Below are 72,089 nucleotides of genomic sequence, written 5' to 3'. Positions count from 1 at the left end.
TAGTCAATCAACTCAAAGAGCATAACATGACATGAGGAGCAGCCATCTGTGACAATGCCCTAGAGGCTAATTAATTAAACTTCAGTTTGCCAAAATTAGCTTTCTGGGAGTTCTTAACAGTAAGCATTTTCTCTGACTCTTATCTCTCCAAAATTGCTGTTTCACTTCTTATTTATCTTGAGATACTGCTATATATGTATGTTCATATTTTTATTTTATTTTAATTTTTTTTCAGAATCGCAGTTTTTGCAGAATTAGAATAATTAGTTAGGAGATATAGGTCCTGTGTGTCTCATATGGATTTTGCTCAGCTAGCTGTTACTTTATTTAATTTTCTTTTAGGGAATACCCTTTTGTTAATTGGGTTCACTGAGTCATTCTTTAGTGCTTTGGCTTTCAGTGACTCATATGAAATGCTAATCTGAACATTAACAGATCTGCTGGGAGCATCACATTGTTGTCCTTTTTAAGATTTTAATTTTTAATATAGTTTTCTAGTGACATGCTGTTCTTTATTTATTTACTATTAACCTGAGATACAGTAACTAAAGGTTTGTGCAACAAGCATTTTGGCAAGAATTGTACGTGGATAAGTCTTTACATTTTAGGTTTTAGTTCTAAAAATTGCCATCAATTTTCTGACAGCTTGCAGTTCAGCATTGTCAAAATAATCATCTCTACTGCGTCAGTTAAATGCTAGTTTACTAGCAATAATTTTATTCTCAGATGAATACTAATACAAAATCAGGAGACTCCTTTGCAGGTGTGCTTGTTTCAAATTCAGACAGAAATTTGGAGCAGTTTATACACAGCTGTAGACAAACTGAAAATGTTTCCTACATTGTAATTAAGATTTTATTTAAATCAGTACTGTCATCAGGCTGTAGAAAAATGTTAATAAATATACATGTATGCTGTAGTCGGAATGCTGGCATACAGTAAAACAGCTGCATTTAGTGTTTATTTTTGTGTGTAGCAATGTGCCGCATATAGACACATCATATATATATATATATATATATATATATATATATTTGCATGCATATGTACAGTCATACATACATACATGAAAGATGAAGGTGGGGGGAGAGAGAAGGGAAAAGTATGTTTGTATCATGTGGACATTTTAACATCAGAATTTGGTTAATCCATGTGGTTCAACAAGGCCTATAAGGTGCACGTGACTATGAGATCACCCCAGCAGCATACTTGCCATTTAGGTCAATGTTAGGTGCTGAAAAGTAATTATATTTGATTTCAGCAGTATGCTCATTAACAGTTTGTTTAATTGGCAGTTAGCATAGAGGACTTAAGTTCTGCCTTGTAATGGGCTGCTTCCTGTACCTGAACAGGGTTTGAATCCTTACACCTTTATTTACCTGCTGTGTTGCCTTCAGCAAGTCCCTTAACCAGGCAGTGCTGTGGGGCAGTTTGGACTTTGGGCTAGGTTAATTAATAGTCTCCTGGACTGTAGGCCTAGTAAATATCTATGAACTTATCAAATGAAAATAAAACAGTAATATATTCAGAACTTCAAGCCTTATGCAGCAAACTTCCCTACCTTATTTTCTATAAGGATAGAGTCTCACTGAGAACTAATTCTTCCTTTTTACTGAAAGTGGTGTCAGAGCAGTGTATCAACCAGTCTATTGACCTCCCAGTATTTTTTTCCTAATCATTCTAACAAGGGAGAGTATTGCCTACTTTCACAGGCAAATCCATTTTTATTTGGACAGAACAAAATCTAACCATAAATCAGACCAGTTATTTCTGGCTTTTTCTGGACCAAGACTAGGTCGTCCTGTTTCTAAAGTTACATTAGCGTCATGATTGAGAAAATTGCATTACCTTCATCTACAACAAGAACAACATCACCTTGCCACACAAAGTGAAAGCCCATTCTAGAAGGTCAATGGCAACTTCAGCAGCTTACCATGCTAGGGCTTCCCTCAATGACATTTGCTCAGCTGCGACTTTGGCCAACCCCCATACCTTTATTCTGCATTACAAATTGGATTTGGCCTCTAGAGGAAAAGCTTCTTTTGGTTCCATTGTGCTCAGGAATATCCTTTCATGAGGGATGCTCAGGGATACAGGTAGCTGGGGACTCTGTCCCATCAGTAAAGAATGAACAATGATTAACAACATCAGATAAAGAAGTTATGTCTTACCATAATGTTCCATCTGTGTTGTTGATCTTTGTTCATTCATTACTCCCCACCCTCCGTCCCCATCTGGAGGTACCTGATGGATTTCATATGGTCCTTCTTCCATTCTTGTATGTCTGTTATGATCAGATGTAGCCTCTACTTTTGTCTATCAACCTGCAAACTCGATCTGAGGTAGCAGGGAGCAGAGCATTGTGCGTAGGATCTTGGCTCGAGAGTTTTTGGCTGACGCGAGCTTGATATAAGGCTGGCTCGGTTCCGAGGATGGAACTGATAACCCATCAGTAATGAATGAACGAAGATCAACAACACAGATGGAACATTATGGTAAGACATAACTTCTTTTTTTTTGCCTGTAATAGAAATTGTAAGACTTGTTCCAATGTGATATCAAGAGAAAACTAAATTTTCAAGAATGGTGGTAGCAGCAATATGGTACCTAGGGTAAAGTTAACACCAAATTTATGGCCAATATATTGACAATATGCTTAGGATCTGAATCTGTGACATTTCCAAAGATGTGCTCAAGTCTATTGTTGGACATTATTTTTTAATTTCTTGACACAAAAGAAGAAAGATTTCTAATTTCCTTTGGTACCTATAGTGACCTTAAGCTCAATCTCAACTTTAAGTTTTCTAATAGTGCTCTTTAAGTTCCTTGCTGGCATGTTTAACTGTGGGGGATGTGGATTTCTTACAGATTTTCATTATTTTGCTTCGTTATACAGTTGATTAATAAGGGAGTGCTATCTGAGAGGTTTATTCATGAATTTATCATAATATTTAGGGATACTGGACAACAACTTTTCTATGCAGCTGTTTAGATGCTGGTAAAAGTCAGAGGTGAATGCAGCAGCCATGTCACCTGGGCCATTTGTAGGGCATTTCTTTGAACTTTGTGTAGGTCTTCTACAAGATGAAGTAGGTTTGTCATGGAGAAGGCCCTAAAAATGGTTTAATTTGGTGGTGGGGTGATACCACTAGGCCTTAAAGAAAATGGCTGATTTTTGTAGTTACATTTAACCAGGGATACAGTCAGGAGTTATGCTGTTAAGGACCAAATCGAGGATTCCAGATCCTCAATGGGTTGTATTTTTCAATTTGTTCCAGCACATTGTTATTAACTGAGTACAGCAAACACTAATCATATCCATTTTTAGACATGTAAACATGCCAATTAATGCTTGAGTAATTGAAGTTCCCTAGCAAGAGGATGTTTGGTTTGATATTTAACCTCTGAACGGTGTTACGGTAATTTCAATAATCTTTATGGGACATTGATGGGGATCTGTAGCTAGCAGTGAAGTGAAGTGATAATTAGATTTATTAAGGTTGATTTGGATAGCCGCAGTGTTACAGCGGTAGCGTTGTTGCCTCACAGCAAGAGGTTCTCCTGTCAATTCACGGCTGAAGTGCCTTCTGTGTGGAGTCCGCATGTCCTCAACGCAGTTGAGTGGCCTCCGAAAGACATGCATGAATGGGCGTGCCTTCTCTGAAGGTTGGGCATCGGGTTGGCAACTAGGCACCATAAAAAAAATCTACTGCCAATCATTAGCAGACCGGAATTCCGCTGTGGCGACCCCTAACCGGGAAAAGCCGAAAAGACAAACAACAACATTAAGGATGATTTGGATATCTATTTCCACATTAGTGTCATGGATAATTTGATGCAAGTTGATGGCATTTTTGACAAATACTCCACCTTCGTTACCCTAGGACCTGATGGCATGATAAGTGGTAAAGCCTGTTATAGAGGGAGTTGTGTCACCACATTGGAAACCTGTTAGTTGGACTGTGGTAAGGTATCTTACAGACATTTAATTGTGCCTCCACACTACACTGAGTAATCTAAGAAATGGGTGCTATTGAGGATCTCGTAAGCAGTTGCATCCAAGCCATCTGTTGTTCATTCTCACAGTGACATAAGCTACAATTATAACATCAGATCTAGAATGCCAATTATGTTTGAAAGCATATACTTTTGAGGAGGGAGCTACCAACTCAAGAAGGTAGTGGAAAACTAAAGATCTTTAGCAAGCATACCTCTGACTTGGAAAGCTTAATAGGATCATAGGTTTGTAGGTGTTTACTAGGCTAATGACCAGAAGGGGCTTGTTAAGCCTAGTCATGCATCCCAAATCTCTGACAAGTTCTGGTACCCATGATAAGTGTAAGCAGGGACCTGGGATCTGAACCATTTACAGGCTGCCTGCATCCATGAGAAATGCAGATGCCAAACTAGGGATGAATTTCCTGTTCCCCATCCAGTTGTTCAAGTTACACTTGAATTGTGTTAGGGAGGAACTCTACTTCACATGGATGGGGACCTTGTTCCAGAGAATGAGTAGTCTCTGGGATACACATATGTCTCTTCGGCAGGTCCTATTTATATCGCAGACAAGGTTTACGTCTTTAGAATGGGTAATTCTGGTGCTGTTTGTTTTGTGGATATGCAGGATGTCCATCAGGGTGGGGTCTAAAATTGCCTTGTATGCCAGGCATAGATCTCCCCTCAACAGCATGTAGGAGACAGAATACATGGTTAGGGCCTTGAAGTGGTCTGCATAGTACATGTTACTTACACCCGGTATTCTTTTAGTGAGGAGCCTATGTGGACATTCCAATTGTTGGATATGCCTAGTTAGGTACATACCAAAGGGGGTAGTATACTCAATTATAGGTCTAATGAATGCCAAATAGAGTGAACTAATTGCTTCCTTGGACCTATACCTTCATTTATAAGTTGCATAACATAAAATGATTTCCTGACTACTGTAGACACATGATAGTCAAAGGTTAGAGTACTGTCTATGCAAGCCCCTTGACATCTCTTAGGTGTGTATTGTCAATATGATAGTTACCTTGGGTGAATGACTTCCAGAAGGATACTATTATGCATTTCTTGGCATTTAGTTTTAAAGTATGACTCAGACACCATTTGTTTGTCTGTGTCAGCCCTTCCTGGAGAGCATTTGTGTCAGTGGGGGATTCAATGACAGCTCCTAATTTGCAATCATCTGCAAATTTAGTCAGCCAGAAGGCATTGCCATTGGCATTGACTTCAGAAAAGTAAATGCTAAAAAGGAGCAGTCCCAGGACCGATCCCTGAGGGAATCTGCTTGTGACTGGCCTGTTTGTAGATGTAGACTCCCCAGTTCTAACTTCCTGGGTCCTGCCTATGAGCCAGCTAGCTATCCACCAGGTGACATAAGAGTTTGTACCTAATTTCATGATTTTGTTAACAATGCTCAGGTGGGATATTGTGTCACATGCCTTGACCAGGCCAAGATAGGCAGTGTGAACCATTATGTCCTCACCCATTGCTTTTGTGACCTTCTCAAAAAAGTCCACCAGGTTAAGCAGGCATAACCTGCCCTTGACAAAACCAAATTGAGTTAGGTCCAGTGTCTGGAGTTTTCCTATGTAATTATTGATCATTTTCATGTTAGTTATTTCCGTAGCTTTGCATATAAGACTAGTGAGACTTATGGGTCTGTAGATGGGCCCACCTTTGTGCAGAAGGCTGACTGTTGCTGTTCACCATTCCTGAGGCACAAAGCGTGTTTGGAGGCTACAGTTAAATAGTAGTTCCAGAGGGTTTGATAGGTCATACTTCATGCTATTTAGAAGGCATCCTGGGATATTGTGTGTGCCCATTGATGCAGTGTTCGTGGCTTTAGAGATATCATTAAGGACCTGTATTTCCTGAAGGAAGGTTGATGGGGAGGGAGGGGTAAAATTGGAGCTGCATTTGTTGGCCAGTAGGTTTGGTATATCCTCTGGCTCAATATAGTTGGCTTCATTAACAACGAGCTCTGCACACAATTGTGTATTGCCTTTGAGGTTGTGGACATATCTAAAGAATGTCTTGTGGTTGTCCTTGGCCTGGGAGGCCATATTTACCTCAAATTTGGCTTTGGTAGACTTTATTTGTCCTCTGAGTTGTTTGTTTAGTTTGATGAGATTGCTTTTATCCTGTTGGGTGCTGCACCTCCTAATTTTTGTCATGATTTTCTTCCTTCTGCTATACCATCTATTGATGTTGTGATTCCACCAGGGAGGCTTGTTTTTGAGTTAGTTCTGTACTTCTTCCTGGTGGGTACAGCTGCTTCTATGGAACTATTAACATGTTTGTAGAGGGTTTCTGTGAACAGTTCTGTTTAGGCTGCAGTGTTCCCATGGTTTATGGGGGATTGAAATTTTGCCAGGTTATCACTTAATAGTAGGAAGTAAGCGTTACAGTAGTTCCTGAATATGCCAGGGTTAGCTGGGGTTCCAGGTTTTATTTTTACTTCAAAGGAGACTATTTTGTGGGCTGACATTACCAGAAAAGACATTACACTATGGGATGTACAGCACTCTCCCATATTAGTAAGGACTAGATCCAGAATGGTTGCACCCATGTTTGGTGTATTGACTATCTGGTCTAGGGAATTTGTGTTTTCAAAATCCAAGAATAACTTTGCCTGTACATTTGGTTTTGTATATGATTCCCAATTAATAGTGGGGTAATTAAAGTTACCCATGAATATGGTATTGGGTTGGATAATAAGTGTTTTCAGTAAGTTTAAATACATGGTATGGGTTTCCTGGCTCATAGAGGGGGACCTATAGCTTGCAAAAAAATGGTATTCAATTTTGCCTATGGAAATTTGAACATGGAGAAGCTCAAGTGCATTGTCCTGTGTAATCAGACTTAAGGTATATTTATTTTTGATGTAAATCAAGACACCTCCACCTTTAGTTTCTGTCTGTGTAGTAGCTGGTCAAAATGTGTGGAAGGCATTATAACCTTGCACAATCAGTGTGCTATCCATGGCTTTAAACCATGTCTCAGTGACCGCACAGACATCAACATTCTCTAGGGTGAAAAAGCACTTCTAGGGGTGGAGTTTTTTTTTTTGTTTGTTTATTCTGCAATGATTGAGCATCAACACCTTTAGATTGTGTTGGTTTTGATTTGCTATGTTGGAGGTACTTTCCGTTTGGCATTGCTTAAAAACGGCACTATGGGGGATGACAATATTTTAGCTAATACTGAAAGCCTAGACGGGAGAGGTGCTGACCATCCCTGGCAAAGCAGCATGGTCTGTTGACCATCTCTTTCCATGCTGACAAATATTGCACCCCATTAGAATGATACCAGAAATTAAGCCAATTATTGAAGTCAGTCATCTTTTGTTCATACTATGGCGTATGACATCATCCTAGAAAAAGGTAAAATGTTTCACAATGCTGGGCTCATATGAACCTGGGACACATATTCTGAGAGCTCCATGATATCTCTCTTCATATAATGTAGAGAGGTATGTCTCAGGTCATTTATGCCCACATGAACTATGCCTGAGTAATACTGGTACTTGTGGTCCAATGACCAGAGTGCATCTGTAATGTGGCGGATCTTGACCCCTAACAAGCAACTGACTGTGACTTTCTCCTTACTCAGCCTGGTGAGAGGAACATCAGTGTGTCTCACAATGGTGTCTCCAATGACCAGAATGTTGGATTGTGTGGTGGCTTGCCTCATGGGCTTAGAAGTTGAGGCTCCATGAGATGTGGCTGCATGTGTTAATGTTGGTGTTGTTTTGAAAGAGTGCATTTGGGACTGCTGAGGGTGTTTGTTATATGTACTTCCTCTAGGAGGTCTTTGGAGTTTAGGAAGGTTACATTTAAGTGCCTTACCATATGTGGGTATATGTGTCTGCTTTGAATTGTATGTGATGGGTGCAGTTTGTGTACTACTGACAACCTTATTGACATTAGGAGTGCTTTTATGTGAAAGCTTCACCTCCATTGACATTGTATAACTACTTCTCTCAGATACCATATTAGTTTGTTTGAGAATTAACTGGTTGTTAGTAAATATAAGGCAATTAGGGCGGCCACGGTGGTGCAGCAGTTAGCATTGCCACCTCACAGCAAGAGGTTTTCCGGTTCGATCCTCAGCTGGGGTGCCTTCTGTGTGGAGTCTGCATGTCCTCCCTGTAGTCATGTGGGTTTCCTCCGGTTGCTCCGGTTTCCTCCCAAAGACATGCTGTAGGTGGAATGGACTCTCTAAATTGGCCCTATGCATGAGTGCATGCATGCGTGTGCCTTCTGTGGAAGGTTGGGCGCCGGGCTGGCAACTTGACACCGTAAAACTCCACTGCCAATCATGACCGGACAGGTGATCCACTGTGGTGACTCCTAACTGGGAAAAGCCGAAGGAAGAAGAAGAAATAAATATGAGGCAATTCTGTATTGTCTCAGGATGCTCATATCCACCAAGATGATAATGGAGATAGTGAGAAATTCATATCCATGGCAACAGACCCTTTTTTATTGATTAGACACTTGGAATGAGAATATTAAATATTGTCAGGAGTATCTGGTTTGCAGCTTGGGGGCAGTGCAAACTAGTTGTCCTGACTGCAACTAGGTATTGGTAAAATTTTAATGGTCCTTTTACAAGAAAAATGTCAACTCATTGTGTCTTCATCTATATAAGGCAGTGCCATTGAGGGAAACTAATATATAAATCCTGATGATTTATGAATGGAGTATTTAGGCTGGTATATAAACAACTGGGTCTACTTTGACTCACCGAAATTACATTTCAGTGAATACAAGTTGGCTGACTCCTCTTCTCTGAAACGCTGTTAAATCGAAAGCACGGACTGCCGAAATCTTTTTCCTCTGAAAGGAACCACTTGGTCACCATGGTGAACTTTGCCCTTTCTTCAGTGGAGTGCGATCTTGGAGTTGGTATATTTAAGTAGGGGGAGTGGGAGACAAAGTCCCCCACTTGGGTTTAGTTTTGGTCCATTCAGGTTTTTTTCATGGTGGCCAAGTGGCTCCTTTCACAGGGAAAGGATTTCGGCAGTCCATGCTTTCGAATTAATGGGGTTTCGGAGAAGTGGAGTCGGCTAACTTGGATTAATTGAAATGTTATTTCAGTAAGTCAAAGTAGACCCAAAGAGCTGTGCCAGGATGCATAAAAGTCACTGGACGGCAATGACATCTGCTGATGTGGACACCTACACACGGGAACACAAAATTTTAAAAATGGCAAAAAGTTAACAGAAGGCATGTCTTTTTGCATCAGAGGCTTAACATTGTGACTGTGAGTTCTTGAAGAATAATTAGCATTGCTGTGTATGTTAGTGTTGTATTAGAGCTGCACCCAGACCTGCATATCAAGTCATCACTGTGATAGTCATAAGGCAGCAAAGTTTTTGGAATCTATGTACAGAATTGACAATTACATGCCAGAAAAGAGTTTAGTATTTTCCTTGGCTTCCTTACATTGGTTTATAGTGGCATAAATATATTATAGCAAATCATATGCATCTAATAAAGTTGCAAAGCAGCAATACTTTTGGAATCTACCTACCTACCTACCATAGCGGTAATTACATATCAGAAAAATAGATTTATATTTTTTAGGCTTTCTTGTATGGTTTGGGATATATACTGTATCATTTGGTAGACAACACATTTCATGTACTAGCTTTATTTTTCTTTTTTGTATTGGACAAAGGCCCCCTTAACCTCCATTTGGGCATCTTTACCCCTATCTCCTTATTGTTGCACTAACTTAAAGAAATGGGGAAAACCCCTGTAAATGAAAACTCAACCCAATGTGTTATCTTCAAAATGCATAGGTCTCATTTAGATCATCCTGTAGGCATCTCCCATATCAGTACTTTTTTCCTTCCTTGTATCACATGGTGCTGTTTTCTTAATCATCAATTTTGAATTGTTAGAAAACGAAAAAGGTTCCCATGTTCATGCATGCCAACAGAGTCCACTATTGACATGTATAAATTTGCAGGCACGTAGTTGTAGTGTCAGCCATATTTGGTATGTATACATATGTATTTGTCAGAAACATTTAACAGGAGTACCAAGCATGTATTTACTTAAGTTCATTAGTTAGACACAACCATTCCTGTATTCATCAGCATTTATTGTAATCTCTCAACAATTTTGGAACCCACCAATATCAGCAGACCTGAATACCTTGAAAAAGCAGAACAGTTGCATTGACCCACCTAACATCAGTGAGGTATCCATTAAGGTAAACTTCCCCCATGACATCCACAGCTGAAGTATACCCTCCCCAGATTAATGTTGCAGCAATACAGGTAGAATGCTGCCTCAGCTGTTAAGCTGAATAACTTGTTATGAATGCCAGTTTATGAAGGACCCCACTGTAATTTACTGATTTAAGACCAGAAAATACAGGAAAGAAAATGGCAACCCCATCTACATTGCCATGTATGCCTTGCTGCTGCTGTCTTGCTGGAACTAATTCAGCCCTAATGTATTCCTTTGCTTGCTTTTCTGCTACTCACATTTATTTAATTTTGTAAAGGTTGCATTTCTGTGATTTCTGCCAGTAAGCTGCTTTAAGAAACCAATTTCCTTTTAGTGAAGAATGCTATTACTTTTTCTTTTGTGAAACCATCCATAACATCAAGCAGATTAAAATGACTCCTTTTCAATAAGTAACTATTATATGAAAGAAAATGGCAGGAAAGAATGCCAAACTAAGTTATAATGCTATGACATTATCATACTTTAAGAATTATTTAGCTTGTAATCAAGATGCACTAGTTGCTAGAGTAAGTGAATCACTGAATGACTAACTGATTTGTTTACTGAATGATGTCAGTGCACACATTCAAGTGCCTCTTTTCCAGACGAAACTGGTACAAAGCAACATCACTTGCACGCATTATAACAGTACATACAATAGTATGCACCATCTAAAATTTACAAACTGTACCATATCAGAAAATAGTATATCAGAATATGAATAATTAGGAAATCAGACACATCTTCTCAAAGTAATCTGCACCATAGTAATGATCTGCTATCTAGTCTATTTTGAAAGCACTAACCGTTTATTAAGCAAAGCATTTACAACTCCAGATAACCTGCCATTGAAATGTAATAGTATTATGTGGACATTATTAAGGAACAGGAGAATTCGCAGTGGTGTGATAATGCCTAACACATTAGATAGAAGGTTTCACGGCCACTGGAGCATCCAGTATTCCCCCAATACTGACCTTTCTGGGGGGGGGGGTCTTACTGTACTCAGAAAATGAGAGCATAATCTGATTTTGAATTACTATGTCTAATTCTCACAGTTTTTGTATTACCTTGTTCTGCTAGATGATTAGTAGTGACAGTATTGACCCAGGCATGTGTGCATGTTGTCATCCTGAGAGGGTACTAATTTCAGTTTTGTAAAGACCAGTGTATCAATTAGCCTATGCACTGCACTACACACAAATTGAGTACATATGCATGTGTGCAAATACACAAAGTACCATTCAGTAACACCACACCCAGTCATACACTCAATCTCAACAGTTTGACTTTGTCAAGGAGAGGTCATGTCTGTTAAATCTGGTCGACTTCTTTAACACAGTCACCAAAGCCATGGACGAGGGGATGACAGCGCACACCACCTACTTTGACCTGGCTAAAGCCTTCAACACTATTCCCCACTAGGGCATAATAGACAAACCCTCTCAACTAGGTATCAATTCATATGTTATCAGATGGGTAACAAACTGGGTCACTGATAGATGCCACCTCAACCAGTAGACCCATAACAAGCAGCGTGCCCCAGGGATCAGTCTTGGGGTCTCTGTTATTTGGGATATACTTCTATACTTCTCTGAGGTGCAGGCCAAAACCACTGAGCTATGGCTGACCAAGTTTGCACATGACTGCAAGCTGAGCATGGTCATCAATTCCCCAACTGATGTGGATGTCCTCCAGGAGAGTCTCACCCAAACAAATGACTGGTACCAGAAACATGGCCTCAAGTTGGATGCCAGAAAATGCATCATCATCCCCTTTGGTGAGAGTGATGTCCCCACATATTATCACATTAATAACAACATCCTAAGCACGCAATCAGTCGTGAGGGATTTGGACACCCAGGTTGATAGCAACCTGACTTTTGACCACAATGTTGCTTCCATTATATGGAAAGCTTTCTATGTGACCCACCTCAGACGTAAGGGTAGGTATCTCATCCAGGGACAAGGAAGTCATAACATCCCTGTATTCTTCCCTTATAAGGCCAATTATTGAGTACAACACCCCCTTCAGCATGTACCTCGCAAAGCACATGCAGAGGCTGGAGAGACCATAGAGGTTCCTCACCAGAAGAATCCAGGGCCTCAAACATCAACTCTACACAGATAGGCTAAAAGCCCTGTCCCTCTACTCAGTTTCATACAGACTCCTCAGAGGTGACCTCTGTCTGGCATACAAAGTAATCTCAGACCCCGCCTTGATGGGATTGCTGTATATCCCCAAGTCAAGCTCCACTCGAGTAACCCACACGCATGACCTCAACCTGGTCTGTGACATCAATAGGACTTGTTGGTGGGACAGATTTGTGTCCCAGAGACTTCCCCACCTGTAGAATAGACTCCCTCTTCACGTCAAGCAGAGTACCTCATTATCCCTTTTCAAGCGCAACCTGGATAACTGGATGGGGAACAGAAAATGCATCCCTGGGATTCCACCAGTGTCCCTGCTGGACAGGGGCTTTGGGTGCTGACTTGTCTAGATTTAAATTGTTTCTCAAGTTCCTACACCACAGGAGATGGAAAAAGGATTCTGAGGAAAGTTTTTATTTAGATTCCCCTCCTAACAAGTTATCTTTTTTCTGATGTTATAACTAGAATGAAGAAGTTGGTTCAGTGAGAGTAAAAACAAATATCAGAATCTAAGCAAATATATGACTTATTAGGTGATTTTCCTCAGCTTCCAGTGGTTCCTCCTGTCTTACCAAAATTAGAGGATATTTTCAGTAAGTTAGCCTTCTGCCATTAAAAAGTCTGATAAATAATATAGTTCCTCAGACCCACATATTTCTCTTTTCAAATCGTAGCTCCTTTGCTCTCAGACATCCTGAATTTCCCTGTTAATACCCTTTGTAAGCTTAAATAAGCTTTAATCCCTGATTGCCCGATTTGGGTAATTGTGCACGTGAGATCTGTGATAAAGTGACCTCTGTTCTGTCTGTATATGTCTCAGCCAGTCTGAGAGTTGCTTTACTGCATCTAATTTCTAAGCAGCATCAGCCAGATTCTTACTTCCATTATATTTTGTTTACTGCTTAATATGCGGCAGTGAGCTTTAGATGTGTTTTGTTTTCAATTAGGTCCACTAGTCCATAAATTAAGCATTGCAGAAGTTGCTTGATTGTAATTGATCATCTCTAGAAGGAAAAGGACTGTATTCATTGACAGAATCAACGAAGACTACATATAGCTTTAATACCCAGTATGCCCAGCAAAAAAAAAAAAACAGTAACCGCACCTCATACCTGAAAGACATATTTGCAATCATCATTAAACTCGACACAAGTACATTGTTACCACAATATCAGTTTGTTTGATGTAGTTGAATAACTTGGCATGCTCCCGGTCTTTCTTTTGTAACAACTGCAAACACTGAAAAGCACACAATAAGATTAACTACTTATGCAACGTTTTAGTTACAAATCAGGGAATGTACATGTTTTAAGAATTTTAAATATTTGTCTTAAGAATATACTAGATCAGTAAAGTTGGTAATTTTTACATGCAGTGTCAGAAAGATCACCACTCCCCTTTTTGTTTGTGCAGGTGTGCCTTAACAAATCCTTATAGGAGCTACAGAAATGCTGTTGTATGGCTGACTATGAAGCCACTGCCGTCAGTTTGGTATTTTTTGCATATTTTGTTTTGAAAGTACTATCATTCATTATCTCTACCCATTTTGTCTAATTCTGGACCTAATTCTGACTGGTAATCTGCATAAAATGAGTGCCTGATGGGTGGTGTGCTAGGTGAAATGCAAGCGGGTACAACCCAGAATGAGCTGGGTGTAGCAGAGAAGGAGGAAGGAATGCCAGCTAACACTAACACAAAATAATTGTATTCCTACTGGTCAGAAGTAAACACAGCAACAGTCATAAGGTAAGAACCAGTTATGGACCTGATGGTAGGCCATGCAGGGCACATACTACCCCCACACACACACACACACACACACACACACACACACAAACACACACACACACACACACATATCAAAAATTAACATTTTAATCGATGTCTAGTACACTTACCTGCAGGTTGTCGGAATGTAGGAGGAAATCAAAACCTGGAGACTGTGGCAAAACTCATGTGGACACATGGAGAACTTGCAAATTCTTGAGAAAAAGCACCCTGGTTACAAACCAAACTGAAGAACCAAATGATATGAGGCAACAAATACTTAGCTGCTGTACCACTCTAAATATGTTCAATAAAATACCTGCATTGTACTGTCTTAAAAGTTATTTACCAAATGCTTTCTTCTTTCAAGAGACTAGTTATTCTTCTGCAGGAAGAATTAATTTAACCCTAATATTAAAGCTAGGGTTACCCTTTTTAGATATGTATACTAAGACATATCTTCTTTTTGTATGAAAACAAAACACAGTCAACCAATGTAAAGTATTTTTTACAGTTTATTTAAAAAACCCTCATGTTTGAAGAGTTTTATATAAACTTTGCCATTTAGTGCTGTGAAAGTACTGGCCATCTGTATACATTGTGACTGCATATAATCACAACGTTCAAATAATAAAATATACATTAAGAATATAGAGGAATTCCTCATTTTCTTTCTCAAACTGTTCTGCAATGATGCCCTGTCTCTGTGTAATTGAACTTGCGTGGGCATGTCCATTAATGTGGTTATTTAAATATGCATATATTATGTTAATTCATTGTCCCTGACTTTAAGGTCCTTTGTCCCTGACTCTCATCTGGAGGTTGAGAGGTATACCTAGCTCAGATGCTGCAGTGACTTAACTGTCAAAACCATTTTCTGAAAAATGTGTTTTGGCAGCTAATCATATTCCTTCTGAGAAAGATGAGAACGAATTTGGGAAGAAAGTTTATACTTCTTCCCCTTTAGCCTTCAGTATAGAGAATAATGAGGCTCACATGTCCAATTTTCTGCTGACTTTCTTAATGCTATTAGAAGGTTAGTTGCTGACCTTCCTTCTTCAGATAATGACATTTCTAAATTCTTTATGATCATCTGTCCCTCGGGTAACCAAACACTCTGGTGCTGTATTCAGAGTAGCTGCTATTACATTAGTGATGAGAATATTTGCCTGGGCTAAGTTCCCCAAATTTACCAGAAAATGTCAAAACTGAGGTCCTTAATGCCCCCCCCCCCCCCGATAAAGAGGTATTATTTGGTCCTTCTTCTACTTAGACACGTAAGAGAAGCAATAAAAGTGGAAAGTTAATTCAGGGAATTGCACAGATTTTTCATACCACCATATCAAAATACAGTTGACACTTTCCTTCCAGTTCAGGATCCATTTATAGGAAACAAAATAAATAATCTCAGCAAGGCACAGGTAAGCAAAATTTCAGAAAGACGGATCAGGGAAGTTGAAAAAAAATAGGAGGATCCCCCCAGAACCAAAAACAGTTAAAAAAAAGCAAACTCGATCATATGCCCCTTTGTGTGTTTTTCCCTCCCCACCCTGGTATTCCAGTGACTCTTTCCTAAACTCAAGGTCTTTGCTCCTGTGTGGCAACAGATAACATCAGATGGTTGATTTGTAGAATCATTCAGAAAAGTTACAACTGGCATTGGTACTCCCTTCCTCATTTTCAAGGGATTCTTCTCCATCTCTCCAATCAAACTTCTCCGCTTTATGAGGGAATTATAAAGCCTGCTACCCCAGTTCAAATAGGAAAAAGGTCTATTCAAGAATCATTCTGGTAGCAATGAAAGAAGAACTTGGAAACCTGCTCTAGACCTTTCTTTTCTAAACCTTCTCTTGAAAATCTCAAAATTCAAAATGCTTTCTTTACAGTCTTTATGGCCTTTCATTCCACTTCTCAGATTTGTTTTTACATGTTTCAGTGTCCACTTCACATTTTCAATTTTCTGGTTATCTACAGCTCCAAGGGTGTATAAAAAAATGTGTGGCTCCTGTAATATCCTGTTACAGGCTGCAAGCCATTTATATTTTTCCATATTCAGATGATTGCCTTATTTTTGTAAATTCTTTTACAAGATATCAAGAATTTCTGGATTGGGTACAAAACCTTTTTTCTCAATCTGGAATTTCAAATGAACATAGAAGAAAATTTCTCTCATTGTTTTCTCACAGAATAGTGTTTCTGTGATGTTTCCTGACTGCATCCCTCATGATGGCTTTTTTGTCCTCAGGACAAAGTAGAGTTTTACAAGAAACAATTTGTGATACTCTCCAGAATTTCTGCCAGGAAAGTCCTCAGGATATTGGTTTCATGATCTGTATGGTTTTTCATGATTCCATTGGCCAGACTTCATATAAGGAAAATTTAGTGGTTCCTTCAATCACTTTTAACCCAACACCAGCAACTCCTGTCATTTCAGATTCCAGTAATGGGATTTGTAATAAGGTAGCTGTTTTGCTGGGTAGAGCAGCTATCTCTCAGCCCACATCTGCTCTTTTCCCTTCCAGCTCCTACTTAATTAAGAACAACAAATGGAACAAGCTCAACAGACTGAAGCACATAAATGTCAAAGAAATTATGGGTGTAATAAATGCTGTCAAACTCTAAATCATCTTTGGATTCCAGGCCCTCTTCTAGTAATCAAGGAAAACACAGCAGAGATATGTTACAAAAAACAGAGGAGGGGTACTAGATCCTACCTTTTTGCAGACTTGCTCTGGTAGCCAGGAATTGGCAACTGAGCACAAATGATCCCTACAGGATATCTGTAGTCTGACAGTGCAGAATATTGTTACAGATGAGTTCAACAGGACCAGGGCAAACCCTCACAAATGGAAGTTGAACCCAGGGATCTTCCAGGAAATGATTCATCTGTGGATAGCTCCTCAAATAGATCTGCTTGCCTCCAGTCATAACAGACAAAGAAATTCTGCTACAGAACTCCTTGCACAAAGTCCATAAAGACAGATCCCTTTTCATTCCCATAAGCAGGAATGTTTGTGTGTGTCTTTTCACCCTTTCCTCTGGTAACCAGGGGTGTTCATCATTTGATCACTTCTGCAGTAGCCTAAGCTACATAGGTTATACCATGCAGAGGATATGACAGCAGGCCAGCTTCCAATCTTAAGGACACTACCCACATATCCAGACCATTGACAACTGTCTATTACTGGCCAGATAAATTGCCTTCAGTGGGGGGTTATTTTACTTAGAAAATTGTGTTTTTTTTTTCAGTAACTTTTAAATGTGAAGTGCTGCTTTTACTTTAATTTTGATTTTCAGGCAAAAACATTAGATCCAAAAGTTTAGATCCAATGTTAAGTATTTTTGTCTATTTGAAACATATGGGTTGTTAGATCTGACCTTGGCACCCAAGTCTGAAGCTTCTTCAGATTCAGAGCTCTGACTTCTCCGCTACCCATAATTATGAAAAATAAAACTGAAAACACCAAATGTAATGGAAAACACCAGGGCTTTATTATACATGTGAATGCTTAAACACTAAGCGTTTTCGTCTATGGATTAGACTTCATCAGCGTACAAAGCAAGACTCATTGACATATTTAAATACTTAATAGACTAACAAAATCAATTATTAAAAACCAATCAACGTACTTGGTAAAACATGCCCCTTTATGCTTAAAGGTACAAATAACTAAAATCATTCCCTATAACATCACTGCAGTGTTTTTAAAAAGAGCTACAAAATATAAACCTAAAGCATAATAAATATATACTAAATCCTTATTAAATAAATAAATAACATTTTGTATGTATCAAAAATAATGATAAAAATCTAAAAATTATTCAAACCATTTTCTAAACTCATAAAAAAGATATAATCAATTTAATAAAGCTGCTCTCTTCCTACGAATGCTTGACATAGCTATTGAATCATTAAGTCCAGGAAAATGTAAGGCATTTAGCCTCAATTGCCAACAAAGTTCTTTTAAATATAAATTATTCTCTATATTCACACATAATGGTGTCAACAATATTCTATCCATGGCAAAAAATACAAATCTTTTAAAATCTGAACATCAGGCAGAATGGCGAAATGACACATTAGTCATTTCTTTCTTTTTGAAATCATAAACATGTTCACTTATTCTATCTCTTAGTCTCCTTTCAGTCTTGTCCACATAAACGGCACAACATGAGGAATGCAAGGGCAAGTAAACCAAGTTTCTAGTATTGCAATTGACTTTTTTCTGGAGATGGGATGGTCTTTTATAATTATTAATGACTGCATATGGACCTTTGTGTATATATTTACACATTCTACAACAGCCACATTTATTCATGGAACTATGACTCCAGACCATTTTATTAGCCCCAGCCTCTAGTATGGCCTTAATGTTTTTACCATGAAACTAAGTAATTGCTGGACTAGTACTCAACAGTTTTTTTTTTAATTCTATGTCAAATATAATGTTCTACATTATTTTCACAGTGTTAACATACGAGTGTGTGGTATTGCTGAATGGAACAACAAAAGAGAACATTTTGTCTTTAATTTCAACACCACTCCCAGTAAAATTAACAGGAGTGTCTACATTACCCCTCAGAATAGGTGCAAATCTCCCTGACCTATGTGTAATTACTTCCTTTTTGATATTATTAAGAAAGTCAATAGAATACCTTCTATCCAGAAACAACCTAGTTAAATGATGTATTTCTGCATAAAATAAGTTGACATCTGATATAAGGTGGGACAAACACACCATTTGGCCTTTAACAACAGATTTCTTTTGAAAACAGGGGTGACAGCTTTCAAAATGTAAATATGTATTGACAAATGTCGCTTTTCTAAAAATAGAAGTATAACAACCTTTTATGGAGTCTTTCCCAGGGGTCAGATATAAACAGTTAATTTTATTTTCACCAATTATGTATGTAAACTTCAAAAATTTTGTGAAATTCTGCCATAAAGAATAGAAATGCAGCCATTGTTCACTATCACCCTTCTATAAAATCAATACATCATCTCATACTCAAGCTCTCCTTGTGTAACCATATCTGACAACAGAAAATCAAGTCTAGCATACGCTTTGTTGATTTCATTAAGTAGCAGTCTTTGGTAGGTGTTTTCACATGCTAGAAGCTGAAAAATGTTTGGTGAATATTCAGTACTGTCCATTGTACTGCGGTGGTGGTGCTGCGGTAGCGTTGTCACCTCATAGCAAGACATTGCCCCGTTCGATTCTCAGCTAGAGCGTCTTGTGTGTGGAGGCATACGTGAATGGGGCGTGCCTTCCTTGAAGGTTGTGCATCAGGGCTGGTAACCCGGTATGTAAAAATCCACTACCAATCATTAGCGGACCGAAGTTCCGCTGTGGCGACCCCTAACCGGGAAAAGCCGAAAGACACAAACAAACAAATTCAGTACTGTCCATTATTACAACCCCACCTCCCTTATCTGGCTTCATTATATGGATGGTCCTGTCCTTAGCTAAATCAAAAATGAGCTTCTGTTCCTGGCATGTCAGATTATCATAACTGAGCCTTCTGTTTTTTGGAATATATATATATATATATATATATATATATATCTAAATTGATGTTCATAAACTTTTTCAAAAACAGTAATCATATGGTTGGGGGAAGACAAAACATACATTTCCTGTGTTACCTGGAACATTCATTTCTGACAGAAGAAATCTTACCATCAAAAAATAACTTGAGATTACAATCACTACAAAACAATTTGAGCTGGATAATTACATACACTCTATTCAAATTATAAGTAGGAATAAATTAAAAATGTGAAGAGTTCACTGTGCTATTGTTCACAACCATTTTACAGCAACATTTACCCAAAGTTAATGTCTATATCTGCTTCAACCCCTGCCCCTGGTTCTGTGATTAATGTCATAATTCCTCTGTTGGGGTTTCGGACCGGGTCTTGAGCCTTGATTGTATATTTGCAGTGGAATGGCAATCCTCTCAGATTGTCTGCTATCGACAGAATATTGTTGAAACCATTATGTGGGGATATAGAGAATAATTTATATTTAAAAGAACTTTGATGGCAATTGAGGCTAAATGCCTTACATTTTCCTGGCCTTAATGATTCAATATACATTGCAAGTATTCTTAAGAAGAGAACAGGTTTATTAAATTGATATCTTTTTTTATGAATTTGGAAATAGTTTGAATAATTTCTAGATTTTTATCATTATGTTTTATACATACAAAAGTTATTTATTTAGTTATTAAGGATTTATTATATATTTATTATGCTTTAGAGTTATATTTTGTAAGTCTTTTTAAAGACACTGCAGTGATGTTATAGGGGAGGTTTTAGTATTTTGTATGTTTGCCAAGTACATTGATTGGTTTTTAGTACTGATTCTGTTTGTCTATTAAGTATTTAAATACATCAATGAGTTGTGTTTTTTTACTCTGATGAAGTCTAATCCATAGACGGAAGCTCTTAGTGTTCAAGTGTTCACATATATAATAAAGCCGTGGTGTTTTCTGTTATGGTCAGTGTTTTCAATTTTATTTTTATTTTTATGTTTTTGGTGGTTTGCAGTTTTTTTGGTTACTAGTTGTCTTGTAAACACCCTACCCACCTTAGCAGCTCAGATCTCGTTTGCCACCTGAAGTTATCAGATATGTGAAAGAGCTCTCCTCAGCCTAATTGTATCCTTTTTGGATTATCAGCTGACTTCCTCCTCCTACTGAGAGAGTTTTTTTTTCTCTTTCATTATAGTATTAATGTTTAGCTGTGTTGTAGTTCTAGTGACTTTCCAGTTAGGATTTTTGGGTAGTTTCTGTAACCGTTCTTCTAGCTTGGTACTCTCTTCTGTTTAAAAAATACCAACAACGAGAACACAGAGACCGGAAGATCGACAACTGAGATGACCAACAGTTTAAAAAGCCTGACGCTGAGAACACCTACATGTTAAGGTAAGTGTGCGATAGTGACAGACTTTAGGGTTAGGGGCGGGTTAAGTGAGTTAGGGTTAGGGTGCGGGTTAGGTGAGTGTGCGATAGTGACAGACCTTAGGGTTAGAGTTTGGGTTAAGGTTAGTGCATAGATAGTTGTGTATGTAAGATTTAGTGTGCAAGTTTTTTGTTGTGCTTGTGTTGTGTGTGTGTTTCTCAAAAAAAGGTATTTGTTTTGTTTTGTTGTTTGTCGGGATTGTGGTTTGTCGGGCATGTGAAGTTTCGTGCTTTTAAACTGTCAGTCATCTCAGATGTCGATCTTCCGGTCTCGGTGTTCTCGTCATCAGTGTTTTGCATGTCGGTGTTTTAAAGTAGACCTATATATACATATATATATATATATATATATATATATATATATATATATATATATATATATAGTAAGGAGGTATAAGGAATGAAAAGGTACTTGTTCACATTTAGAAATATAGTTTATCCTGGTTTTGAACTAGAATAGAGCCAGATTTTAGTTAGGAAGTCTTTGAGAGTGGTTTTGAAAGATGGGAGGGAGGGTGTAGACCTGATGGATATAGGTAAGGAGTTCCAAGGCTTAGCAACCTTGTATGAGTATAGACAATGCCCTGCAGATTTGCTAGGTTTGTAGACAGACAGAAGTTTTTGTTCGCTGGATCTCAATGACCGTCTGGAAACAGTTTTATAGAATGTTTTTAGTGCTGCCAGGCAGATTGATACAGGATAATTTTATAGGCGGCACGAAGTTCTGTATATGTTAGTTGATGTGTCAGTTTTAACCAATTAAGGCTTTTAAGTGCTATACAGTTGTGGGTTCTGAAAGGGGTATGTGCTGCAAATTTAGCAACTTTGTTATAGCATTGTTCATGTTTTAATTTTTGTGAACCTGAAGGTTAGTAAGGATGGGAGTACCAAAAAGAAGAGTGGGGAGGAGATACGTAGTGGCAAGTGTGGTTTTTGGCTCTGAAAAGCCTCCCTAGTTTTTGTTGAGTTTTTCTTATGCAATTTTTGTATATGCAGTTCGAATGTAAGATATGATCCATTATCACCCATATAGTTTGCTATGAGAAGTGACTTTAATGGCTGTAGTCTCAAGAGAGAGAACTTTAAATTATTTTTTTCATGAGAGAGATTTGGGGAAAAAAGTAATAGTTTGCTCTATTTTCAGTTGAGCATGAGCTGTGAGTTATGAAGCCATATATTAGTGGCTGTTAAAGCATCCTGAGTAATTTCTTGGAGGTATATAAAGTTGTCAGATGTGCAAATGCAAGTGGAATAATTTTATTAAGGTGGCCTATTGTGTGGAAGTATAGAGGGTGCTGGTGAAAATGTTAAAGAGGAGGGGACCAAGGATAGAGCCTTGTAATACACTGGTGGTGACTGGGAGGTAAGGAGAGAGCATGGTGTGCCATTTCATTGAGTGATACCTACTGGACAGATAGCTTTTGAACCGCAGAAGGGTGGGCTGAGAGAGACCTAATTAGGGCATTTGAAGTAGAAGTTTGGTGTGACAAACTGTGTTGAAGGTTTTAGACAAGTTTGCCATTATCTCTAGCTTTATTGTCAGTATCTGTATAACTTAGAAGGACAATGCTAGTGTTATGGGAAGGACGGAAGCCATGTGCTGTAGGGGATAGGAGTTCTTCCTGCTGGGGATAGAATAGCAATTGTTTTGAAAACATTTTTCAAAAATTTTGGTGAGGAGAGATAAGATTGCCATACGCCTAAAGTTATTAATGTCTGTTGAATTTCTTCCTTAGTGCACAGAGATAGCGTAAGACTTTTACCAGAGAGAAAGGGAATGGGGGATTGCCGTATTGACCTATTTATAAGGATCAAGATAGGATAGGCAATGCTATTGGCTGCTAGTTTTAGGTACTTTAGTATAACACAGAACCAGCACACAACAACGTAAAAAACACACCAGAAGATTGCTGGAACACTGAAAACGTATAGGAACAATTCCTATAGTAAAGCAAATGCACGGACTAGAGTTAACTGAAACTTTAATATATGAATCAAAAAACATTCAATGACATCCTTGTTAAGTGCTTTCATCCACAAAAGGTGGACTTCATCAGAACACAATAATATAATACTGCCTGATATTTAAAATCATTTTGGCGCCAAACACAATACTCCATCACTGATTTAAAGTGACAGATGCTATATAGGTAAAATATATTATATTTATGACTTCAACGTTTTTACATAAAAAAATAAAATATAAATAAATTAATTGATGTCATCCATACCATGCACAGTCAAAATTATTTATATAAAATAAATATATATATATATATATATATATATATATATATATATATATATATACTACAAAACTTCATGAACCTATCAATTAGTTAATACATTTAAAAAAGCATTAGGGTTGATGTATGTGTTAGTGCTTGTATATTAAAAAGACCATTTGAATTTATAAATATTTATAACAAAACCAACAGATTTTTGTTTGGTGGGGAGCTGATTGTTGCATAAGAAATTGCTATAAATGCATAAAAAATTGTTACATAACAAATTGTTGTGGGTGCTATTTCCTACCTACCTACCTAAAATATCAAGATAGGATAGGCAATGCTACTGGCTGCTCTTTTTAGGTACTTGTTTGGAAGGTCATCAGCTGAAGAAGAGTAGTTTTGTATAGGATGTGGGCAAAGGTTTGAAGGTGAAAGTGGATGTGGTGATAGGTGGCTGTTGGGCAGGGTTGGGATTAGATTATATAGTGATACTGTTGACACTGATGCCATCAGATCAAGAGGAGACAAAGAGCTAAAGCATCAGCACCTAGTTCTGAAGGTTTGAGTCAACACCAAGGTTCTCAAACCTGCATCTACCTCTCAGAGCTTTGGTCCTAGATAGCTCAGATCTGAGGTCAGCTTCAGGGCCTGGAGATGTCAGTCTCAGTGGATCCTTCATCTTCAAATCAGAGATGATCCTTGGCACCTGTTGTGGCTTCAGCATTCAAGGCCTTCCAAAGGGTCTTGGCAGGTTCCAAGAATAAGGTGTCTCCAGCCAGTTTAGTTCCACCCAAGCCCCAGCAGAATCTGCTTCCTCTCATCATCATCTTGCCAGAAAAAGGCAGTCATTTCCAAAGACTTCTGAAGATGTCTGCTTTGTCAGTTCCCAGTCTGATTCACAGCCTTCTGATATTCCCCCAGAAGGTCCTCACAAGAAACAGACATGCAAACTAAAGCACATATATTATTCTCTGCAATCCTTCACCAAAGACACTGACTTAGAGGAAGGGAAGGTTTCTCCTTGCTCCCTCACTGAAGATGTCACTTTTGGTGATATACTTGAGATGATGAAGCAGAGAGGGACTTGGTCATCCCAAGACCCTTAACTTAATGAGTCCATGTTCTTGGAAGCTTTTTGTTCTGGTCCAGCATCTTCCTGGGTGGTACCACCCATTGATTCCCTTATTAACCTTATGGCTCAACAGGCATGGAAGGACCTTGATGTGGAGGAACCAATTCCCAATAAAGCAGACCACATTTTAGCTCTCCTAAGGACAGGAAACACTGGAGCTACAGTCCCTCATTGGATACTATGGTGGTAGCAGCAGCCACAAGAAAAGAACTACCAGAAGAGAGTTCCTCTGTTATCTTCTTAACAGAGAGTCAAGGGTGATGGGCAGGTTTGGGCCTATGCATCAGTGACTTTCGTTCTTAGATCACTGAATTATTTGGCTCACCTGACCAGATTCTAGAGAAACTTGACTAAAGAGAACACCAAGTCCCTCTTGGGGAATTGCCTGCAGATGTTTAGAAAATGGTGGACTCTCTACTTTCTACCCTACAATCCATACATTTGCTCTCCAATGCAGCTGATGGCATGGCCAGAGCAGCAGGCACTGACATTACCTTGTACTGCCATTCCTGGATGCATCTTTGTGGCTTACCAGAAGGCTTTAAGTCATTTTTTGTGAATGCCCCTTCTCATGATTTAACTTTATTTGGACCTAAGGTTAAAGACACACTTGCACGACTAAAGCAAATCAAACTTTTAAAACAGAAACGGCCAAGCAGATAAAAAGTCTGCAACACCAATAGATCGTAGAACAATGCAAATAAAACTTTAAGTGCTTTTCGTCTGCTCACTGGCAGACTTCTTCAGAAGTTACTAATTACAATCATTTAAACATATAAAAATTGGAAATCTGCAGATGACAAACCAAGAAGAAAGGCACTGGAGCAGTCAAAAGCACGGAAACAACTGACGGTTTCAGAAAGATTTAATAAGTTGAAGCGCTTTTTGTTTGCTTCCTTTAGCAAACTTCTTCAGAACGACAGATTGAAAACTTTAAATCTCTTAGCACATATTTAAATAATCAATATAATTAAAACAATTACAGCAAGACCAATTATCGCTCACATCACATGTACCCTTCTCTAAGATATTCCTCGTAAAGGAATCCTACTAAATAAAATAAAGTTCAAATATATAAATACTAAATACAAAAGTGTAACATATAATGCTGAAAACACTCTTGTTAACTGTTAACTTCATGATTTTGCAGACTGTTAAGACAATACATCAGCAATGTATTATCAAAAATTCACACAATGCTAGAATACTAATACCCTAATGAAAAAACATTATATACGTTATACTATAAAACAACATGTTATATACCTAGACCTTACACTAAAACTCAAGTGGAAGTATTGACACTATACAAAAATTGTCGTTAATAATTGCTGCTTAACAGATTTTTAAGAAATTTTAAGAAATAGTGACTATATAATTCAACCGAATATTTATTCTTATTTTACATTCACCAGTGAGTATTCAAGAACTAAACGTAGGGCATAATAAGCAACCCATCGGCGTCTATGGCTCCTAAGTTTAAGAATACTACTAATGGAGCATGTTTCATTTAATCCAGGGAAATTATAAGCATTTAGTCTGATTTGCCAAAAAAGTTCCAACTCTTCCAGGCGTAGGAGTGCTGGACCACCCCTTACGTCTGGGTTTATCTGGTCTATTACTGCAAATTTAAATTTGTGGTCTGTATAAGACTGAACGTGTTTCGCCAAAGCATTGTCTTGTTTATTCCTGTTAATATCATATTGATGTTCATACATCCTCTCACGGAGCCTACGCTCCGTTTTACCTACATAAAACACACAACAATTTTGGCATAGTGCTATATAGACCACCATTTTTGTATTGCAGTTAAATCTTGATTTCAGTCTAATACAAGTGCCATTCACTGTCACCAAGTGTATATTGTCAACAAATTTGCAATAATTACAATTCTGGCATTTAAACATACCCGTGATTTTTGGCTGGGGCCTTTGTTGTTGCTTTTGGCTTTGGCAAAACATGTTCAGTCTTATACAGATCACAAATTTAAATTTGCAGTAAAAGACCAGATAAACCCAGACATAAGGGGAGGTCCAGCACCCCTACGCCTGGAAGAGTTGGAACTTTTTTGGCAAATCAGACTAAATGCTTATAATTTCCCTGGATTAAATGAAACATGCTCCATTAGTAGTATTCTTAAACTTAGGAGCCTTAGACGCTGATGGGTTGCTTATTATGCCCTACGTTTAGTTCTTGAATACTCACTGGTGAATGTAAAATAAGAACAAATATTCAGTTGGCAAATCATCCTCTCACGGAGTCTACGCTCCGTTTTACCTACATAAAACGCACAACAATTTTGGCATAGTGCTATATAGACCACCATTTTTGTATTGCAGTTAAATTTTGATTTCAGTCTAATTCTGTTATTAGTTCGTCCAGTAACTTTGACAGATACCCCCTATGGAGAAACATGGACCTCAACAATTGACATTCCTCCATAAATTCCTGGTCTATGCTAACTATTCATGCTGCGCTCTCACTAGTTGTCCTTTTACTAGGGAACGCTTCTGGTAGTGAGGGTGACAACTGGAAAAATGTAAGAAAGAGTTGGAGAAAGTACTCTTCCTATAAATGTTAGCAACATAACCTCCTTGTTCTAAATTCTTGGATAACCATATGTCCAAGTATGCTATGACTTCTTTATTAAAGTTGGCCGTGAATTCTAAAAATTGTGTTGATTCATTAAAGGTTTGGACTATAAACCTACTTGTTTCAACATCACATTTAAATAAGATCACTATATCTTCCAAATACCTTGTATAATTGATCAAGTCATTAATCCTTGTCTTATTAAAGACATATTGTGATTCCCAATGTGCCATAATGGAGTTCGCTATACTAGCTCCACAAGGAGAACCCATAGCTACTCCAATTTTTTGGAGGTAGAATTCATCTCCAAACATAAAAAAATTATTATACAATAGGATTTCTAATAATTCTGCAACCAGTGTCACCTCACTAGCAGAAGCAACGTGTTTAGCGAGCAGCAAGTTAAGCCATTCTATGGCTGTATCCTGGGGAATGCATGTGTACATCAACTGTGAGGAAGTTGTAGTCCATGTTAAACTCCAAATTATCCAAACTTTTAAGGAATGACCAAGAATCCTTGCATATTTTCTGTTCTTTACTTAAATATTTTTGTAATATTACATCCACAACTTTAGCACAAGGATACGTAGGTGAGCGTCTACCATCAACTAATGGACGCATAGGTGGGTTCACCATATCCTTGTGGATTTTAGGTATTCCAAAAAGACAAGGATATCTGGGATAAGTGGTAGTCATGTAGTTATAAATATTCTGCTCAATTCTCCCTTCTATAAACAGATCTTCTATACAATTTCTTATAGAATTATATGCTTTATTTATTTCAGATCTAGAACTAATAGCATATGCTGGATTATCTAATAATAAATTCACATAGTCTAATCTGTCAAAGATTACCAAGATGCCGCCTTTGTCTGGCTTACAAATGCAGATGTCTTGAGAATTCAAAAATTCAAGGCATTCTAGCTCAAAAAGGTTGATGCTTTGTTTACTACTGGCCTTGGGTCTCCTATTAAAACTCTGCCTAATATCTAACTCGCAGAGTTGTTCGTATACCAATAGTAAAGAATGTAAGGGAGGGTTGAACGTACTAGGAATATAAAATTCATTCACTATAGGGTCCTTAACTACACAACCCATCATCAAATTAAAATTAAGTTTCCTAGTGAAAACTTTAAGGTCAATGATAGTTTTGACTACATTAGGTTTTTGCTCGGGGACATACGTATAACCCTTAGATAGAAAATCTACAATGTCCAAAGGTATCCCAACAGATGAAAAATTAAAGACTTTAAAATCTCCAGACTGATTGATAATGACCATAGGTTTAGATATCAAACTTTCATTAATGTCATTATGACCAGTGAAAACTATATTGTCTCCTATTAAGTCATTTTCTCCTGTGTCATCTGGTAGTGGTATACCAGGTAATGGTGCAAGACAAGTTGCTCCTGTAAACACACTTAGGTCGACATGGTCTGTTAAGTTTTTCGTTTGTTCTGTTTCCTCTGTGGTTTCTTCCCCTGGAAATTGCTCTGCTGTTTTGGTCTGGCCCCCGTGGAGTTGGTTGACCAAAAATTTGAATACTGATTCTCATGGCCATTGCTGTTCTGATCATGTTTCACTCCTCCTTAGTTCCTGCTGCTCGTTTTGATTACCAAAATTAATTGTACTGGTGACTGTAGATGGTATGTTATCATTCGTACAATGAAATTGATTATTATCTACATTAGTAGTGGCAGGAACATTTTGTGAATTAGAAACTGGATAATTGTGCCAAACTTGGGCCGCTGAAGGGATTGGGTATGCAACCCCCTTTAAATAAGCTTTGCTATCGCGGTCCATCTTCTTAATTTTGTTGTTTTTCAATTTAGTCAAATATTGATCGATGCAAGTAAACAAACGAGTATATTCATATTTGTATCTGTGAAAATCAACATCTAATTTAATATCCTTATCCAGTTCTACTACTCTTTTATTAAGGTCTTCGACCCACAAAGTGTAGTGTTTGATCATGAGTTCTAGCAATTGTAGCCCCTGCCAGTCAAACAACTCTATTAGTTCTTTATGAAATGTAGAATTCGCCACCAGACCTGTGGGGAATTGATAGTGCCTTAAGCCTTTTGGCACTAGTTTACGTATAGGGCATTCACGAAAATATGCTATTTCTAATAGTAGTGTTTTCATTTTAACCAAGTAGCTATCTAAAAGTTTGAGTTTAGCCACTATGTCTGTAAATAAAGTGTTATTACCTTTATCTTGTTGTTGAATGTCCGAGTTCGTATATGTGGCTTTAGAAAAAGAAAAATCACCAGAAAGCCACTTGTTGAGCTCCGGTAACCTGAGTGTAGCAGAGTCACCCACTTATACGAATTAATAGCAGCACCAGATTGTATCGATGGTAAATTGCACCTGGTATTGGTATTACGAGTCTCCGGTATATCAAGTGCAACCATATTGTCCGACAGACAAGAAAAACCCTGAAGACTCTGCTGAAATTGCGGCTGTTGTCCTAGTATAACCGGGGCAATGCTAGTAATGATTGCCAGTTGTTGCCCCTGTTGAACCGAAGCAGGACTACACATTGCTTCCGGCCTCGGAAATGGCAAAGCAGCGAAGGTTTTATGTGAGTTCTCAACCTCCTGAGTGTCAGCAATCCTTACCACTGGAGAAGGTACTGTAAAGGTAGAACGCTGAATAACCGGTAATGCTAGACGCAGCTCATTATGCTGAGTGTCTAACCGGTCTAGGCGATGAAAAATCGACTCCATCTTTAACAATAAGGAATCCAGAATGTTATTTTGACTCTGTGTATCACCGTTATCTGGTGTGCCATTGGGCACACTATCACAGCTCCTTAAAATTGCAGGTATCTCATCAGGTTGGAAACTGCTCTGACTAGCCACCATGCCCAAGAGGAAACAAATAAAAACTGCAAATCTGCAGACGACAAACCAAGAATAAAGGCACTGGAGCAGTCAAAAGCACGGAAACAACTGACGGATTCAAAAAGATTTAATAAGTTGAAGTGCTTTTCGTTTGCTTCCTTTAGCAAACTTCTTCAGAACGACAGTTTGAAAACTTTAAATCTCTTAGCACACATTTAAATAATAAATATAATTAAAACAATTACAGCAAGAACAATCATCGCTCACATCACATGTACCCTTCTCTAAGATATTCCTCTTAAAGGAATCCTACTAAATAAAATAAAGTTCAAATATATAAATACTAAATATAAAAGTGTAACATATAATGCTGAAAACACTCATGTTAACTGTTAACTTCATGATTTTGCAGACTGTTAAGACAATACATCAGCAATGTATTATCAAAAATTCACACAATGCTAGAATACTAATACCCTAATGAAAAAACATTATATACGTTATACTATAAAACAACATGTTATATACCTAGACCTTACACTAAAACTCAAGTGAAGTATTGACACTATACAAAAATTGTCATTAATAATTGCTGCTTAACAGATTTTTAAGAAATTTTAAGAAATAGTGACTATATAATTCAACTGAATATTTGTTCTTATTTTATATTCACCATTGAGTATTCAAGAACTAAACATAGGGCATAATAAGCAATCCATCAGTGTCTAAGGCTCCTAAGTTTAAGAATACTACTAATGGAGCATGTTTCATTTAATCCAGGGAAATTATAAGCACTTAGTCTGATTTGCCAAAACAGTTCCAACTCTCCCAGGCGTAGGGGTGCTGGACCACCCCTTACGTCTGGGTTTATCTGGTCTATTACTGCAAATTTAAATTTGTGGTCTGTATAAGACTGAACGTGTTTTGCCAAAGTATTGTCTTGTTTATTCCTGTTAATAGCACATTGATGTTCATACATCCTCTCACGGAGCCTACGCTCCGTTTTACCTACATAAAACGTACGACAATTTTGGCATAGTGCTATATAGACCACCATTTTTGTATTGCAGTTAAATCTTGATTTCAGTCTAATACAAGTGCCATTCACTGTCACCGAGTGTATATTGTCAACAAATTTGCAATAATTACAATTCTGGCATTTAAACATACCCGTGATTTTTGGCTGGGGCCATCGTTGTTGCTCTTGGCTTTGGCGAAACACATTCAGTCTTATACAGACCACAAATTTAAATAGACCAGATAAACCCAGATGTAAGGGGTGGTCCAGCAACATGCTTCATTCAAACCTGGATAGTTAAATGCATTTAATTTCAACTGCCAAATTAGTTCTAGTTCTTCTAGTTTGAAAGATGCTGGGCCACCCCTGATGTCATTGATAAACTGGTCAATAACCATAAATTTAAAATTATGTTGTGAATTTAAATGGATGTGCTTTGCTAGGGCATTGTCAGTTTTGTTATGACTGATAGCATAAATGTGCTAATAGATTCTCTCATGGAACCTTCGTTCCATTTTACCCACTATAGTTAAAACTGTATATAAAAACTGGGATTTATTTAGAGCTAACCATGCGTTATTTGAAAGCCTTGGCAGTAAACCTTCAATAGTTTTTAAGAGAGGGAATAACTTAAAAACACTCCTAGAAAGGCGTCTTTTGAAGGTGCCTAGAAATACAGGGACGTTCAAGTGCGAAAATTGCAATTATTGCAAGTTTATAGATGTGTCAAACATTTTTGAAATTAATGGACACAAATATAAAGTAAAATCTAAATTTAATTGTAACACTAAACTCATTGTTTACCTAGCAAGATGTGTAGTTTGTTCCATTTTTACGTGGGTAAAACGGAACAAATGTTCCGTGAGAGAATCTATGAGCACATTTATGCTATCAGTCATAACAAAACTGACAATGCCCTAGCAAAGCACGTCCATTTAAATTCACAACATCAATTTAAATTTATGGTTGTTGACCAGTTTATCAATAACATCAGGGGTGGCCCAGCATCTTTCAAACTAGAAGAACTAGAACTAATTTGGCAGTTGAAATTAAATGCATTTAACTATCCAGGTTTGAATGAAGCATGTTCATTTATGAGCATATTAAAGCTTAAAAGCTTACAAAGATAGTTTACCACTTCTCAAACACTTCTTATTGAAATTTACTTTTTAGATGTGTTAATTTTAGACTCATGAATGATATTGTTAGTAAAGTATAATGGTATTTTTTAGGTTTTTTATATATATGTTTTTCACGTAGGAATTTTTATGTATACATTATGTTTTAATAACAAAGATCAGGGTTCAAGTTAAGGTAGTTATATTAATTATTTAATTAGTGTAATTTTCCCACACTTTTTACAGCTTCTACTATTTAAGTATGTTTAATTGATTGTAATTTGCAACTTCTGAAGAAGTCTGCCAGTCAGCAGACGAAAAGCGCTTAAAGTTTTATTTGCATTGTTCTATGATCTATTGGTGAATAAATCTAGTGTTGCAGACTTTTTATCCGCTTGGCCGTTTCTGTTTTAAAAGTTTGATTTGCTTTAGTCGTACTAGTTTGTTATGGCTTCTGACCTTGCGGTTTCACAAAGCCTGCTTACACAAGATGAACTTACAGTAAATTCATTTGTCAAAGTCAACTCTACACCATTGCCAAATCTAGCACAAACGAGAACGCTCTTGAATAATGATGTACTGACAGTGTTATTCGGTAAAATCTAGTCTATCTGTTCCCGTTTAGACCAGCTCAACAGAAACCAACAGCAGCTGAAGCTTCTAATCCCACTGGATAGGGCTGGGATTAGTTTACAAGTGCGGTCAACCAATCAACAACTACCTATTGTACACCATTCAGTAACCCCGGCACTTGCAAGGATATCTGGAGATTTGCTAGGTGAAGTTTCAGAGCCTGATATGAGACAGCAGGGAGCTGTTGCAGACAGAGTTTCTACAAATATTACAATGCCACTGCTTGCTCAAAAACTGGCGGATCTCATAGAGTCGATGAGCAACTTCATAGAAAACCAGCCGTCTAACCAGCTACTGCGCCCACAAGCAAAGACCTGTACAAACACAAACGGAATAGTTTCCGATCAAGGGTCAATACAAAGCTTACCTAATCTTACATCTAATTTAGGTCAAGAAAAGGATGTGGATGTTCGGTCTCTATCAGCATGGTTGGCGGAAAGTTTTACGTTCTTCACCGACCAAGAAGGCACTAATACTGACTATCAGGAAGCAGGTGGCAATTATTTTGAGTCTCCTGACATTGTCTCTAACTTAAAACTTTTAGACAACCATCTTTTAAAGTTAAAGAAAACACAATTAGAAATTTCCTATTTTCAAGAATGCTTGAAGCAAAAGATAGTGCTGAAAGGCTTGCATAAGGCTCAATATCCAACAGGTCTTATAAAAGGTTCTCAGTTCCATGTAGAATTGATTCAGTTATTTGATAAACAGGGTTTTGAACTCATTGAGCTCATGATCAAACATTATTCTTGTTTCGTGGACTCTATTTCTAAAACAATTAGTGAGTTGGACACAAAAGTCCATGAAGATTTAGGATTGTCTAGGTACAAATATGATTATAATATGATTTTGGACAGTATCAACTTGCATATGAATAAACTGAAAAGGAATAAAATTAAGAAATTAGAGCACGACCAGGCATATAGCCAAGGCGTTGCCTATCCATCTCATCACAGGCACAGGCTTGGCGTTCTGGCCAAAAGATTAGTAACCAGTATGGGGTAAACTACCAATATATGAACACTTCGACCGAACAACAGACTGGTCAACTTTTTGAGCATGCACCAGTAAGCAACAACCAAAATGTCAGAAGGATGGATGATTTAGACCATTTTGACACTACATGTTTAAATACCACTAATCAAGATGAAATACGTAGGAGTGAGAGGTTGCAGAATGCCCCACGTGTAAACTACAATTACAACAAAAGACAATTTAACCAAAATGGTCAACAGCAACAGGGTTTTCGGAAGGACAGTGGTCTAGGTGCCAAACCAAAACAACAGAGATTTGGCACAGGGAACAAAGGTATACAGAGCTCCAACAAGGAGCGGAGCTAGCTGTTCAGGAAGATCTCTTAGATGTCAGTTTACAACCTTCTCTAAGAGTTTCTTCCATTTTTATTGATGTCAGTAAAGATGATGCCAATATTGACCAAGTAACTAATCCCAACTCGCTATTTGATAATGCTTTTTGGCATACTGACTTACAACAACCTTCTGATTTACCCAAGATTATTGCTAATAAAGATTACGACTTTAAGGTGTATAATTTCTTGACCAGTGAGATTTCTAGAGATACGGTCGAGTTTTTGGCCAAAGGTCATACATATGTCCCATGACAATGTATAGACATAGCTAAATCTATCCTTGAACTTAAAACCTATACAAGGAAATTGAATTTTCAATTATTGTTTACAAATTCAGTTGATACAACATGTGACATTGTATTTAGAATTGCAAGTATGTTTAACCCCCCTTTGCATCCTCTACTTCAGATATTCAAACAACTATGTGAGTTAGATTTCAGGCAGATAACTAATTATAAGAATAAATCTGGAATCAACGATGACGAATACAGTAGGGAGTTTGAACTTGTGAAATACATACAATAACAGGATATACGAGTCTGTAAACCTGACAAAGGTGGAGGACTTGTTGTATTCGATCAGGTTGATTATATCAACCGTATGCATATTTTGTTAAGTAGTGATACATATCAGGAGAGTTCTAGATCAGAAGCAAATAGGGCTTATAACCTGATTAAATGCTGCCTGAATGATTTGTTTATAGAGGGACGGGTTGATCAAGCGGTCCTGAATTACATGATCACTTTATTCCCTAAATTTCCATCCTTATTTGGAATTCCAAAATTACATAAGGAGTTAAAAAACCCACCTATGAGACCTCTAGTAGACAGTAGAGGTTCTCCTACATATGCATGCTCAAAAGTCATTGACACCATGTTGCAAAAGTTCGTAGTTCTAGAAAAACAAATATGTAAGGATTCTTGGTCCTTTTTGTCTAGTGTAAACAACCTAGAATACAGGAATGATTCAAACTTTTTAACAATTGATGTCAAGGACTTATATACATGCATCCCCCATCAAGTCAGTATAGAGTGGGTTGCAGCAATAACGCGGAAACATGGAGCATCAAACAAAGATATAGCTTTAATAATGGAACTATTGGACCTTACTTTGACAAATAATTACTTTATGTTCGACAATAGATTCTATTTACAGAAAGTAGGACTAGTAATGGGTTCCCCTTGTGGTGCCAGTGTGGCCAATTTGGTCATGGCCCACTGGGAAACAAACTTTGTATTTAACGACCTAAGCACATCTGAGTGTATACTATATTACACTAGATTTTTAGATGATATTTTTGTTTTATTTAATGGTGATGAAGTAAAAGCTATCGAGTTATTAAACAAGTTTACTCTTCAACTGACTTTTTACAATTTACGCATAGTTTCAATTCTGAATCTATTTCTTATTTAGATATTTGGCTAGTAAAAAATAAAGAGTTAAAGAGCTACACAGCCAACATTTTTCATAAAAAAAACTATTCAAATTCTTTTTTTGCATTTTTCAAGTTGCCATCCTTTCCACCAAAAAAGATCTGTAGTCAAAGGTCAGCTTGTGAGAGCCTCACGCATTTCAAGTTTGAATACAGATTTTTTTTTAAGGAATGTTCATTTTTGAAGGAAATGTTCATGCATCGTGACTACCCCAAGGATTTACTTGATTCTTTAATAGAAGAAGTAACTTTCAAAAGAGAAAACTTAATGTTAAAACCAATATTATCAATAAAACTTCCACTTAATACTGGAAGTACCAGTTTAGAAATAGAACCAATAGTTTGTCTACAGAACAGTTAGCTCATAGTGAACAACATTATAATTGTAGTTTTATAACAACTTTTAATATTCAAAGTAATTCTATAGTTAAAACTGTATATAAAAACTGGGATTTATTTAGAGCTAACCATGAGATATTTGAACGCCTTGGCAGTAAACCTTCAATAGTTTTTAAGAGAGGGAGTAACTTAAAAACACTCCTAGAAAGGCGTCTTTTGAAAGTGCCTAGAATTACAGGGACGTTCAAGTGCGAAAATTGCAATTATTGCAAGTTTATAGATGTCAAACATTTTTGAAATTAATGGACACAAATATAAAGTAAAATCTAAATTTAATTGTAACACTAAATTCATTGTATACCTAGTAAGATGTGTAGTTTGTTCCGTTTTTTTACGTGGCTAAAATGGAACGAAGGTTCTGTGAGAGAATCTATGAGCACATTTATGCTGTAAGCCATAACAAAACTGACAATGCCCTAGCAAAGCACGTCCATTTAAATTCACAACATCATTTTAAATTTATGGTTGTTGACCAGTTTATCAATGACATCAGGGGTGGCCCAGCATCTTTCAAACTAGAAGAACTAGAACTAATTTGGCAGTTGAAATTAAATGCATTTAACTATCCAGGTTTGACTGAAGCATGTTCATTTATGAGCATATTAAAGCTTAAAAGCTTACAAAGATAGTTTACCACTTCTCAAACACTTCTTACTGAAATTTACTTTTTAGATGCGTTAATTTTAGAGTCATGAATGATATTGTTAGTAAAGTATAATGGTATTTTTTAGGATATATATATATATATATATATATATATATATATATATATATATATATATATATATATATATATATATATATATATATATATATATATGTGTGTGTGTGTGTGTGTTTTTCACATAGGATTTTTTATGTATACATTATGTGTTTTAATAACAAAGATCAGGGTTCAAGTTAAGGTAGTTATATTAATTATTTAATTAGTGTAATTTTCCCGCACTTTTTACAGCTTCTACTATTTAAGTATGTTTAATTGATTGTAATTTGTAACTTCTGAAGAAGTCTGCCAGTGAACAGACGAAACGCTTAAAGTTTTATTTGCATTGTTCTACGATCTGTTGGTAAATAAATCTAGTGTTGCAGACTTTTTATCCGATTGGCCATTTCTGTTTTAAAGGCACACTCACCAGGTGTCAACAGAATGGTAAGACTCTCTCTGCATTGATGGTCTACTTCTCACCTCCACAGAGATCTTTCCCTAGGAATCAGAGACTGGGGAAGAAGATCTTGTTCCATAAACCACAGCGTTCTTAACACAACTCCCCAGGTGATAAGCCTCTCCATTATGAGGGGGGGCAACTCTAATGGACAACACCCCAGAGGCCAAGGCAGACTGCATAACCAAGGCTTTAGCAGTCATTTTATGGACTAAGACCATCAGGACAACTGAACAGTTTCCAGATTGCTGCACGCTGAAGGCAGTTGGAGGGTGCCTACCTTTATATCCTCAAGCCTGGCACAGCATACAGATTTTTCGATACTAAATATAATTTCCAGAGGTTATTCAATTCCCTTTTCCCTTCCACCTCAGAAAAAGAAGAAAGTTCCCAATGCTTCACCAATTCAGTGGTACTCAGCAGCCTTGGAAATTTAAAAGCAACTAGAAAAAGTCATCCAACTGGTCCTTCAAGACCAGTTAGAATCTGGAGACTATTCAAGGTCCTTTTTAATACCAAAGAACATGGGGAACCTCAGATCCACTCTGGATCTTAGCCACCTAAACTAATTTGTGAAACAGAACAAACTTCCAGATGGTTAGAAATTCAATCCATTTTGTCTCTGCTGATGAAGGATGATTGGATATAATCCATAGATCTTCAGGGCACCTATATCAAGACAGCAAAGCACTCCAGGAGATTTCTTCGCATCTGTCTGGGAGCCAGTCACTACCAGTTCCAAGTCTTGCCTTTCAGTCTCACCACAACCCCCAGCGTGTTAACCAAGACCATGGAAGTGGTAGCAGTGCACCTGTCTTTGCTGGGGATCCAAGTTTTCCTGTACATTGATGATTGCCACCTAACTGCTACTTCCTTGAATCTGCTACTGTACCATCTGGGCTTGGTAATCCAGTCATTACTGGACTTGGGGATAACTATGAATCTATTAGAGTGCCATCTAACCCCAACCTAGTAAATAGAATTTATAGGATGCCACTTAGATACCACCCTTCAGATAGTCAGCCTTACCGAATCCAGAGTTTTATCACTTTGCCTCACAATGATGCAGGTACTACATCATCCATCAGCACCAGTGAGGCTAGTGTTGTACCTTTTAGGGCTAATGGCATCCACAATTCCTATGGTTCCTCTAGCCAGATACCATATGAGAGTGTTACAATGGACTTCAGCAGTACAATGGTCTCAGTTCATTCATCCATCGCATGTAAAGATTTGAATTACTCAACTTTGCAGACAGCACATTGCTTGGTGGATAATGTCTTCAACAGTATCCCAGGGTCACTCACACAGATTCACCTGTAGAGGTGGTAACAACAGATGCCGCCCTTCTAGGGGAGGCATTTTGAAAGGAGGATGGTTCATGGTATGTGGCCATCCCTAGAGGCCAATCTTTACATCAGTGTCTTGGAGCTGAGGGTCTCCTCCTAGCTTTGCAGGCATTCCAGGATTATCACTCCAAGGGTGTGATTTCCATACAGATAGTCAATGTGGCAGTGGTATTATACATCAACAAATGGGGGGAAATATTTTCTTATCCTCTGTGTCAGGAAGCTATAAGTTTTGTCACTGGGCAATGTCTTCACATTGCTTTCTAGTACCAATGGGCCAACCAATGTGTTAGCAGACAAATTGAACAGAACTATTCTGAAGCCTCATGAGTGGCGTCTCAGTCCAACACTGGCACATTTGATATTTTGTTGCTGGGGCCAACTTTGCAGTGACCTATTTGTCTCTTATCCCAACAATTAATACAGCAGGTATTTTACCCCGATCACTCCACAGCGTCAGTTACCAAAAGACACTCTGGTTCACATTTGTCCCCTGGGTCTCCACCATTACCCCTAATGAAAAATTCATACAGAAAGCAAAACTGTGCAAGGCCAGGGTGATTTTCATTGCCCTTTTTTGGACCCGACAAACATGTTTCTTTTACATATGCCCTCTAACACTATACCTCCCATGGCCTTCTAACTCACTAGTCCTGATCAGAAGTTCATTAAGCTAACCACATGATCCTTTCAATTTTAAATGTAGCCAGAAATGCCAGGCTTCCCCTTGTGGTAATCATTATTCTTTCTGCTTCTCAGAAACTGTCCACTAGAAATATATACCAGAGCAAATGGAAGAGATTCTCTATTTTGGACTTTTCTAAAGGGCTCGACCCTTTATCTCAGCTCTTTTATAAAGGTTCTAGCTACTCCAGATCAAGGTTCAGATTAAAGTCTCAGTCTCTCCATGGGACATCACCATTATGCTGCAAGTTCTAACTCAATTTGCATTTGAACCTGCAGTCATAGCAGTTTTGAAGTTCTTTACTTGGAAAACAATATTCCTGGTGGTGGTGGTGGTGAGGATATCAGCCAGATGAATTTCAGAGTTACAGGCACTCTCAAATAAGCCTCCCTATTTAGTATTCCACAAGGGGGGAGTCTCTTAGAACCAATACATCATTTATTCTGAAGGTGGCATCTGAAATAAACCTAAACCAGTCCATAAACTTACAAGTACTCTTCCCCAGATATTCAAACAAAGGGGAATACATGTTGAATATGTTGATTCCTGTCCCAGAGACTTCCCATACTCTTACAAACTACCTATCTATATCAAACAAAGCCCCTCATTAGCACTCTTCAAGAAAAAAATTGATGATTGGATGGGAGATAGGAAATTCACCCCGGGGATTACTTCTGTGGCTCTGCTCGATGGGGACACAGGAAAATAATTTTACTGGGTGGCGAAAGCTAGGGTACCTTTTTGGCTAGGCTTATATAGGCCCTAGGGCCAATAGCTAGTACCTACCTATGAACCTATGTTTGATGTCCACAGACAACTCAGGTTCTACATTCACAGAACAAACAGTTTAAAGAGATAATCAATTGTTCATTTAATTTTCAAAAGCAAAGTTTGGAAAAGAAGTGACGAAGGTTACTTTATTGAGATGGTTGTCAGATTGTATTTCCATTTTTTATTGTAAGATTAATGTTCCCTTACCAGGTAAACTAAATGCTCATTAAACTAGGGCAGTTTCTACTTTGACAGCCTTCTCTGGAGGGCTTTCCTAAATGACCCATGTGCTGTAGCCCTTGGTATAGAATACACATATATGTGTTTCATTGTAAATTGGATGCACAATCCAGGTCACTTTCTTCTTTTGGTTACACCGTACTAAGTAAATGTCCTTCCTTGATGTTGCCAAATTTGACAGCTTGGGATTCTGTCCCATATGTTTGAAATGGATGAAAATTGAAAAAAATTACATAAGAAAGTTATGTACTTACCATAACTGTAGATCCACGTTGTCAGATTTTCGTCTGGTTCAAACTCCCTCCCTCTCTCCTGCTCCCTTCCAGATTGTCACCTATGCCTTTGAGATGATTGGGTACACCCTTTATACCCTGTCTGTGCACAGTCATGTAACACTGTACCCACTTTTCTCAAAAGCTTAGAACTATCTAAGTTAGAGTTTTTTTCTGTAGGATCATTCAGATATGAAACAAAGGTGAGGGGGACTCAATCTGAGCTGTTAAGGTGGAGTCCAGAGAATTATAGATAGGAGAGGACTCAGATCTGGATCTGAAGAAGCTTCAGATTTGCTGTCGAGGTCGGATGCAATTGGATTTGACAACCCATGTGTTTGAACTAGATGAAAATCAGACAACATGGATCTAATGTTATGGTAAGTATATAACGTTCATTTAAATTACATTTAGGGTCTGGGGTGAGTGTATGATGTGATTTTAAGTAAAAAACATTACTTTTCATTACTTATCTATTAAATGTTGCTTTTGACTTTATTGGTTTCTTGGTTCTTCCTTCCTCCAGCCACAAAAAGAAGAACATTTCCAGATGGGCTATGCTCCTTCAGAAGGCTACAAATCTGACCTAACCATGGGTGGTGACCCTGCCGTGGCCATTTCTGGCTCCTCAGACCACTCATCATCATCTTCCTTGATTTCCCCTCTTCTATTCCCTTCAGCCACAATGGACCAGTGGTTAGCCGTGTGTTCTGCATCTTTTGGTAGTATGTATTACCAGGCATGGGAGAGAGAGTCTTGTCAGTCTTGGGAGAAGGAGTGGGAAATGCCTCTCTGCCTAGAAAAATTTGGATGTCTGTTCCCCAAGGGTGGTGTCCCTGATAGGAGTTTGTTTGCTTCTATGGAAATTCCTGTTATAATGAAGCTGAATATTACACATTTATCTTCTCCAGTCTCAGTTACTTTGGACAGGAATGACTTATTAGGCTTAGTTCAAGTTCTTGACCCCTCTCTCATCCTGTTTTTACTGGCACAAGGAAAAATTAATTCTAATTCTGAGGAATCCCAACATAATGAACGAAGCAATAGATTTTGGATACAACTGTGTTTTCTCCTCGGGTGACTGATTATGATTCTGAGGAGAGTGCTTTTTCTGATGGTCCCTACAAAAAAAGTTTTATTTTTAAAGCATATTTAGGATGAACCAATTGTTTTAGTGGGAATATAATGACATGTCAATGTCTATAAAGAAATGTTATGATTTATTACAACTGGAATTTGCTCAACTGACTCCCACTCCTCCTGTACTTCCAGCTTTGGAGGACGTCTTTACTACAACCAGCCTGCAACCTCTAGGAAGTCAAATAGATTGTATAAAGTTAAGCAATCATACACATTTTTATTCTCGAATCTTATGCAGTTATATCCTTGGCAAATCCTACTGTGGCTAAGCATTTGGTAAATGCAAATCATCCCCCCTGTGGTAAGGATGGGAAAGCCTTTCATAGATTAATTAAAAGTGTATCCTTCTACTAGACTGATTTTTAGAATTCTTAATTGTCAAACATACATGTTAAAATTTTTTGTTTATAATATGGGGAACATTATAACCACCGTATCTTTTTTGAAGAAATATCTTTTATTAATACAATTATTGCTTTTGTGAGGAAATATCTTCTATTAATACAGTTACTGCTTTTGTGTCACGAGTGACCAAACATTCTTTGGAGTGTGATTATGATTTAGCAGATGATTCTGCCAGAAGAACAATTGCTATGGGAACTGTTATTAAAAGCGTTGCATGGTTTCATTCTCAAAATTTACCAGATAATGTTAAAACTGAAATTCTGAATTATGCTTCAAACACATAGGTTGTTTTTGGACCATCTGCTGCTAATATCCTGAAAATGTGTGATGCTAAAGGGAAACTGATTCAAGGGGTGACTTAGATTGTTCAGCTTTCCTTCAAGTTTATTAAAAGTTTCACACCTACCTCAGCCTCTTTTAAGAATGTTTCTGGTTCCAAAGAATGAAGCCCCATGGACATCAGTCCTAGATCTTTCCTTTCTCAATCAGTTTGTGAAAGTTTCAAAACTCAAAATGCTAACACTTTACAAACTGTTATAACTTTTCCCCCTTTCAGTTTTTAGTAACGTTAAATTTAAAGGATGCTTATGGTGCTGTTGTAGCCTTAGATTTCAAACATTTTTAAGGTTTTCTGTTTCTAGATTACACTGTCATTTATTTGCATTACCCTTTGAATTATCAATTGCTCTAATGGTATTTACCAAGTGATTAGCTCCAGTGATGGCCTATTGCAGACTGCAAGGTGTTCACATGTTCCTTATATAGACATCTTTATCTTTGCAGAGTCTTTTCCAAAGTATCTGGAATCTCTCTCTTGTTTAAGGCATCTGCATAGACTAGGTTTTCAGAAGAACCTTCAAATTTCTTGTTTGAGGTGGGAGGTTGGCATAATGGTTAAGGTGTTTACCTTGCAAACACAAGGTGTAGGGTTTGATTCTCACATGGGGTAGTTGGCTAGGCTTAAAATGACCCACAAGGGCAGTTAGCCTAGTAATAATCTATGAACCTCATATGTTAGTTTTCCTAGGGTGTCTCCTAGATACCTCAGTTCAAATAAATTTTCTTCCTCAGGAAAATAGATCTATATCTAGCTATATTCTTAAGTTTGTCCACTCAGTATAGGACTTCTCAGGATGCCAGAATTCTTGACATCTATGGTTCTTGTTATTCCCGTAGCCAAACTCTACGTGTTTCCTAAACCTGATACTTCTTTGAAACTGTCACCAAAGCCGTAGATGAGGGTAAGGTGGTTCATACAGCCTATCTAGATCTTGTCAAGGCTTTCGACACCATCCCCCACTCTGGAATTATAGATAAACTCACTAAACTAGGTATCAATCCCTATGCCACAAGATGGGTTGTCAACTGGCTCACTTGCAGAACCCACATTGTGAAAGTAGCAGACTCCTAATCCAACTTCAGACCAGTGACAAGTGGAGTACCACAGGGTTCAGTCCTGGGTCCTCTCCTGTTTGGTATCTACTTCTCTGAAGTACAGGCTAACACAGAAGGTCTTTGGCTAACTAAGTTTGCAGATGATTGCAAACTAGGAGCCATAATCAAAACTCCTAACAATGTGGACATCCTACAAAAGGGCCTCACTGAGACAGATACCTGGTGTCAAAGCCATGGCCTCAAGCTCAATGCCAAAAAGTGCATTGTCATCCCTTTTGGTAAAAAACTCTGTACCCATGAACTACCACATAGGTGATAGTCTACTTAACACCAAAAGTGTGATAAGAGACCTTGGGACACAGGTGGACAGTAGTCTCTCCTTTGATAATCACATCGCCACAGTAGTCAGGAAATCCTTCTATGTGACACACCTCATCACAAAAGGTTTCTCATCCAGGAAAAAAGAGGTCATTGTTCCCCACTACTTATCACTCATTAGACCCATTATAGAGTACAATGCCCCTTTTGGTATGTACCTCACAAGACATCTACAACAACTGGAAAGAAGACCGCAGAAATACCTCACAAAGAGGATTACTGGCCTTAAACAGATGCCCTACGCAGACCGTCTCAAAAAACTTCATCTTTACTCTGTCGCATATCGCCTACTCAGAGGCGATATCTGCCTAACATACAAAGCTGTGTCAAACCCAGAGCTGTTGGACATGCTCCACTTAAAGAAATCCCAATCCCTCAGAGCTACACGCTCTAGGGACCTAAACCTTGTCACCACAATAAACAGAACATGCTGGAGGGATAGATTCCTGTCCCAGAGACTTCCCATACTCTGGAATAAACTACCTATCTATATCAAACAAAGCTCATTAGCATTCTTCGAGAAAAATCTTGATGATTGGATGGGAGATATGAAATTCACCCTGAGGATCACTTCTGTGGCTCTGCTTGACAGGGGCACAGGTAAATAATTTTCTTGGGTGGCAAAAGCCAGGGTACCGTTTGGCTAGGCTTATATAGGCCCTAGGGCCAATAGCCTAGTACCTACCTATGAACCTATAAAAATATTCAGTGGTATGTAATATATCAGTATATCTACAACAACATCCCCTGACTTTCCAGATTCCAATTTTGGGATATGTAAAAAGGGAGATGTTTTGGTGGAGAGACCATTTTTTATCTGAATCCAAGTCTCCAATTTCCCTTCCATCTCCAGTCTGCAACTATAGACATCTAAGAATTTGCTTGGGGAGCAGTATTGATGGGGTAAAAGTACAGGGTCTTTGACAAAAAACAAGGCAGACAAAATCACATAAACTTAAAATAGTTGCTAGTTGTCATAAAGGTACTCAAATTTCTCAATCCCGTGTTGTTCCCAAACCAATTACAAGTGACTGCAGACAACACCACAGTGATGTGGTACATAAGCAAACAGGGTGCTTCAGACCTTAATCTCTGTGCAGAATAGCCATGGTAGCCAGGGATATAGCAATTCAACACAATCTAACTCTACAGGTATCTTACATCCCATCAGAACAAAACAGCCCCCTGTTGAAATGTCTGGACTCAAATGCTGAGTGCTGAAAGGCTGAAAAAAAGACTGAAAATGCAGGAGAAGAGTGAATGTCGAAAATCACTTTTCTCCTTAAACTTCTCTTTTGGGGGCCTTGCACTCCTCACACCCCCAAATGTATATATACCAACTCCAAGGTCACCATACCTCAGAGAAAAGGGAATATTCTGAGAAATCTTATCTCAGACTTACTATGTATAAGTCTGATCTTTTGGCCATTCTATCTCTGCATTTTGGGACTCTCTCTAGCGGTTCTCAACATTTCAAATGGTCAGTGAGCAAAACATTGTGGCAGGCAGACAGGCAAGCTAAGCAGGACAAGAATAGACCATCATGAATAGAAACTGAATTAGAGTCATGATCCAGCTCTGGGGAAACACCGAAGTAGATCATTATGCCTGCATTTACAACAGACAACTGGCCAAATTCTGCTACCCTGGAAAGGGGCTAGAGCTACCCATTCCAGGGAAATAAATTTGGCCTGCAACTTGAATAGGACATGCTGGAGGGGCAGATTTGTCTCCCAGCAACTACCGTGTCTTTGGAATACCCTGCCAATTCATGTTAATCTGAGCACCTCTATAACACTGTTCAAAAGGAACCTAAATGAGTGGATGGGGCACCGTAAATTCTTACCGGGAATAGCGCCCACAACCTTCCTGGACATGGGCAGTCATTACTAAATAAATCCTCGGTATTGACTAGAATATTTATTGTATTACATTGGAATGAAATGGCTAGGCTTGAACTGACCTCTGGGTTGATATCATGAGTAACCTCCTATGATCATATGATCCAGGACTCCTTGCAAGTATGCCTAGAAAACAGATACATTTTAATTTCCTTGGATGGGAATGTTCTTGCTTGCCTTCAGGGTCATTCTGAAGATTCAGAAGGACACTCTAAATATCACTATGGTGACTCCTTTGGCCCAGGTAACAGTGATTTTCCCTTCTTTTGGAAATGGCCAAGGGCAATTACCATAGACGTGATCACAAACTGGACCTATTTGCACAATAATCCAAAACTGTATTGGGCATAATTCAATAAGCTATTAAATCCAGTACACACTAACACAAACAAGATGATACCATAGTCAACCAGTTCCATATCCATAGAGACAGGCAACCAATCAAGCTCTTGATGTCCATACGCAATCAAATAACCACCTTCCACATTTCTCCTTCCAACTATTTCCCTCAGTTACCATCAAAAATACCTCAACAAATTAAAACCTAGTACAACTGCCCCTGACAATCTACCTGGGGAATATCTTAAAATAGAAGTTGAGACTATTCCATATCTAGTCTCAGTTCTTATAAATCAATTCATGACTAAAAGTAAAGTCCACTGCACAGGGGCAGAATCAATACAGATCTTTGAAATTATAGGCCAATTGCCATTTTATCTCACCTATCAAAATTATTAGAAAAATATATTCGTATGTAACTTCTCAACTATATAATACACAACCAGCTTCTGTCTTCAGTCCAACACTGGTTCCTTACTCAACACAACCACTACTTTGTTGAATTTTGTTAATGCTGTCAACACCCACAAAAATGCCGGAAGCCTAGTCTCCGCCATCTTCCAGGACTAATTAAAAGCTTTTGATACTGTCTCTCCCCAGAAACTCTTACATAAACTCTCATCCTTGGGTGTCTTCAACTCTTCACTGCAATGGTTCCATAACTACCTCTCAAACAAAGTACAAGCAGTGAAATGGAAAAAAAATTATTTCTCCACTTTCTTGCCAGTAACTATTGGTGTTCCACAAGGTTCCATACTTTTCAACATATTCATCAAGGACCTGCACAGTGCTACAAAAAATGCAATCCTGGTATAATATGCTGATGACTTGACCTTAATCTACTCTGTCAAAACTGTCTCTAAACTCCAAGGCTTTACATAACAATCTTTCTTATCAATTGAAAGAAGGCTAAATAATTCACAACTACTTGTAAACACTAATAGTGAGAGTTTGGCATAAAGGTTAAGGTCTTTATCACAGAGATACAAGGTACAGGGTTCAATTCTGGCCTCTGGTTAGTAGCTAGGCTTGTAATAGTCTGTAAATTGATAGCCTAGTATTTACCTATGTATCTATGAAAAAACAAAATTACTACTCATTACTTCAAAATACATCTCTGCCAAAACAACAGTATCCACTATCACCTCTGCAAAATGGTCAAGTAAATCACACAAAGTACTGGGTGTTGTCATAGATAATTAGTTGAAATTTGCCCACAGTACATTTCACATGGTTATAAAAATCATCAAAAATAGGTACATAATACAGAGAAAAAACATACCTCAAAAACATGGCCAGAAGATGTATAGTCTCTTCTTTCTTATTGCTTTCTTTCCTGTCTTCTGCCCCAGTCTTCACTACTCATCAAGTCTCACAACTATCCAAAGTTGAGCAATGTTATAATAAAATGGCCAAATTTCATGTAAAATATAACAATAGAACAAAACACTGCCTAGCACTCAGAAGATTAAATTGGTTAGTACTACCACATCACCTACCTCTGTCTCAGTTAACTTCAATACACTGGCTTCTCTGCTAGCCAGAAAATTGCTCAGTCCTCAATAATGTAATGCAACACTTCTCCCCAACAGAATTTTATGCTCTAGAGGAAAAATCATTAATCAGTATAACCAAATTATCTAATATTACAGGTGACTTTCTGTATTCAAATTGTGTACTACGTCATAAAATGCTCATTTAAAACAACTAAAATTTCAACATTAAAATGGATCTGCTCCTTTATATATCCATGATAAATGCCATCAGAATCTTTAGCTTGTCACATAACAACATGTCTTCACCAAAGTATGAATAGTTGTACTAGCATCTCCCTGCCATATACATATATCTGATGTTGTCAATCTTCATTTACCTAGACATTTGAGACATGGTTCCGATCCTCAAAACCGGCTCTGCTGTTACACTGCTCACACAAGCTAAAAACTCTTGAGCTAAGATTCTACCAAAAATACCCCTCTCCAGATTACCTCAGATCTCATTTGCCGCTCTTGTCGCAAGATGCGTCAGCCAGTTTCTCTCGCAGCTAAGTAAGTAAAAATTTTTCTATTTTTTCCCTTGATTTTTCTGCTCAGTCTCACATTCTGAATCTCACATTTCTTTTATATATGTATAAATATATATATATATATATATATATATATATATATATATATATATATATATGTGTGTGTGTGTATGTATATATATATATATATATATATATATATATATATATATATATATATATATATATGGGTCTACTTTGAAACACCTAAAACCCATAAAATCTAATTTCATAACATTGAGACTAAAACATCTATAATATATATATATATATATATATATATATATATATATATATATATATATATATATATAGATATATATATATATATACATATATATATATATATATATATATATATATATATATATATATGTAACTTTGGGCTACTATTGTTGAGAGTTTTCCTTTCCTTCTGTGAGGTGTGTGTTTGCTGCCTGTTGACCTCTCATTTTTTTGTGACTGTCAACATGGCGGATAAATCAAAATGTACTACTGGCTTTAAACAGTGCCAGGATTGTGGACGCAAGATGCCCAATTCCAACAGGCATTCTTCCTGTGTGTATTGTTTAGTACCAGCTCATCTCCATTTGCATGGCTTTCAGTAACTGGACCTTAATCAAAAGAAAAATAAATTAATTTTGAAAGTTCTAATTAAGTCTTCTTTTTAGGAGGGTCTATCCAAGAATGACACATCCCCTTCTATATCAGATCTTGGACTTAAGAAAAGCCACTCTTTACCAATGTCTCCTTCAGCTCTGGCAGCCAGAACGCATAAGCCTTCAGCTCCCACCACTTTAGCGGAACCGAAGGCTAAAGTTTGGAAACTCTCGGAACCGACTGCTTCAGCACCACCTTCTATGGCTCCACACACCTCAGTGCCAGTCACATCAGTACTGACATCTTTGGCTCCCCTGTCGGTTCTGATACCACCTACTATGCATCCACAAATGTTGGAACCTCAATCAGTAAAACAGACATGATTACCACACCCTGGACAAGGTATTCACTCTCTATCAAACCCTTTGTGAATCAGTTTCTGAGTCTCTTTCTTGACAGACCTGAATTCCCCTCAGGCTTTTCTGTTTGGTCATCCAGGATTCTAACTGAAGTCACCATCATGAGGTTGATGGATCAACTCCTAGTGGCCAGGGGTCTTTCTTTTTCTTCCCAGACCCCTCTCCATTCTGGAGTTGGGGTGTTTTCATAGGTTCATAGGTAGGTACTAGGCTATCAGCCCTAGGGCCCATACAAGCCCAGCCAAAAAGGTACCTGGCTTTTGCCACCCAAGAAAATTATTTTCCTGTGCCACTGTCGAGCAGAGCCACAGAAGTGATCCCGGGGTGAATTTCCTATTTCCCATCCAGTCATCAATATTTTTCTTGAAGAGTGCTAATGAGGAGCTTTGTTTGATATAGACAGGTAATTTATTCCAGAGTATGGGAAGTCTCTGGGACAGGAATCTATCCCTCTGGCATGTTTTGTTTATTGTGGTGACAAGGCTTAGGTCCCTAGAGTGTGTAGCTCGGAGGGATTGGAATTTCTTTAAGTGGAGCATGTCCAACAGCTCTGGCTTTGACATAGCCTTGTATTTTAGGCAGATATTTGACTGCATGCACTTTCAAAAAGTTGTTTTTTTTTTTTAAATAATTTGTTTAACTGTTGTAGGCTACACACTAAAGTGTGATAGCCTTTTCTGATCGTTTGTAGTCGTTTAAAGCTATTTTAAGTGTATTTTTTACTGTTTTTGCCTTATCTTTTCAAAAAAAAACAAAAGATTCTTTGTTTCCCACCTTTCTAAGCTAATATAGTCCAGTTTTCAGGCTAGTGCTGAATTCAGGGCTGTGATAGTAGTTTCTGAGTTGCCCATACCTTACTTGGATAGAAGGAAGTTTCTCTGTTCACCTGTGAGAGAGGGGAGCTTTGAGCAACCTATCTGTCCCTGGAGGAGTGGTTCCATCTCAGAAGTTAGTAGCTTGTTGGCCATTTTGGGCTAATTTCTCTTTCATTTTCCTACTATCAAAACCGCGTTTGCATGGTTTTGTGCACAGGGCAGTGCCAGTTAGCTACGGTTAAATTATTCCCGGCTCCACTAAGTCTCCTCTTCAGTTTTTCCCTTGAAACTAGTCTAACTCTCAACCTAAGCACTCAAAAAGCATCTTACAGCCCAGCACTTGCTCAGACCTAATAGCAAGCACTAATATACCCTGACACTGATTTCCCAGCAGGACAAGGCTCTTTATTCACCCTTCACCAACCAAGCAACTAAGCAGCTCACCCTGCTATTCAAGCATGACCAAAGGGCAACTTCAGGTGCATTCTCCAGTCCAGCTGGTGAATCTGGGTATCCTGAGGCAATATTACAACTGCCTCATGTACACAGACAACCCTCTTCTCCTACCACAAAACACTAACATATGCGAAAGATGCAATTATACAGCCAAACTGGAAGCTAAGCTGTCTCCACCCAAGACTGGAACAGACAGTCAAGAGGAGAAGGTTAACACTTGCCCCACAAATCCAGCCACACACAGACCTACTAAAACAGCACTGGCAAAAAATGCACATAAATACACAAAGTCATACTTGGAGGCTCTAAATAAAAATCTGCAAAAGCATCACAGACCTCCAAAGCAGACACCCAAACAACCTGCACTTCCCGTCACAAACCAGACAACACATAAAACACATAATCAGTGTGCCGCACAATCACAGCCCTTAAGGCAAAATAACATACCTAACACACTAGTTATATGTGACTCTATAGTCATTCACACTGACATCCCATGCACTAGGCTGGACAAGCAGAAGGTTACTGTTAGCTGGCTATCAGGAGCCAGAATCCACCACATAACACAAGCACTCAGGTCACTCCAGAACAAGTAAAATATGACTCTGTCACTGTTCATGTTGGTGTGAATGACCTGAGACGTACCTCCCTGGACTACATGAAAACAGACATGGAAGAGCTCTCTGATCATGTAGCCCAGGCTGGTATGACCCAGACTCTAAGTAGCATCCTGCCCTCACCAAGAATGATACCTCAGTATAAAGAAAAAATGATCAATTTCAACAATTGGCTAAGCTTCTGGTGTCATTCAAAGGGGATCCAGTGTCTGTCAGCCTGGGATGACATGCTCAACAAGCCACGTTGATTCACAAGAGATGGCTTGCTCCTGTCACCCCTAGGCTTTCGAATACTGACCAAGGATCTTGCTGCCGCCATAGTGCCTTTTTTAGGCAAGGCTCAAAAGTCAAACCCACCTCCATAAACAGCACAATTAACAAAACACTGAGGGTTATGCTACTCAACGCCAGGAGTTTAAATCTCAAAATGCACACGCTCGAAGCACTCCTCAGTATGGAGAACGTCGACATCTGTGCAGTAACTGAAACCTGGTTCAAGACTTCAGAGACCACCCTAGCACTACCGGGCTACAACTCATACCACACGTTTCAGCCACAGAACACGGACCGAAACACAAAAGGAGGGGGTGTATCCATATTCATCAAGGATGCCTACACCTTCATGTTAGTGGCGCAGCATGATACCTCTGAGATCATTGATGTGCAACTAACATCGGGCAAATCTGCAGTGCAAATTGTGGCCTGCTACAGATCACCCTCCATGACCCATGATCACCACTCCACCTTTCTGGAGACACTGGAAAACATGAAGGTCCTACCAAACACCCTGATATTGGGCTATTTCAATTACCCTACCATTCACTGGGAAAACTACTTGAGTACAAATTTCCAGGCTCAGCGCTTCCTGGAATTCAGCAACTCAAATGCCCTGGATCAGCTGGTAAACTCCCCTACCAGAGGTGAAAACATATTGAACCTGGTCATCACCAACATGGGTGACAGGTGTTCCATACCGGAGGTCATCCCGTCACTGGTTAGATCAGACCATAAACTAATGCCTCTGGATGTGCACACCCCACCACCACCCCCAACTAAGGAAACCACAGTAAAAAACTTTTCTAAAGCAAACTTCACCTTACTTAAGACAGAGATGGTAAGTTTCACAGCCCCCACGCTAAAGGATAACACTGCCCAAGATGCAGAAACCTTTACAAATGCACTCTATGAGCACCTACAAGGATGCATGGATCATGCCATCCCTAGCAAAACCAAGACTCACTCCTCTAAGAGAAGGAAACCAGTTTGGTGGACCCCTGCAATAAACAGGGTATACAATAGAAGGAGGAAACTAGTTCAGAAAAAAAGCAAATCCCAAGAAGGAAAGACATCCCTGATCAGTATCAGTAAGAAACTGAGATCCCTCATGAAATCATCCAAGGCTAACTTTGAAAGAAAAATAGCCAAGGATTGAAAAGATAACCACAAAGCCTTCTTTAGCTATGTTAAGAATCTAAGTGGCAACTCACAGATATGCACTGAACTAGTGCAAAATAGCACAAAATATACTGAACCTACTGATATTGCCACCATTCTGGCAAATAGATTCAGTGCAAACTTCATCCCCCTCTCCCCTCCAAAAGGGCCCACAACAATACCGGAAAAGTGTAGTGTCCCAAAAATCACAGACGCACAGGTGAAAACAGCCCTTTCAAAAGGCAAAAACACAGCGTCAGTGGGACCAGATGGTGTCCCAGGCTGCGTCTTGCACAAACTAAAGGACGAACTAACCCCCCACCTAAACACGCTGTTCAACGTCAGCCTCTCCACAGGTTATGTGCCCATAGAATGACACACAGCAGTGGTTATTCCTCTCCACAAAGGAAGGGCCACAACTGACCCTGGTAACTATCACTTCATAAGCCTGACTAGCCTGGTCTGCAAGGCTGTGGAGCGCATCATCATGGAACTCATTAACAAAGACATTAAGAACCTCCAAACACTTGACCTGACCCAGTTCAGCTTTGTTAAGAGCATATCATGCCTACTAAACCTGGTTGACCTCTTTGAGACCGTCACCAAGGCCATAGATGAGGGAAAGGTGGTTCCCACAGCCTACCTTGACCTTGCCAAGGCTTTTGACACCATTCCCCACTCGGGTATTACAGAAAAACTCACCAGCCTGAACATAAACCCCTACATCATGAGATGGGTTGCCAAATGGCTTACAGACAGAACTCACACGGTAAGAATAGCGGGCTCCAGGTCCGACTCTAAACCAGTCACAAGTGGTGTCCCACAAGGCTCGGTCCTGGGACCCCTACTGTTCGGCATATACTTCTCAGAAGTACAGGCAAACACAGGAGGACTATGGCTAAGCAAGTTTGCTGATGACTGCAAACTGGGAGCCATAACTGACTCTCTGGCTGACACGGACATCCTCCAAAAGGGCCTTACTGAAGATGGACACCTGGTGTCAAAGTCATGGCCTCAAGCTAAATGCCCAAAAATGCATAGTCATCCCGTTTGGGAAAAACAAAACACCCACGAATTACCACATAGGTGGCAGCCCCCTTAATACAGAAGAGGTAATAAGAGATCTGGGGAACCAGGTAGATAGAAATCTCTCCTTTGACAATCATATTGCCAAAGTAGTTAGGAAATCCTTCTATGTGGCCCATCTAATTATTAAAGGGTTCACTTCTAGAAATAGAGAGGTTATAGTGTCCCTCTACTCATCATTCATTAGACCCATCATAGAGTACAATGCCCCATTTGGGATGTACCTCAAGACACTTCCAACAGCTGGAACGACCACAAAAGTACCTCACCAAGAGGATTACTGGTCCCAAACATATGTCCTATGCAGCCCGACTGAAAAGACTCTGGCTGTACTCAGTGGCATATCGCTTACTCAGAGGTGATCTCTGCCTGACTTACAAAGCCATGTCCAACTCAGAATTGATGGACATGCTCTACCTAAAGAAATCCAAGTCACTGAGAGCCACGCGCTCTAGTGAGCTAAACCTCACCACAACAATAAATAGAACATGCTGGAGGGATAGATTCCTGTCACAGAAACTCCCCATGCTTTGGAACAAAATTCCAAATTACATCAGGCAGAGCCCCTCACTACCACTCTTCAAGCAAAACCTTGACGAGTGGATGGGTAACAGAAAATACACCCCTGGGATCACTTTATCGGGTCTGCTTGACAGAGGATCAGTTAATTAATCAATGGGGAGGCGAAAGCTAATGCACTCTAGCTAGGCTTGTAAATGCCCTTGGGCAGATAGCCTAGTACATATCTATGAACCTATGAGATCACCTCTGAGTAGGCGATGTGCGACAGAGTAAAGCTGGAGATTTTTGAGATGGTCTGCACAGGGCATCTGTTTGAGGCCAGTAATCCTCTTTGTGAGGTATTTCTGCAGCCTTTCCAGTTGCTGTAGATGTCTTGTGAGGTACATACCAAAAGGGGCATTGTACTCTATAATGGGTCTAATGAGTGATGAGTAGAGGGGAACAGTGACCTCTTTTTTTCTGGATGAGAAACCTTTTTTGATGAGGTGTGCCATGTAGAAGGATTTCCTGACTACTGTGATGATGTGATTATCAAAGGAGAGACTACTGTCCACCTGTGTTCCAAGGTCTCTTATCACACTTTTGGTGTTAAGTATACTACCGCCTATATTGTAGTTCATGGGTACAGAGTTTTTACCAAAGGGGTTGACAATGCACTTTTTGGCACTGACCTTGAGGCCATGGCTTTGACACCAGGCATCTGTCTCAGTGAGGCCCTTTTGTAGGCTGTCCACATCGTTAGGAGTTTCGATTATGGCTCCTAGTTTGCAGTCATCGGCAAACTTCATTAGCCAAAGACCTTCTGTGTTAGCCTGTATTTCAGAGAAGTGGATACTAAACAGGAGAGGACCCAGGACTGAACCTTGTGGTACTCTACTTGTCACTGGTCTGAAGTCAGATTTGGAGTCTGCTACTTTCACAGTGTGGGTTCTGTCAGTGAGCCAGTTGGCAACCCATCTTGTGAGATAGGGATTTATACCTAGTTTAGTGAGTTTATCTATAATTCCAGAGTAGGGGATGGTGTTGAAAACCTTGGCAAGATCTAGATAGGCTGTGTGAACCACCTTACCCTCATCTACGGCTTTGGTGACTGCTTCAAAGAAGTGTATCAGGTTTAGGAGACATGATCTGCCTTTTACAAAACCGAACTGGGTGAGGTCCAGAGTTTGGAGATTACCAGTGTCTTTGTTTATAAGTTCCATGATGATATGTTCCATGGCCTTGCAGACCAGGCTCATCAGGCTAATGGGGCAGTAGTTCCCGGGGTCTGTGGTGGCTCCCGCCTTGTGGAGTGGGATAATCGTCACTGTGTACCATTCACCGGGCACAAAGCCTGAGGTGAGGCTATGATTGAACATGGTACCTAGGTGGGGTGCCAGTTCGTAATGTAGTTCATGTAGAATACAGCCTGGGGTGTTGTCTAGTCCCATGGATGCTGTGTTCTTGGCTTTGGAGAGTGTGGTTTTTACCTGTGCAGCCATGATTACAGGAACTTTGCATTCTTCCTGTATAGAGATGGGCTCTTTAGGGGGTGAGAGTGGGGTAAAGTTAGCTCTGAACCTATCTGCCAGGATGTTGGCAATATCAGTTGGGTCTGTATATTTAGTGCAATTGTGCTGTAACTCAGAGCAGATCTGAGTGTTGCCATTGAGATTCTTGACATAGCAATAGAATGCTTTGTGGTTGTCTTTAGAATCAGTGGCAATTTTGTTTTCGTAACTAGCTTTGGAGGATTTTATCAGGGATCGCAGCTTCTTACTAAGGCTGACCAGGGAGCTCCTCCACTCATGGGATTTTACTCTCTTTTGCAACAGTTTCTTCCTTCTGTTGTACAGTTTGTTTATGGCAGGGGACCACCAGATTGTCTTCCTTTTTTTGGAGGATAGCGTCTTGGTTCTGTTTGGGATAGCACAATCCATGCACTCGTGTAAGTACTTATAAAATGTAATGGTGTAGGATTCAGTAGTCGTAACTGTATTGTCCATCTGCATGGGTGTCATGAAGTTCACCACTTCTGTCTTAAGAAGCATGAAGTTGGCTTTGGAGAACTTTTTTACCGTGGTTTCCTTAATGGGGGTTGGGGACAGGATGTGGATATCTAGAGTAATTAGCTTATGGTCGGATCGGACCAATGAGGCATTGACTTCAGGTGTGGAACACCTGTCACTCATGTTGGTAATGATTAGATCTAGGATATTGTTGCCCCTGGTGGGGGTGTGGATAAGTTGATCTAGGGCATTGGAGTTTATGAATTCCAGAAAGCGTTGAGTGAAGGAGTTGGTACATGAGTAGTTTTTCCAGTTAATGGTGGGGTAGTTGAAATCACCCATTATTAGGGTGTTTGATTGTACCCTAATATGTTCCAGTACATCAAGAAAAGAGGAGTGGGAATCCTGGGGCATGGTGGGGGATCTGTAGCAAGCTACAATTTGGATTGCAGTTTTGCCCAGAGTTAGTTGCACTTGGATAATCTCGGTTACATTATACTGATCAACTAGTCTGGAGGTGTGGATATCCTTAATGAATATGGACACACCTCCGCCTTTGGTGTTCTGGTCCAGGTTACATGGCCAAAAAGTGTGGTATGAGTTATAGCCTGGTAGTGCAGGGGTGCTCCCTAGAGCCTTGAACCAGGTCTCAATCACTACACAGATATCGATGTTCTCCATTTTAAGGAGTTTGGTGGACTCCCAGGACTCCACCAAATCTTCCTCTGCTAACCTCCTCTGAGGGCTTTGAGCTTCTGACTCCAATCCCTCTGGTTCCAGCTGCTCTGGTGCTGACAGCTTTTTCCCATTCGGTTCCAGGATCTACCCTGACTTCCTCAGTTCCTTCAGAACCGACAGACTCCCACAGGTCCGAGGGTTCTGGATCAGCTCCAGTTTTTTATTCAGAGCCGTCCTTGACTCTTGAAATCTCAGCTGACATGGATTCTACCTCAGGTCCTGCTTGGAGGTAGGTCACTTGGGGCAGGGTGTAACCTTGTTTCCGAAATTGTCCTTCTCGGTTCTAGGCTCCCGTCACTCTTCAGGGAGGGCCTGCCTCCCAGATAATGGAAAGGGTATTGGCCTCTGCAGAGTCTCAGCTGGCCCCTTCTGTGTCAGAGTTTTATTCCAAGACTCCCTCTTACCCAGAGCTGCCACCAACCTCCACGCCCAAACAGCGAACACCTAAGCTGCAAGGTACCCCTTAATAGGGCCTCGCTTCTTCTGAGTCCTCCTCAAAGATTCCCACTGAGGAGCCACTCAGGAAGAATATGTGTAAGAGGAAACACTTAGATTCCCCTGAGGAATCTGTCACAGAGCACACAAACTTCGAAGATGGGGAGGGTTCCCACCAGTCACCGCCAGAAATCATCTTCTTTGGAGACATTCTAGAGATTCTGAAACAGAGGGATAACTGGAAGCCCAAAGACCCTACCTATAATGAGTCATACTTGCAGGCTTTTGGTGCTTGTCCATCTACATTTTAGTTGACCCCTCCCGCTGATGATCTTATTAAATTGATTGAGCAGTGGACTTGGAAGGCTCCTGACTCCATAGTGCCAATTCCCCAGAGACCAGATAAAATACTCTCAACTCCAGTGGACCACCAGCATTGGGCTAATGGGTTAGCGGTAGATGCTATGGTTGTTGTGGTGGACACCAAAAAGGAACAACCTGAAGAGAGTTCCACTGTTCATCCCCCTAATCAAGAGTCTAGAATGATGGACAGATTCAGAAAGCGGATGTATGCTTCATCAACCTTCACTTTAAGGTCTTTGAATTTTATGACACATTTCACTAGCCTCCAGGGAGATCTGATCAAAGAGTTACCAAATCCCCTAACAGGAGCTGTGTCTGAGGACGTCCAGGATAAAGTGACCTCCCAGCTAGCCACCCTGGAGTCTATTTCCAACTCGTGCATGAGGTTTATTGAACATGCAGGCGATGGGATGACCAGGACGTGTTCAGGCATTGCTATAAGACATCATGCCTGGATGCACTTGTGTGAGTTTGCAGAGGTCTTCCTTCATCAATGCTCCTTTTGATGGATCTTCCTTATTCAGCCCCAAAGTCAAAGAAACTCTAGCCAGGTGTGAGAATGATGAAAAGACCCTATCTGCGGTGGTAATACATTTTTCTGCTCCCCAGCGATCCTACTGTAGGAATCAGAGAAGTGGGAAAATGTGGTTCAATAAATCCCAAGGGCCTTTTCAGGACACACATAGTGGTGGCTCCCCTTGGGGCAGAGAGGGGAGCTCTAGTGGAAGACACCAACCCCGCAGCAGAGGTGGCCTGCAAAATCAGGGTTCCAGAGATTCTTTCTCTGGACAATCCTACTAGCGCTCTTGAAAGGGGGCCTGGTTGCTTACCTCTGGAAACAGTCAGGGGAAGATTTTTCTCTGCACTCAAGAGCCTGGGGCAAATAACTTCAAATACTTTGGTGCAGAGGATGATTAACAGAGGTTACCATATTTCCTTCACTCTTTTTCCAAGATCAAAATGAAGACTCCCAGATTTTCCACCCAATCAGAGTGATCAAGCAGCATTAGAGATTCAAAATGGTAAAAGAGAATAAAGACAGTATACAACCAGTCTGAATAACACTTCTGTATTTTAAGAAAAGCACATATAAAATCCAAAAGTCATGAGCACTTTTGGGTCCAAGCCCTTCATCAGATAACAATCATAATCAACAGCACACTGTTAAATAAAACACTTCTTTTTCTTATTTTGGCTTTTCCCAGTTAGGGGTCACCACAGCGGATCACCTGTCTGCTCATGATTGGCAGTGGAGTTTTACGGTGTTGAGTTGCCAGCCCGGCACCCAACCTTCCACGGAAGGCACACACGCATGCACACACTCACACCTAGGGCCAATTTAGAGTGTTCAATCCACCTACAGCATGTCTTTGGGATGTGGGAAGAAACTGGAGCACCCGGAGCAAACCCACGTGACCACAGGGAGGACATGCAGACTCTACACAGAAGGCACCACAGCCGAGGATCAAACTGGAGAACCTCTTTCTGTGAGGCAGCAATGCTAACCACTGCACCATCATGGCAGCCCAATTTTAAATAAAACACTATCCATTCAAAATTCAGTATTGCACCCTCCTTTTTTTAATGCTGGTTTTAAAGGTATAACCCCGTTAAGGCATTAACATTCCTTTATGAGTATTTGAAGAAAATTGACTACCAGCATTATATAATGGTCACATTAGATGTTAAGGACATATTTACTGTGATAAGTAATGAATATGTCATACACGCTATTGATGCCATTCTGACCAATATGAGTGGATTTGATGTTAATATGAGAAAATTAATGTGTGAACTACTTAGGTTAACACTAGAAAATAATGTTTTCTTGTGCCAGAATAGCCATTATCATCAGAAACAGGGGATTGCAATGGGTACACTCTGTGCAAATACCTATGTGAACCTTGTTCTGGCACACTGGGAGAACGCAATAATTTTTAACACCGACCATAAATGGAGGGAGTCGCTATGTTTTTATGTAAGGTTCGTGGATGACATTTTCTTTTTATGGAAAGATGAATCCTTTGAATTGGAACAGTTTGTGGGATATTTGGCATCAAGTACTAACTTCCTATGGTTCACTACAAACTTCTAAGGACAACAAATAGGTTATTTGGATGTTCATCTTGTGAAGGATGGTGGAGGCATTATGAATACGTTATGTTTAAAAAGAGCTGTTGGAAGAACAGCGAATTGGCATTTGACAGCATGCATCCAACCTCTACATTTAATAGTTTGATAAGGGGTCAGGCTGATAGAATCTCACGGATATGTACAGATGATACACAGTTTGAATGGGAGATTATGAACCTGGAAGAGAATTTATGTAAGAGGGGTTATAACATGAAAAAGGTCAACGGAGTAATACGAAATAGTAAACAGAACAGGAAACCTTGGTTTTCAGATTGAATACAACAAGGAGGCCCTATAATAAGGAATGCTCATACATCTGGTAATAAAGGTGATGATATGAGTGTAATGCTAAATTACAACAATAATATAGGGTGTGTGTGTGAAATTATAAAATGAAACTGGAAAGTCCTTTTAACAGATGAAAAGATAGGTGGTGTAGTGGGACACAGTCCATCTTTTGGTTTTAGGAGAAATAAAAATTTTAAAGATTTAGTTTGTCATGAACATAATGAAAATAAGGGTAATAGACAATTATCCCAAGATAGGGGGACTTCTAAGTGTAGACATTCTAAGGTATGCCCATATATTATTGAGCACAATCAGTTCGTACATCCTATAACAGGAAAAAATATTATTTTAATAAGTATGCAGATTGTAGAAGATGCAATGTGGTTTATCTAGCCAAGTGCTAAGACTGCACCTCCTTTTATATAGGAAAAATGAACTGTATGTTAAAAAATAGGATTCTCAACCATTTGTCATCGATTAGGTTGAAAAATGAGCATAATGCACTTTATCAGCATATACAAAGGAATTCTGACCATACATTCAGGTTTATGGTTTTACAAATCATGTATATTCACATCAGGGGGTGGGATATAGTTAATCATACAAAATCCAATGAAATTAAATGGATTATTGAATTAGCAGCAGATAAAGCCCCTGGTCTTAATGGGGTTATACTTTTAAAACCAGCATTAAAAAGAAGGAGGGTGCAATACTTAATTTTGATTGGATAGTGTTTTATTTAAAATTGTGCTGTTGATTATGTTTGTTGTCTGATGAAGGGCTTGGACCCGAAAGCACTCATGACTTTTGGATTTATATGTGCTTTTATTAAAATACAGAAGTGTTATTCAGCCTGGTGATATACTGTTTTTGTTCTCTTTTATCATTTTGCATTTGACTGTTTGTGGGCAGTAGACCTTTGGTGGAAGACTTTCAGTTCTTTGGCTTAAAGCATTAGAGATTCAAAAGCTGCTAGAAAAAAAGAGTCATCCAAGAAGTGCCACATAGGATCTGGATTTTTCTCAAGGTTTTTTTTGGTGCCAAAAAGGACAGGGGACTTGAGACCACTTTTAGATCTCAGCCTTCTAAAGAAATTTGTTCAGCAAGCAAAATTTTGGATGGTCATGGTTCCGTCTATACTTCCCTTTCTAGATGAAAATGATTGTATGTGCTCTATAGACCTTCAGGACGTGTATTATCACATAAATATAGACAAATGCTCCAGAAGGTTCCTCCACTTTTGGCTAGGAGCCAGTCATTTTCAATTCAGAGTACTGCCCTTTGGCCTCACCACAGCCTCTAGGGTGTTCACCAAGTGTCTGGCAGCATTAACAGCTCTCTTGATACTGCATGGATTCCGGATGTTTCCTTATCTAGATGACTGGCTCATCACCACTCCCACTAGGCATCTACTGCTTGCTTCTAGCAACAGACGTCATTCTGCACCTGTTCACTCATCTGGGCATTGCAGTGAATCTATCAAAATCTCAGCTAACTGCCACTCAAGATCTAGAGTTCATATGAGCTCATCTGAATACCATCTCTTGTGTAGCTTCCCATCCTCTTCACAGTACAAGTACAAGCCATTCTCCAAAGACAAGACTTCTGCACTTCTAGTCCTTCGAGTTTTAGGGTCCATGACAGTGACCATTACCTTGGTTTCACTAGCAAGATTTTACATGCAGCTGCTACAATGGCTTCTAGCTTCCCAGTGGTCCATCCTAACCCATACAATGACGCATCCAATCTTAATCACCAGGTGTTACAAGAAGGATTTATCTTGGTGAATGGAATCTAATTCTTTTGGGCCATCCCTTTGTTTCACCTCATCCAAAATCCATAGTGATCACAGACTCCTCCCAGATGGGGTGGGGGGGCATTATCTGGGAAGATCAGTACAGGGTACTTGGTCCCCGATTGAGGCCAATCTGCATAACATTGTTCTGGAACTGAGGGCAGTGCTCTTAGCATCGCAAACCTTCCAGTCTGTCCTCACTCTAGGAATGATTGCAATTCAGTCAGACAACATGTCAGTAGTTTGGTACATCAACAAACAGGACAGAACCAAATCTTACCCCCTGTGTCGAGAAGCTCTTGGAGTTTAGCAATGGTTGATATCATTTAACCACTTTCTAATAGCAAGGCACATCCTGGGGAACTCAAACGTGATAGTGGACAAACTGAGCAGATGCATTCTTCTGCTTCATGAGTGGTCTCTCAATCCCAGAGTGATGAAGGAGATTTTCCATCATTGGGGCCAGCCTCGCTGTGACCCTTTTGCATCACCCCTGAACAACAATTGCAGCAGCTACTTTGCCTAATCCTCCCTCAGGGGAATCCCCAAAAGATGGTCTCATTCACAAATTGACCCTCAGGACTACTCTGTGCCTTTGCCCCCTTTCCCACTAATTCCTCTCTTCTTAAAGAAAGCCAGCAGGTTGAGAAGCAAGGTGATCTTCATTGTGGCTGTTTGGCCTCAATGAGTCAGGTTCCCCTTTCTGTGGCCTCATCTAATTCACCCTCCATGGATTCTGGACCCAGATATTCTGCTATTTCCAATTTCCACAATGGCTTTTAAGACCTTTCCCTAATTTCCCATAGATTGTGTAAAGTGTTCATTGAAGGAGCCTTGCAGTTGAAACCACCGTATAAAGACCTTCTAGCTCCTTGGGATCTGACTATGGTTCTGCAGTCTTTGGTCCTTTCCCCTTTGAACCGGCAGCTACCTGTCACTTAGTTTCTTTCAAGGAAGACAATTTTTATGATAGCCATTACCTTTGCCAGAATAATTTCCAAAATTCAAGCACTATCTTCAAAACTGCATATTTGATTTTTCATAAGGTAGGGTTTCACTAAGAACCAACTCATCTTTTCTTCCTAAGGTGAATTAGAAGCCAATATTAATCAAACCATTGACTTACCTGTTTTATTTCCAAATTTTTACAACAAAGGTGAATATTGCTTAAATTTACTGGATGTTCACAGACAGTTGCACTTCTATCTCAACAGGAGTAAAGAATTTAGAAAATCGGAGCAGTTATTTGTCTCCTTTTCTGGTCCATCTCTAGGGAAATCTGTTTCGAAAGTCAGCTTGTCAAGGTGGTTAAGAGACTGTATTACTTTCATATGCAATAAAAAGAATCTCCAATTATGAGCACCAGTGAGAGTGCAATAGCCACATCTGCTGTTTTCCATTCTAAGGCTACCATGGATGAAATATGTGCAGCAACAGCTTGGACTACTCGGCATACTTTTATCTCTCATTACTAATTGGATCTGGTCTCCAGGAGAAAAGCATCCTTTGGCTCTGTCACTGTTAGGAATATCCTCCCATAATGCCACCCAATATTTAAAGTAGCTGGGGACTCTGTCCCAAAGACCAAGGATAAATAAAGATTGACAACATCAGATAAAGAAGTTATGTACTTACCATAATGTTCCATCTGTGTTGTCGATCTTCATTTATCCTTGGCACCCCACCCTCCTTCCCCCTCCTGCAAACTTTTTGGAGGATTGGACGCTTGTCCTGGTAACTTTGCCAGGTTTGACCTTGGATATAGCCTGTTCAATTCCATATACATATTCTTCTGTCTTCCTGTGTAGTTGCAAACTCCATCTGAGGTAATCTGGAGAGATGTATTTTGAATAGAGTCTTAGCACAAGAGTTTTTGGCTTGCATGAGCTGTGTAACAGCTGAGCCGATTCCAAGGATTGCAATCCTATTCTAGAGGTCAAGGATAAATGAAGATCAACAACACAGATGGAATGTTATGGAAAGTACATAATTTCTTTTTTGTGACACTGCCTACTCCTCACCTGTATACTTCTAATATAAACCATATGATAGCCACATACAATTGTCTCTGAACCTGCTTGGTATCTTCTTGAACGCAATGTTAACATTTTTTACCCTGCTGAGTTCCTTCCCTCACTTCCATTTCTTTGAATTTCTACTCACTAATCGCATGATCTATTATATGTTAGAAAATCCCACTAATACACCTCTTTAAGTGCACAATATTCAACAACTACTAAATGGTAAGTATCTTTTATACTGAAATAATTTTGTTTATTTCATGTGAATGTAGTCTAATTAGCAAATGTATGTGTAATTGTTAATTTGTATTACTTAATGCCTGTTCGTATATATTACTGAATATCTGTTTAAAATGTTTCCTTTTTATGTGAAAAATTATAACTGACTTGCAGCATGTTTGTCAGGAAAGGGAGATGTGGATATTGGTGGATATTGAACACAGATACCTTAAAAAAATGTTTTCGTGGCCTATGTTTTCTGTTTAGGAAAGAGTCACAATGTTGGGTCTTGCAATATCTGCTTATCTATTACACCTTAAACCATTAGAAGTGGGCTCAATTCCTTGTAAATATTTTTTCTGGAGAACTTATGCCTGACGTTTTTAGAGCATGTGATTATGGCTTCTGACCTTTCTTCCATTGATCTTCCCCCTCAGGTAAAAAAAGAAGTGTTTCAAATGTGGTTTCTGAAGAGATTTATTTATCCAACGCATTTCTGGGGTCTGGGATATACAGTCCCACTGAATTTATTTTGGAGCCCTCAGACCATCAGTCTGATTTACATTGCACATGCTGTCTGACATCAGGTATCATTAGCAAGGAAGGGAGAACATTACTATAATCTTATTGAAGATGAGAGAGGAATTTATCAGGTCCTGGTAAGAGAGGATGTTGATGGGCCATTCATGGAGGTCCAGATGCCTGGTTCTTCCCATAAAATTATCAGGCTAGGAAACCCCTAAGAAAAATTCCCAACAGAAGACTAAACATGTGATGTTATGTAGTTCAATCTTGCCTACATTCTTACCCGTGGGTTCGGAGCCGAATGTCGGCTCCGACTCTGCCAACTTTTTTAGCTCAAAGTCTTTCTATTGGCAAGGCTAAGATGGTATCCCATGCTGCACTGCTCTCTATTCACAGATCTCGTTTGCCGATCGTGTAGCTCAGACGTGGTCTCGCTCTTGGCTGTGGCTAAGTACCCTTTTTCTTCCTTATCAGAGAAATTTGTTGCAAACAAAAAGCTATTTTATTAGCTTGTGTGTTCTTGTCTTGTGGAAAAATTGTGTTTTGGATCATTTTTTCTGTGGTATCCCACTAGCTGTTTCCAACGGGCTAGGCCCATTTTCTGTTAGAGGACCTAGTCTGTCCCCTTGCTTTCCTTGTGTCATTATAGTTTCCGGGGCTAAAAAACGTTTAAATTAGAGGTATTAGTCCTTTCTCCCTTGTGTTTGTGTCTAAGGATCGTTTAACTTAGAGATCTTGTGGTATTTGTGTGTTGTAGGTTTTTCCTGCCTTGTGACTGTTTGACCATTGGTCCTTTTATTCAGTGTTTGACAATGTCCAAAGATACTAAGGAGCACAAGCCCTCGGGCTTCAAGAAGTGCTCTAGGTGCAGTTACAAAATGTCCATTACCGATGGACACTCCATCTGTGTATATTGTCTGGGAGCGATTCATCTCCAGGAGTCGTGCATCTTCTGTCATGCTTTTAGTCTGCGAGATTTTCAGGAAAGAAAGAATAAATTGATTTTGAAGGGACTTCTGAAACCCTCCTTCGAGGAGGGTCTGGAGAGTGCTTCCAGCTCTAAGGCCAAATCCTCTAAATCAAAAAAGAGATCCCCGGCTCCATCACTCTCCTCGGAGCCACCGGAGAAAATAGCAAAGTCTGCTTCGACATCCTCGGCTCCATTGTCCTTGGGGACACAGGAAGTGTCAGTTTTTATGGAACCTGCTTCGGCTCCAATTTTCTTGGAACCTGTTCGGAACCGATCGCCTAGCATTAGGCCAGCATCCCCTCCTCGCAGATCCCCTTTGGAGAGGAGGTCGCAATCTCCTTCTCTATCCTCTAAATCCTCTAAGACCTTATCAGATGTGGACGTCGATTGAGTGGTGCAGAGACTCCTTCAGTCACCGATTCTGGCAAAATTGTTCTCAGCTCTGACCCAGTTGGCTCCGGAGCCAGTCCCTCAACCTGCTTCGATACTTCCTCCTCCGTGCACACCTCAGCTTTCAGAGCTGGAGTGCTCTGCTCCGTGTGATGTCCCTAGGTCAGTTCTGACAGCCTCTCCTGGCTTATTGGTGTCAACGTCAGCTCCGACCCCATCAGCGCAGTCCACAGGGCTCAGGACTCAGGATTCTTTGGTCAGACCTGAGAGAGAGGCTTTAGGACACCTCCCAGCTCCTAGTCTCCCTCTCGGTGCTTCGGCGCAGGGAAGTTTGACTCCTGTCGTGGCTTCGGAGGCTGGTCGTTCTTCAGACTCGGGGGGGCCAGCCTTTGACGCCATGCGGAGCACGCTGGCCAAGTCATCAGCGGCATCATGCGGGTCGGTCATTCTGTCCCCTACTACACCAGTGCAAGTCTCTAATCACCATCTATCTCTAGACTGCGGAGCCCCAAGGCCTCAAGGTACCCCCATGAGTGGTCCCTACATTTCTGAGGGCCCCTCAGAGTTTTTGCCTGAGGAGCCACCCAGAAAGAAGACGTGCAAGAGGAAGCACATAGATTCCCAGGATGAGTCTCTCACATCAGACACCGACCTCGAAGAATCAGAGGGGCCCCCCAAGTCATCCTCTGAGGATGTTTCTTTCTCTGACATCCTAGAGATTTTGAAGCAAAGAGGTGACTGGCCATCCAAAGTCCCCTCCGAGGAGGAGTCAGTCTTCTTGAAGGCCTTTGGTGCTCAGCCCTGTACCTCCTGGGTATCTCCACCCTTCGACGAGCTTCTGGATTTGGTTTGTTGAAGGGTATGGGAAACCCCTGACTCTGTTCAACCAGTCCTCAGGAGACCCAATAAATGTTTGTCTGCTCCTCCTGATAAGGAATTTCTGTCCAAGGGAGTCCCTGTGGATGCCATGGTGGTGGCAGCTGCCACTCAGAAAGAATTAGCTAAAACTTCTTCCACCATCCATCCCCCTAACAAGGAATCTAGGACCATGGACCGGTATGGGAAGCGTACCTTTTCTTCAGCAACCTTTACCTTATGGTCACTGAATTATTTATCACACTTTACATGGCTCCAGAGAGATCTCCTCAAGGAGCTTGGAGATACTCTCACTGGTAACGTTTCTGAGGCGGTGGCCCAGATGGTCAGTGCTCAGATGTCTACCCTCAATTCCATTGCAAACTCCTCCATGAGGCTAATCTCGTATGCAGCTGAAGAAGCGAGTAGGGCAGCAAGTTCAGGAGTTGCTCTTAGGAGGCAGGCCTGGATGCACCTTTGTCATTTCACGGAGGCCTTCAAGTTTTCATTCACTGATGCCCCTTTTGATGGTTCATCTTTGTTTGGAACCAAGGTGAAAGATGCTCTCACCAGGTGCAAGCAGGAGTGAAAAACTCTCTGCCGTAGGAGTCCGTTTTTCCCTTCCCTCTAGGCCTTATCCCAAGGCCCAGAGGGGGAGCAAAATGTGGTCCAAGAAATCACAGAGGTTTTTTCCCGGTGCACAAGGTGAGTCCCCCTCCAGAGGCAGGGGAGGGGGTGGTTATTCAGGGAGATGCTGCCCTAGGGGCAGAGGAGGCCCCCGCAACTTGGGAGACTGTGATTCCTTTCATGGTTCTCCCAACCACCGCTCCTGATGGGAGGCCCGACTGTGCATTTCTGGAGCCAGTCAGAGGTCAAATCTCATTACACCTGGAGGCCTGGCAAGACATCACCCAGGACCAATGGGTTCTACGAATAATTTCCGGAGGATATGTCATCCCCTTCTCATCAAATCCCCTTCCAATCAAGAAAATCCTAGATGTTCCACCCAGTCAAAGGGATTACGCAGCTTCAGAAGTTTCAAAGCTGCTAGAAAAAGGAGCCATCCAACATGTCCCCTCAGACCAGATCAGATTAGGGACTTACTCCAGATTCTTTTTGGTGCCAAGAAGGACAGGGAACCTGAGACCCATATTGGATCTCAGCCGATTGAACACCCATGTGCAAAAATCCAAGTTCCGAATGGTCACATTGCAGTCTATTCTCCCATTGTTGGGAAAAAAAGTGTGGATGTGCTCCATCAACCTCAAGGATGCTTACTACCACATAAAGATGGACAGAGCATCCAGAAGTCACCTATGTTTTTGGCTGGGAGCCAGTCATTTTCAGTTTCAAGCCCTGCCCTTTGGTCTCACCGCAGCCCCCAGGGTGTTTACCAAATGCATGGCAGTGGTGACTGCTCACTTGAGACGTCAGGGATTCCAAGTGTTTCCATATCTGGATGACTGGCTCCTTACTGCTACCACCAGGCATCTACTACTTTAGACCAGGGATGCTACTATCAATTTATGTCAACAGTTGGGCATCACATTGAACTGGGAAAAATCTGCCTTGTTGCCCTCACAGAGTGTCATTTTTATAGGTGCCAAACTAGACACCGTCCTCATGCGGGCGTTTCTACCACAGGAAAGGATCAGGGTCCTACAACAACAAGTTTATGCCTGGCTCCTTCTGAGAAGAGCGAAGGCAAGATGGGTCCTCCAACTGTTGGGGACGATGGCTGCTATGATTATGTTAGTCCCTCTGGCAAGGTTACATATGAGGCTCCTTCAGTGGCTTCTCTTTGCCCAGTGGTCTCTTCAACGTCTTCCACTTTCTCACCCTAGTCTACTCACAGACAGGTGCAAACAGGATCTCAGTTAGTGGCATTGCATCGACAACCTGAATGCAGGAAAGCCCTTCATTCCTGTGTCCCCGATTGCCATGGTGACCATGGATGCCTCCCAGATGGGGTGGGGGAGCATTATCTAGGCAGGACAGTCCAAGGCACATGGCAAGAGCACGAGATGCATCTGCATATCACTGTCCTGGAGATGAGAGCTGTGCTACTAGCATTGCAAGCACTTCAGAGTTTTCTTCCTCTTTGGACTATTGCAATCCACTCAGACAATATGTCAGTGGTGTGGTATCTGAACAAGCAGGGAGGAACCAAGTCTTAACTCCTTTGCAGAGAGGTCATGTGGGTGTGGCAGTGGGCAGTATCTGCCCAACGTTTTCAGGTGGCAACGCACATTCTAGGGAAGTCCAGTGTGATCGGAGTCAGGCTAAGTAGAGCTATTCTGATGCCTTACAAGTGGTCCCTGAACTGTCAAGTTGCAGAACAGATCTTCCGCAGGTGGGGTCAGCCTTGCTGCGACCTTTTTGCCAGCCCCCTCAATGCCAAATGCAGCAGCTACTTCACGTTGATCCCCCCTCAAGGGGAGTCACCCAGGGACACTCTAGTCCACGATTGGCCCTCCGGTCTACTATATGCCTTCCCTCCAGTTCCCTTGCTGTCAAAGGATATTCAGAAAGTGCAATCCTTGGGAAGCAGAATGATTCTGATTGCCCCACACTGGCCTCATCAAATTTGGTTCCCCTTTCTCCATCCCTATCTCATGGATGCTCCTTGAATTCTGGACCCACAACCAGACTTACTGACACACATGTCAGGGCAGCTCCATCCCTCTCTTCGGACCCTCTGGTTGACAGCCTGGCTGCTCCACTTCCATCATTAGTTAGGCTTCATCATTTTTCACCGGAGGTGGTTTATATTTTATCTTCCCCTCATAAGCCCTTGACCAGGAAGATTTATTTCAGCAAATGGAAGAGGTTTTCAATCTGGGCACATACCAAAAAGATTGACCCTTACACAGCTCCAATTTCATCTGTATTGGAGTTCTTGTATATGCTCTTTAACTAGGGTGCAGCTGCCACAACCATTAAAGTCCAATTGGCGGCGATTTCTACCTTTCATGTCACAGATGAGCCTAGCCTGATGGGACATAGACTCTGTAAGGCTTTCCTGAAGGGCACTTTGTTATTTCAGCCTCCGGTATTGGAACCTGTTATGCCTTGGGACTTAAACTTTGTTCTACAGGGTCTTACTTCACCCCCCCCCCCCTTTGAGCCTGCAAATTCTTAACTTGGAAGACTGTCTTTTAGGTAGCCATCATGTCAGCCAGACGCATTCAGAGCTTCAAGCTTTATCAATCAAACCCCCTTACTTGATTTTTCATAAGGACAGGGTTTCTCTCAGACCGAACCCCTCTTTTCTTCCCAAAGTGGCGTCAGTCAGTAACCTTAACTAATCTATTGAATTGCCAGTGTTCTTTCCCCAGTTCTCAGACAAGGCAGAATTCAAATTTCATCAATTGGACGTGCACAGACAATTACATTTTTATTTGCACAGAACGAAAGACCTCAGAAAATCTGATCAGTTGTTTGTTTCCTTTTTGGTAAACAGAATTGGTCTCCTGTCTCCAAAGTCACGTTGTCCAGGTGGATTTCCAGCTGTATTTCTTTCATTTATTCCTCAGGGGGTAAAGATTTACCGTTCCGGGTGAAGGCTCACTCTACTCGGTCTGTATCTACATCTACAGCTTTTCAGGCCAGATTGTCTATGGATGATATTTGTGCTGCGGCTACTTGGGCATCTCCTCACACCTTTGTTACTCATTACAAGTTGGATGTGGTATCTAGGGGCAGGTCTTCCTTTGGTTCCACAGTGCTCAGGAATATTTTCCACTGAGCCTCCCAGGATTTAGGTGCTAGGGACACTGTCCCAAGGGTAAGAATGTAGGCGAGATTGGACTACATAGCATCAAGAAGTTATGTATTCACCATAACATTCAATGTATGTAGTCCATCTCACCTCACATTCTTACCCCCCCTCCTTCTCCCATCCTAGAGGATCTGGAGGTTAGGTCTGGTTTTAGAGCTCCCTTCATTCTTGGTTTGTTCTTCCTTTCCTTACATGTTGTTATGCATGGAGAATGAGTGCGGGGCTCACAGCAAACTAGATCTGGGGATAGAGAGCAGTGCAGCATGGGATACCATATTAACCCAGGCAATAGAAAGACTTTGAGCTAAAAAAGTTGGCCGAGCCGAACCCACGGTTAAGAATGTGAGGCGAGATGGACTACATACATCGAACGTTATGGTGAGTACATAACTTCTTTTTCACTTCTACACCCTTCAGTCAGAAGGGCTTCCAGTAAGACGGATACAACTTACCCAGGGAATTTTTAAGGCAATACAGTCTTTCCAGTCTTCCACTCCAGTGTTTACCCAGGCAAAAATGAAGAGATCTCCTTCTTCCTGTGAAGAACAGGAAGTCTCTGATTCAGGAGATGAAGGCTTTGACTATGCTTTACGATTGGTGCATCGCTTATCTTTCTGTTTTCAGTTATGCTTTACGATTGTCTTCTCCCATCCCCAGAGAATCTGAATCAATGAAGAAACCTGTTTCTGTGACACCATCTCTAAAATGAAAGAGTGCTTTAAGTGGGAGGGAAGGAAAGTGTTAGAAGCTTGGAAAAAGATATTACAACTTACTCAGCATGGATTCCTCAAAAGGCTTAGCTATCTCTCCGGTTCTAGGAGCTTTGGAGGACCTTTTAATGCTATTACTTCTCCACATCCACAACCCCCCCCCCCCTGAAAACTGTAGAGACTTTTTAAGGCGAGACTCTCATAACTTTCTTTTTAGAAACCCATTTGCTGACCTAACTCTGATATCTCTGGTAAGGAACAATAGTTAAAATCCCTTTGCTTCTTCTAAGCCTGCCACCAGTAAAAAAAGACAGCAAGGCTTTTGACAGGTTTAGAAAACATGTACGTCTCTTCCACATTATCTTTCAGTGTAATTAACTATTAGACACACATGGCAAAATAATTGGTTTCCATTTTTGATGACATGCAGCAATCTATTGGCAACCTTCCTGTTTGACATTAAAACAAGTTTGTCAAATATAGTCAATTCTACTTCCAGAGTTAACAAATCCTCAATGAAATGTGAATAGGATGCATTATCCATAGATGCAGTCTCAGTAACAGTGATGTGCAGGAATGCCTGAGTCAGACTGCAGAATTTTCCTGATGATGTCAATACCCAGATGTTAAATGCCCCTCGGTAAAAATTTGCTTTTTGGGAATCTCACTCCTGAGATATTCAAAAAGTTATAGAAAGATGAAGATAAATCCAGGAGATTTCTTTGTCTTGGCCCTAGATAATATAATTGTCCTTCCAGTCCTGGATCTTTCTTTCAGAAACCCTTCAAGCCTGCTCAAAAATCCACAAAATAGCAATTCAAGAAAAAGAAGCAGGGAGACTCAAAAAAACAAAGGGAATGGAGCCTAAGTATCCACCCTTCATAAGAAAAATGCCTCACTACCTTCAGACCTCTTCCCACCTCCTT

This window comes from Protopterus annectens, chromosome 13.part0 (assembly GCF_019279795.1).
Source record: "Protopterus annectens isolate FY-2018-M chromosome 13.part0, PAN1.0, whole genome shotgun sequence".
In the NCBI taxonomy this organism is placed as follows: Eukaryota; Metazoa; Chordata; order Ceratodontiformes; family Protopteridae; genus Protopterus; species Protopterus annectens.
This window is presented reverse-complemented; position numbering follows the sequence as displayed.